The sequence below is a fragment of the Diadema antillarum genome, unplaced genomic scaffold (genome assembly GCF_040938485.1).
Source record: "Diadema antillarum isolate AM-2024a unplaced genomic scaffold, OU_Dant_1.0 seq00000369_RagTag, whole genome shotgun sequence".
Lineage (NCBI taxonomy): Eukaryota > Metazoa > Echinodermata > Echinoidea > Diadematoida > Diadematidae > Diadema > Diadema antillarum.
The window spans coordinates 1,156,829-1,212,343 of NW_027271370.1; the positions used below are offsets into that span (position 1 = coordinate 1,156,829).

General features: G+C 37.7%; 2 protein-coding genes across 2 annotated transcripts; one reads left to right on the top strand and one right to left on the bottom strand.

Moving 5' to 3' along the window:
• Nucleotides 1-13,073: 13,073 nt before the first annotated feature.
• Nucleotides 13,074-25,905, bottom strand: LOC139731405 (uncharacterized). Its single transcript, XM_071642293.1, has 2 exons — nt 25,456-25,905; nt 13,074-14,512 (listed from the first exon to the last, which is right to left on the bottom strand). Exons 1-2 carry the CDS (start codon nt 25,903-25,905, stop codon nt 13,163-13,165), a joined length of 1,800 nt encoding a protein of 599 aa, XP_071498394.1. The 3' UTR covers nt 13,074-13,162.
• A 21,389-nt stretch (nt 25,906-47,294) lies between these two features.
• Nucleotides 47,295-49,485, top strand: LOC139731406 (uncharacterized). The gene has a single exon (XM_071642294.1). It carries the CDS (start codon nt 47,416-47,418, stop codon nt 49,483-49,485), a length of 2,070 nt encoding a protein of 689 aa, XP_071498395.1. The 5' UTR covers nt 47,295-47,415.
• The last annotated feature ends 6,030 nt before the right edge of the window (nt 49,486-55,515 follow it).

The following is a 55,515-nucleotide window of genomic DNA, read 5'->3' on the forward strand; positions in this document are numbered from 1 at the left end:
GTTTTGACCACGTTGACAAAACTCACAAAGAATCCAGGAGGATAGAATTAAGGACACACTAGTAGAGCGAAAAGATATGACGCATTTTCCTTTTTTATTTGTTTGTCCGCAAAGTAATTGAGTCTTTATCAACGCGCAAGTGCCAAATCGCGTGTTCTGAATTACCGAATTGCTTCACCTTTGCCTTTTCCTAGATGTTAAATACCCGGATCTTTAAAATTATTTGGCAGAGAGCAAAAATGTACAGTGTAAGCATCGTATTAGAAAGTCTAGCGAGGTCTTATACAGCTCAAATCAAAGATTGCAGATTAAAGATTGATTATGTTGCCAGTTGAGACTGGTCGAGCTATAAGTATTTAGCAAGCCGGCTTGGCATCTATACAATGAAGATCTCACATGACCCACTGTATGCCAATCCAGGCCACTTCACGAACCGGTGGCCAAACCAGGAAGAACAACAAAGATTGTGTGTAACACGGATGAATCTACTTGTAAGGTTACTGCCCGCCTCTTTTTTGTTTGTTTGTTTTTTTTATATGTGTGTCTTTTACACTTCCTGTTTTTGTTTTCTATTTTTCCTGGGTTACTGTAGTGCATTCCTTTTATGGCTTTTCAGAAACACATTGCCAATTGAATGCAAATCAAAACTTTGTTTCGGTTACATTAATACGCACAACTTCCCTATCTGATTGATATGTACGCAAGTCTTTAACAAAATATATTTTTGAAATGTGAATAATGAAAAATAGACGGATTGTAGCATGTGTAAAAATTAATTGTAAAGTTATGATATTTTTGCACTGATGAGTGGAGGGGGAGGAGTTACAATTATTATGTTTTCGATAAAAAAGAAATGATGTTTTCATCATTCTGTACAGAGAAGAATGACGAAACCTACATAGAAGCAAGCTTGATTGGCTTTAAGCCCCGATAATTAGTGTTTGTAAATAAAAAACAACGACTGAGCGCTGATGAAAAATACCAGACCAGATCAAATAATACCAAATAAAGAAAAGGGGATATACCTATAACTGTGAACCATGACGGTGACCAAGTTTTCATTTGCTTTCCGAATAAAACGTGATAATTGTATGAACATTGACATGCACAAGACTATTATTGCATTGGAACTATTGCAAGTACTATTCCACGTAGGAAAAGAACCATTTTTTTAGGGGAAAAAAAAACCAAGGACAGATACATGAGGCGATAACGTCAGAATCTCGACTAATTTCCAAACTTCTTTGATTGAGAATTATACCACAATTTTTATCTGTACGAAGGTTCGGTGGCCAATTGGCTGTTTACTCTACTTTTTCCATGTGCAGAATGAGTATCAGAGAAACACACAATGTTATTGTTAGTCTTGTGTCCATGAAAACAAACTTTGAGAAGGCATCAGTACGCTGATGTGATTGGTTAAAGATAAGAAGCGCATACCTCGACGTGTTCTGAAATCTACGAGAGTAAAGTGTACAGGTATCACACTGAGAATATAGTAGACACTCAGAAGCGAATCAAAGAAAATTATCGCAAAACGAGTAATTGCCATTATGCAAGAACAGGTTGAAGGGATCGTATAGTTTTGGTTGAGACCTAATTTCAGCTGGTTTCTAACATTTTTGGTAAGAAAATGAGAAACCTCTTATGAAATATGAAAGAGCATGTAATTCCATGAGGAATTCAACGTTTATTTGATGAATATTGGTTTTGAAATGGCTGAGATATCCAAAACAGAGCAATTCTAATAGGTGTGGGACCCTAACTTTATTACGATCGCTTTGTTTTACTTTGCTTTTGGATGTTTCAGTCATTCCAAACCCGATTTTCATCAAATAAACTTTGAATTACTCTTAAAATGGTATGCTCTGTACTATATAATAAGTGTTTTCTTGGTATCTCGCAAAAAGTTAAAAGCTTAATTCTCATCTCCACCAATACTGTACCATCCCTTTAACTGTGCTTGATATCGTGAATATCTTTTCTAACGAACTTCCGTACATAGTATTACGTGCCTTTATATGATATGATATATGAATATATATGGATATTCGGCTCGTCTTCCCAAACACGGATTGGGGGCGGGGGGATTAACTGGTTAGTCGGTGTTTTTTTTTTCTTTCAGGGCCTCTGAATGGATTTTAAGCAGAATCTCCAGGCACTTATTGGGAAAAAAAGTTGAATAGGTTGGTGAACTTGGAAACCAAAGAAGAATAGTTAAATGAGTTTGTATATATTCGTAGTTATATGTAACGCTTTACTGAGCAGATATTTTTACATTCACTAAAAAATGTGCCTCTGTGGAACCTGTAGATATCTGTTGCAGGTGTTGGAATACACAAGTCGGGCGCCATCTATTGATGTTATAGTGAATTTTGAATTACGCCTGTATGGACCACTTATCAACATGTATCATGTGTATTGTTTGTAGCAGTGGGTGAAATCAAAAATTTCCCGCCGAATTCTAAAAGTGTATAGTTTCCATTGCTAATTACTTCCCACTCAAAATTCAGTATCACAACACAAAACATTATATTCGACATTAGAAAGTAAGTTCAAGGTATCCCATTGTTCGGTGAGTGTGTACGCAATGAAATGGCCATGGATATCTAACGCTCATCAGAGGCCATTCCAACTACAAACTTCGATTGCCAGAGGCGGGATCGTCTACTGCAAGTCTGTGTCAGCAACGGACTTAGTGTATTTTATATCTCCATACTCAGTACTTCGAGGTTAATTTCATAATGGTGAATATCAGGAATCATGTTCTGTCAAATGCACATTGGAGTTTACCATAAGATTTGACAATTTGATCACGTATTTATATTTAGGATGAGAAAGGGAACTGTAATGATGCTCACGTGGGGGGGGGGGGGGTATTACCAGAGAAAAAGAGAACATCCCACTCGTGATTCAAGTGGAATTCCTCCAACATCGTATATTAGGGTGCGATGTTTTATATTCTGGTGCGAAGCATCTGATGTATATGTATTGCGTGCAGTGCTTATGTGCAAATTACCATCAATGTCAATAAATGTATCCTGCTCCTCAACATGACGATCTTATGACTTGAATTGTGACAATTCTACCCGTATGAAAAGTTTCACTTACCCTGCCGTTTCATACATCCGTAAACACAGCCAATTGATTTTAACCATGGAGCTAAGGAAATCCGCATACGTATACCACGTATCCTTGTGAAGTCAGATACCTTTCGAGGTCATTCGAGGTCACAGTGCTCATTGAAGGGTCTCGCTTCAGATAATCTTGTCTGTCTAAGTGTAGATATAATGATAACGTACACTGTAATTGCTTTTATGATTATTGTCGTTACTCCCATTGTATTTAGTCTTTTGACAGTGTTGTCATGACATGCTTTTATTGTTCACGTGCAAATCATATTGCGATGTGAACAATAATGCATCAAACCATGTCCAAATTTTTATTGAGCAGATCATGAACTTTTCTAGATGGTTTGTACAGAGTTGGACTTGATCACTTGATCACTGTATTACGGAATGGCGTCGTCACATGTGAATACCCCCGATATTCCTGCTGACATTATGCCTATGCGCGACAGTAAATATTACACACCCCTTGAATTCAATGATATTGTATCGTATAGTTCAGATAATATTTCACTTCTTCATATAAACTCTAGGAGTTTGAATAAAAATTTTGAATATATGGAAAATCTTTTGCACTCTTTAAACAATTTTGAATTTTCTGTTATTGGAATAAGTGAAACTTGGTTACATCAAAATTCCCCAGATATCTTTAATTTACCCAATCATAAATTAGTTAGGGCTGATCGTCAAGGAAAAAGGGGTGGCGGTGTTGCGTTTTATATTGCGCAAAATTTACAGTTCAAAATCCGTTCTGAAATCACGTTAAGATATGCAGAAACGTTATTTATTGAAATTGAGAACCCAATCTCTAAAAACGTTATTATAGGTTTAATTTATCGACCTCCTGATCTGAATTGTGAATTATTTTGTGATGAATTGGATTTATATCTCCATAAGATAGGTAATGAAAGCAAACATGTTTTTATTTTTGGTGATTTCAACATTAACTTTTCCCCCACATCCGATAACAATAATTCCCTTAATTTTATGCATTTAATGTATTCATATGGTTTTATGTCGATTATCAATGAACCCACCAGGATAAATCCACACTCGTCAACTCAGATTGATAATATATTTTCGAATGTGTATAATAATACAATTATGGGGGGTATATTATGTTCTGAAGTTTCTGATCATTTACCAATATTTTCAATTTGTGAATGTAAAGTGGGTCGCAATAAATTACATGATAAAATATGGTACTATAAAGAGTCAAAACGTAATGTGGAATTATTGAAACAGAATTTATTTTTAGAGGAATGGACAGATATTTATAGTATTAACAATGTTAATTTGGTATATAAATGTTTTAATGATAAATTGTTGTATTATTATGAAAATAATATTCCTTTATGCAGAATAAAAAGTAACCGAAATAAACCAAGAAATCCTTGGATTACAAAAGGTATTTTGAAATCCATAAACACTCGTAATTTTTTGTATAAGTTACATATTCGTAACCCAACTGAATCTAATTTGAATATGTATAAAGTTTATCGAAATAAATTGACAAAATTGATTCGTTTATCCCGCAGATTATATTTTTCTGATAGAATGAAAAAGGTTTCTTCGAATATTAATGCAACATGGAAAATTATTAAAGAGGTCCTAGGTAAAAAGCCTGATTCTCCGCCAACGGATGATATCACATTAAACGGTATTAAAATAAATGATCCTAATATGTATGCTAATTCATTTAACTCATTTTTCGTTAATATCGGTCCGGAACTTGCTACTAAAATTAGCAATACTTCTGCTCATTTTACAGATTATCTTTTTGACCAAAATCAAGAGTCTATTTATTTTAACCCAACAAGTCCCAGTGAAATCATTAGTATCACTAAATCTTTAAATAGCTCTAAATTTTGTGGTTCTGATAAAATAAGTATGATGTTATTGAAAGAAATAGTTTATCCACTCGCAGAACCGTTAAGTTATATATTTAATCTTTCTTTATCACAAGGTATTTTCCCTGACCTGCTGAAAATAGCGAAAGTAAATCCTGTACATAAAAAAGATGATCCTCATGAAATTAGCAATTATCGTCCTATTTCTTTATTGCCTAGTATATCCAAAATCTTAGAAAAAATTGTTTATAATAGACTTCTTAAATTTATTAATAAGTATGATTTACTTATTCCCAATCAATATGGTTTCAGAAAAAATTATTCAACTGATTTAGCACTAATACAAATTTATGACAAAATCACGAGTGCTTTTGCAAACAAAGAACATGTTGCAGGTATATTTTGCGATTTGAGTAAAGCATTCGATACTCTTGATCATTCTATTTTACTCACCAAACTTAGTCATTACGGTATTCGAGGACAAGCACTTTTATGGCTTAAAGATTATCTAACTAATAGAAGACAATATGTTATTTTTAATGGTTGTGAATCTGACCCCCTTTTAATTAAATGTGGTGTTCCTCAAGGCTCAATTTTAGGCCCATTATTATTCCTTCTTTATGTTAATGATATCATAAATACATCCTCTCTTCTCTCTTTTGTTCTATTTGCTGATGATACGAATATATTTTATTCTCATAAAGATCTTAAGATTTTAAATGACACTTTAAATATTGAAATTAGTAAAGTATCAAATTGGTTTAAGTCTAATAAACTTTCTTTGAATATAAAAAAGACTCATTTTATTCATTTCAAACTTCATTCTCATAATGAAGATACGTTGATACATATTAACATTGATGATATCCCATTAGAAAAGAAAATGAATTCAAAATTTCTAGGAGTATATATAGATGAAAGTTTGACTTGGAATGAGCATTTACATTATGTTACAACGTGTATTTCTAGAAATATAGGGATAATTTCCAAGCTGAAGTTCTTTCTTCCTCGTTCAACTTTATTTCTATTATATAATTCCTTAATTCTCCCATATATAAGTTATTGCAATGTTGTATGGGGCACTTGCGGCTCTACCAAAATAAATTCTATATTTAAATTACAAAAGAAAGTTATACGTATTTGTACAGGATCGCATTTTCTGGCTCATACTGATTCTTTATTTCATGAGCTTAAAACATTGAAGGTTTTTGATTTGAATATTATTCAAGTAGCAGTAATTATGTTCAAATATATACATCATCAACTTCCATCATCGTTTGATAACATGTTTAGGTTCAATACTTCTGTCCATTCGTACCCTACTCGTATATGTAGAAATTTCCACCTTTTGAATCCCAAATTATTAGTGACACACAAATCTATAAGACATTCGGGTCCGGATATTTGGAATAATCTCCCGGATAACATAAAGTCTTGTTCAAGTATTTATTCTTTGAAAGCTTCACTTAAACGATATTTGATACAATTATATTCTCCAAACCAATTGAGCTAACAAATATTTATAGTATAGATTGTCATCTTATTGTCAATCTCAATTTTCTTCCTACAACTGCATCTTGCACTCTCACCTGCAACTGCACTGCACTCACCTGATCACCTTCCTCCAAGAGAGTTATGTCGTTGGATAGTCATTTTATGAGGCCTCCATCCATTTCAAGCTTAATCGCTTATGATGGTGGTCTCCTGCATTCAATTATCTCTGCTGTTTACTGAAAAATACTGTATATTTTATTTTATGTTTCTGTGTATCTACATTGCTCAATGCAATCACCTATGTGAATCTATTTATGTACTGTTATCGATTTATTTCACTGCACTTGTTATTCTTTGTCTTTGTACTTTTTGAAGTTTGCATTCAAATTGCATCTGATTGAATGCAGAAATAAAAGCAAACAAACAAACAAACAAACTTAACAGTTGTCCTTAATGACATAGTGCACAGCAGCTTACGTATATCACTCTTGACGTGGATGCTTTGTAACAAATGACTGAAGAATAAACAATAACGCAATAACGGGATAGAACTAGAGTGAAAGTGAACTCTCAAGAGAGTATACGAAAGCATTGTATTACTGTATTTGCGCTTGGCTATTAGCTTTACTCTCGACATCAACTCATTTTTTTTTTCTTCTGCTTGACTGACGGCAATAAAAACGGACGGGATAGTCAACAGACTCAATTAAAGGACAAGTTCACCTTCATAGACAGGTGGATTGAGTGAATGCAGCAATATTAATAGAACACATCAGCAAGAGTTTGAGGAAAATCGGACAATCCGTTTAAAAGTTATGAATTTTTGAAGTTTCTGCTTAGTCACTGCCGGATGAGAAGACTACTACAGCTTGTGATGTCACATGAGTACAACGATGTAAAGAAAATATAAGGACAATTCAAGATATTTTTTTCACTTTTCTCGCATAATAAATGAACACTTGGCTTCCCTCTTTCAGAAGGCAAGGGGAATAACATAACCCTTAACATACGTCAATGACGAGTCGAGGAAATGTGCACTTTTTTCAAAAAGTAAAATTTTGTGAAATTCTCTTTATATTTTCCTTATATCGTTGTACGCATGTGACATCATACACTCTAGTAGTCTTCTCATTCAGCAGTGACTGTGCAGATACTTTAGAAATTCATAACTTTTGAACGGATTGTCCGATTTTCCCCCAAACTTTCACTGATGTGTTCCAATAACATTGCTGCATTCACTCAATCCACATGTATATGAAGGTGGACTTGTCCTTTAAAGTTTAATTGTGCATTCCTGGCCTAGTGACCTAAACACTCAAAACACTCATTGGTGATAAGTCGGTGAAATTACTCAAAACACTCATTGGTGATAAGTCGGTGAAATTAAAGGGATGGTGGAGATGAAGATTGGGCTTTTAATTTTACGAGATACCAAAAACCCAATTATGAAATAGTCCAGAGCATGCCATTCGGAGAGAAATTCAGAGTTCATTAGATGAAAATCGATTTTGGAATGGCTGAGACATTAAAAAAAAAAAACAAAGTATATGAAAGCGATCATAATAAAAGGTGGGCCTCACCCTTTATTAGGATTGCTCTTTTTTGGATATGTCAGCTATTTCAAAACCAATTTTCATCAAATAAACATTGAATTCCTCTTGGAATTACATGCTCTTTCACATTTCATAAGAGGGTTCTCATTATCCCAAAAAGAAATGTTAGAAATTTAGTCTCAACCAACTCAATCAAAACTATATATATTGTAATATTCTTAACGTATCGGTGCCGATGATGTATGTGCACACACACACATGCACACGCATACACACACACACACACACACACACACACGCTCTGATATAGATGTATAGTGTCATGATTGGTCATGATATACAAATCGAAATATCGCAATGAAAATAAATCGAGCCCCTCCCCTCCTTTCTCTTCATCTTCTATATAGGTGGCATGGATGTCCTGTTGTTTGGGTGGTAGTTTGACCCTAGTTCATGTAGTTAGGTCTTTCTCACACAAATATATACATATATATATATATATATATATATATATACATGTATATATATATATATATATATATATATATATATATATAGGCCCTATTTACTTACGATATCTTGGACATCATTATTATGATTATTCTCCCTCTTGCGTGTAGGCTGCATCATGTGTTTTGAGTAGATTAATGTAGGAGTTCTTTTTTTTATGCAGGTCCTATTTTGCTTGTTACATGCAATCTACACTGCAAAAAGTCCAGTGTTTAATATGAAACACCGAGCAGTGGCCCGTTGCATAAAACTTACCGTTGAATTTCAGTGGTAACTACCATCAAATTTAGGCGTCACAGCCAATCAGCATCAAGGATTATGAAATTTACCGCTAATTTGAAGACTTACCGCTAGAAAGGAGCGGTAAGTCCAGCGGTAAGGGTTTTATGCAACAGGGCCCTGGTGTTAAATTTACGGTGCTCATTCGTGGTGTTAGATTAATACCTCCGGGTGTCATTTCAAAATATAAAATTGTTTTTTTTTAACAGTTTCTTAGTTACTGCACTTCTTGTTAATTTTGAACTTCAACAAGACGATAAAGAATTTTCCGATAAAGTACTTGATTTTCGAAAAAAATGTGAAAACACATTTACACCACAATAACACCAGGTGGTGTGGTCTCCTGTTGAAGCTGGACGGGTGTTATACCATTGAAATTAACACCACCGATATCAAATCAACACCATGCGGTGTCATTATTGAATTAACCCTAGCGCAGTGTCAAAAATATCACCAGCCACAGTGTCAAATTAACACCACGAAGTGCCAGGTGAACACTTTTTAACACCATCACAATACATTTTCTACACCTCTGGGTGTTGTCCTCTATTGAAGTTTGACCGGCGTTAGATTTAACACCCATGGTGTTATCTAACACCGATGTTTTTACAGTGTACCATGACACAGTAAAGTGGATATGGCAACATTACTATTAAGATGTTGTTATGACAAGATAAACTGTGAACAGTATCGCTCAAGTGGATTCTGATGAATTCGAATGATGTACGGATTTACTACGTGCAAGCTGATAACTTATTAGTGATCACCATCTATCAACTGTCCAAATTAATGTATACTTATTCAAAATTGTTTAGAATACATTATATTTTTCACGTATTGAAACAAAACAGAGAGAGAGAGAGAGAGAGAGAGAGAGAGGGGGGGGGGGGGGGAACCCACCCAAGAAATGCACAGTGGCTTCTCTAACACATTCGTTTTGATATAAGTTATCATTTTGCCCCCCTCCCCCTCCCAGGCATATAAAGCAAAAACCATTTCCTGGTTTCGATTTCAAATGTAATCATTCCAAGAAATATCCTTTGTACAGAGCTTGGACAAAACAAAAAAAGAGAGGTAAAGGATTACAGGTTGCTGATGCAAGCAGGCCAACTTTGAAGTTCATGCATATACAATAGAACATCTAATCGCGTGACTAACAAGCATATTCGAAACCAAGATTTTTTTATCAATTTTTTTTTTTTTTTTTTGGAGGGGGGTACTAAAATCAAGGCAGATAAAGCGGATCATATTATAAGGGAGAATATCGAGAACTTTATCCAAGAATAAGAAGTGTACTCCTGAAGAAAAAAAAAAGATGAGTAAAGCAAACCGGGTTTCTTCTTTTTTTTCTGATGATGTCGATAGAAAATCGAACGACTGTGGTTAATGACCTGGGAGAACCAATGCAACACCAGTGATTATTATGTGGAGAATGTGCAAATTAATGACCGATGCATGAACAATGTTATAATGGGCGCCCTTAATTCTACATTGTATCATACTGGTCGTGTGTGGCAAAGTTTTATCATGACTCGCTGTTGGAATCCTGTCTAACCTATGATCAACATATTAAAAACAAGAATAAAGTCTATTGTTATTCGCTGTTTGCTCAATGCCATCTTGTCTCTTGGCCTCTCTTTCACATTTTCGTTCGTGTTCTTTTTCTTGTGCATCGCAGTTGAAGCAAAAGAAATGGATGGATGATAACGCAAAGAACTATGTGGCATTTACAATGTTATCAATTTAGTAACTTCTTTACGACTGCAAAAATAAAAGCATGCATGACACAAATTGAATATGACAACATTACAAAAAGCGTAAAATGTAAGTGTTTTCCTCAAATCTATGGTTGTGTACCTGGAGGAATATAAAACAGAGAAGCTTCATTTTTGTTACATTTTCACTACATGACATTGTCCACATTATTGAACATATGGAAATATCTAACAAAATGTCATACTTCGAAACAACAGAAATAACTGAAATACTAAGATCATTCGTAAATATCTATGCTACTGGCGTAGGTTGCTTATGTAATCGATAACTAATGAGAATATTGTGGATATCAAGATCTACCCGTTGTTCTTGCTCTGCAAAATTTTACATGGTCGGCAAAAGTTTGTTAACACTTTCCTGCGGCCTGCGTAGATGTAACAGCGAGCTTTAGATCTGCGACGCGAACGCTACGACGACGTAAATTAGGCGGAAAATGGTTTTCTGCACGGGAACAAGACAACTGTTTCTATTGTCCAACCCGGGAGGCTGGGTCGTCCTAGCGCTCGCGTCGCAGATCTAAAGCTCGCTATCTTAATAAAAAATTGTTGAATTTATGAACAGAAAGTCGGAAAGTGGACACGTGAGGGCGCTAACACAGTAACAGCCCTAACGTCCCTTTATCTGTTTATGAAGCCCGTTTCGGTTTCTTTCAAGCTGCCACAGTCGCCTCAAAAGTACCTAACCCTGTTTCGTCTCCTGCCCTGTCATCGATGGGAAACGCAAAAACAAGATGACAGGTCGCCCATTACGACTGTCACGGTCGATGAAATCTCCGTCCTGTGACACTGTCATCGTGATATTGAAAGCTCTCTTGTAGGGAGTCCGAAACGACAAAATATAAGGTTTCTGAATGACAGAAGAACGACGAACGACTAATGACAATAAGAAACGACAGGATGATTTGAGACACTATTGCCAGCCAACACCCCCCCCCCCCCGCTCATCAGGCATAACTTGAATAATTAAAATCCAAAATCTGACAATCATGATGGTACGATGCTACGTCTCGACCACAAAGTAGAATAGGCTTTTTTGCAGTGTTCAATGACCCATGCATCTATATTCGTAGTATTTTTGAATATTTGAATTGCTGATACGAAAAGTTAATGGAAATGAACGCCTTGCCTCAATAAGTACCCTCCCTCACCCCTTTCACTTACCTACATCATTGTAAGCACTCAACTCAACATGGGGGAGAACATTGCGGGTTGATACTTGATAGGAAAAAGTGATTGGCAGTTAATGCGTTGTATTTACCAGGACAGACCACAGAGCCTGGCAAAAGCCACTCTGCACTTCAGTAAATCGTGTCTTACAGTGTTCCTAAATGACACTTATGTTTGGAAGCGCGATTTATCAAAATGGAGACTGTACAACTAGCCTATTATGCTGCATAATTATGTACCATATACGCCAACCCCTGTGGAATGTGAAGATACTGAGACGGACTTGTAGTAGCACAACGCCAATCTTTTTTCAGAGTGAAGCTCTTTTCCCTTCAGTTTTTAACAACTTGTTATTTGAGATGACTATTTTGATATGTGTCATAACATAGAACATAATGGGGCTTTGCCGGTTTCGTTAAAAACTTTTGAGAATATGGCGAATCGCACTTCAACAAGATTAGTAGAATCGTACTGAAAACACAAGTGGAAACGCAAGAAATAACAATCACATTAAATGTTCTTTTTTATTTTACATGAGCACACACTGACGTGATAACGGAGATTATAGTGATGTGACAAATTTCGATATGTCGAGTCCAATTGTTCTGGAGTCGTTTCCAGCGCCCTTTTAACGCTTAGGGAATTTCCCAGTTTCTTTTCTCCCTAGTACTTGACTTCATTCATCAATACGAATGAACCAGCATTCAGCGTTTACAAAACATTATTTACACATATAAAAATATATACTATTGGCGGGAAGATTCATATTTTGTTATACTTTTTTGCTTTAACTATTCTGTCAGCAGTATCATTTTTTTCACGATCAAAGGCACAGCCAATGAAAGCTAAATAAAGGAAATTCGTGAAGGTATCAAGTAACACAATGATCTAAGGATGTATGCAAGCCTTTACTGATCATAGTTAGTATATATAGATGATATGATTTTCACCACGACTCTTACCCTCAATATATCGTGAGAAATACTATATAGGTGATTAGCAAAGTAACCATTGTCATATTCAAAATGAAAGCGTAAAGAATACAAATATGAAGAACACATAATCATGAAATCCATATGTTAGCGACAAGTCATAATATTCGTCACCACTAAAAATCATAGTCTTTGCAACAACTATGATGTCAACATAATATTACCAAAAATCAATTCTGATAAACAAGTAAAGGAAACTTCCTTAAGTAGCTTTATCAAATAACTGTCTTAAATAAAGTGTTTCATTTCATTCAGTTGGGCACCAGAAGAATAAACAGAAAAGTGGTTTCCAGCTTGGAAAAATAGCTCAATCGAGTATCGCTCATAAATGCTGTCCATTCTCAAGCTAATAACAAGGAATCAAAAGAAGTAAATGACCAAACTCGGTACAAGTGCCTGGAGCCAGAGAAGTATTCAGGGTTTTCCCTGTGGGACAATGCTTGCATACTGAGTTCCCTTGATAGCTGGAGCCTTCTTTGGAGAATCACTCTCATTAAGAATGAGATCGGCATAAATGAGTCCCTCAACGTTCAAGTCTTTATTCGACAGTGTAGAAGGTGCTGACGAGTCGCCAGCTTGGTTTGAGTCCTTACAGTGCTCTACCAGGTCATGATGCTCTTGGGGGTCGGCAGGGTTGTCTTTTGACTCAGCCAAGAGCTCGTGGTGACCACCGCGAACTTTGTCCGCCCTGGCGTAGAGAGGAGAGAGCCTGGAGGCCCCACTCTTTCCAGCAGTACTTCGTGCTGACAAAGACAGGCTGCTGCCCCCACGTAGATTGAGTCTACGATCCGACTTGAGGTTGGGAAGAGTGGCCGCTCCTCGGTAGGTACTGCCGTTATCTCGTTTCATCTCAAGGATCGTCGCATATCCGTCGCTGTTGCCGTGTACCTTCCTCATGACTGGATCAGTGATGCCGACGTTCTTCCATCGTCGTTTCTTGACAACTTTGACGATCACCACTATGACAATTAGCAATATTACAATAACAGCTCCCGTTATCACGGAGGTGTATAAGAATGTCTTTTTTCTCAGAAATGCTGGAACTTTGGGCTTCATTTCCACTGTGACGTCGACTTCGGTGGTGGCGTATCTATCGAGTTCCTCGGTGATTGGTAGTTCGGTGTTGTATCCTGTGGGTCGCATGGCACGCTGCCATGATCGTCTCGTGCCCGTGTCTTCATTGCCAGTGGGGCTAAGGGTGGTCGTCTGTTCTGGTAGTTCCTCTGTCATCATTGTTGTAGGTTCGACGATGACAAGTCTGGCTGTGCTGCTCAGTAACTCGCCAGTTGTAGTTTGTGTCTGACATGTTAGCACCATGTCGTTGTCCTCTCCCTGGATGTCGCTGATGGTTAGGACTTGGTCGCTGTGTGTCAGCGTCATTCTACCCGAAGCACTCAGAACAGTCTGAGCCGTGGTTTTGTCTACGTTCCATGAATACTTTCGCACCTCCATGTTGCTGCCTATCATTGAGCAAGTAAATATGGCCGAGGAGCCAATCCTGGCTGAAATCAAGGCTGGTTCGATTCTCACCTCTGGAGGAGTCTGCATGGGAAATAAAGTGCAGGCCCTCCTTTCTGTGACGAGTGGTCCTCGCATAACGCAGGTATAGTTCATATTGGCGTCTTGTGGACGAAGGATTTGGCGGTGCACAGCGAATCGTCTGTTCTCGTTCTCCTCAAGCTCTTCCTCTCCACGAAACCACGTCAGGTCCGGAATGGGATTGCCGCCCTCTGTCTTGCAGATCAGGTCAACTACATCGCCAACCTACAGAAGAATTATACGAGGGGAAGTAATAGTAGATGCCGATTAGATGGATAGGAAAACAACCACAACCATGAAGGTTTGTGTAATGTCATGATGGCATGACTAACAAGCTACATTCATCAATAAATACTCATTACCAGAGAGAGAGAGGTGAGCATTGCTGAAAATCAGGGGGGAAAAGCACTTTGATTAAATAATTTTGCAACTTAGTAAACTATACATGTAATGAAATTACGCAGAGGGGAAAATGTACATCCATTTGTAATGTTGATAAAAATCATCAAATGTGGAGGCCCATGGGCAATTCAAAATAGCCATCTAGACCATGTGACTGCGACATTTATCGAAATAGAACCCTTAATTTCCTTTGCAGTCGGGAAAGCTGATATTGCAAATTCACAAATAAGTCGAAAGATTTCTCGCGTGGTAATTAGAATGTCCTATGCAGATGCCCCCCACCCCCACCACACATACACAGTTAACGTTGACTTTGCTTCGTGTTTTGTAATTTAACCGCACAGCTATGGAACACTTTATCGTAAATTTCAAAGACACCGAAGAACAAACAAAATCAAACATGAATCGGAGTTTAAACCAGGTAGTTATAGCAACATACTTCGGCAATGAGAGTTGCAGCGTTTTGGGAGCTTTTAAGGCAGCTAAAGCTTAATCACAAAGTTTCCCTGTACTTGGGATCATTTATAACGCAAAGCACGTTCGTATAAAAAGTATATAAGAAAATACATCCTCTATCTTTTCGTACAAAAAGCAATTAAACGAACAGGCAAAAGCAAACAGTTGATCCCCTTTAACTGCCTTTTCCAAAACGACTTTACTCGTCTTTCTATAAACAACGTTATTCTAGTCTTTCATGATACGACGAGATTACATGGATAATAAGACAGTCATATATATATATATATATATATATATATGGCTCAAGAGATAAATGCGGTGAAGATTTACTAATATCCGTAACGCCGCGCAATGCGGATATTAGTAAATGGTTGCTAAGTACCCCCTCAGTGTTTGTTCGTCTATCCTCATCCTATTCATGTTGTAGTACTTATTGTCTCTGACCAGTGTGTTTATATAATAACTGTCTGTTGTTTGTTTGCTTCTTCTTCTTTTTTTCAACTGAGAGACTAGTAGTCAATCTGAGAGGAATAGAAATTTCCGAGGTGAATAAAGTTCGACTTTGATGATTAAAAGAAAATCAGAGAGAAGTCTTCTCTGTTGATTGAGAGATGACTTAGATTTGATGACTAATTCATACCACTGAGATGCCTGCCAACTGAGACGTCTGTCCACTGAGATGTCTGTTCGTATACGCAAACACTGTGGCTACTCTGTTACATATTTTAGATTATAGCATGTTGTCATATGTGTCATATGGTATTCCTCATCATTTCAGTGCATATCGCATCCTGTTCTATGGGCTAAATCAGGTGAGAATCAGGTGAGCATAATATATATTACGAAACTTTCAGTGAACGGCCTGAATAAATTACTTCCAATACCTTTCTTTCTTCCTCAGATGGTTTTGGCATATGTGCTAGTGCACGAGTAACGAGGTGAATACTCGTATTTATTTATTTATTTATTTATTTATTTATTTATCTATCTATCTATCTATTTATTTATTTATTTATTTATTTATTTATTTATTCATTTATTCATTTATTTATTTATTTATTGCTCTCTATCTCCCATTCTCTCGTCCAGTTGTCGTATTATTGTATGCCTTTCTGCCACGATAATCGATTCAAGTTCAAAGTCGATATGTGAGTAAGGCTTAAAGTTGATACCTTTAGGGGCAATTTCAAAGGTGCAGATGTCATATGTTCGAGTTCATATTGGATATCTCAGTATATCTAAGCCAGGGAAATCACCTCCACCCACTCTGGTGAACACACGTGAACACCATTTTAATCTCGATGCGTATCTAATACACCGTTTCACGAGTAATCTGTGTATTATGCACGTGTTTCAGTCATGATGGGGTGGGGTCATTTTGTTAGTGAAATTTACTGTAATCAAACAAATGGTCAATATGTAAATTTCATGTACCCTGCTTCATATATTATTAAGTGGAATGCAATGTCCAATATATAAAAGATAGCACATTACAGCCTTAGTTTCACGGTTTGTATCATAATTCATCGCAACATATGCACTGACATGTGTCCGAATAATCATATATCTCAAAAAGTACAGCACACTTAACACAATGAACATTACTTGTTTTTGTTTTTGTTTTTCAGTGAACTGTCACGTCCACATTCGTTTTTTTCTTATTGCGTATGCCTATATATTCACCCATGAATCTATCATCATATGCATTTCGTCCAAAATCGAGCAATCATGTCCAAGATCTAGGTCTACTTTAAACAAAATATTTTTTTTTTTTTACAGCATGGAGCTCTAGAAAGCTTGGAAGGAAATTAAAAGGTGAAGATGGCATGTAAGTGTGCTTATGTCTTTTTTTGACAGCCTTTATCTCAAAGTATGTCGCCTCAACAGGTGTGATCATCTCTACCAAGTATAGTCAGGCAACACCTGCACGCACCAGTACTTGCACGGGAGTAATTTCTCGTTGGTTTGTATCTCGAAAGCTACGTGGATGATTTCTACATGTCCTGCAAATTCTGCAAGTATTTTGGGATTTCACATCATCGTCATTTCCCAATGTAATATCAACTTCCTTTAAAGCCATGTTTGGTGTGTCAATGAGGGTCGCAGGTATGATAGCTGATTACGATTAAATCACAAGGTTCGGATCTATATATATGTCAATAACATTCTCAATTGCATATCAGATACTTCATCTTTGTGACGAATGACAATCACATATATGTGATTATGAAGGACAGCACTCTTTCATACGAAAAAAGAGAAAATCTAGAATTGGATGACTTCTAATTACTCGTGGTGTTGAAAATTCCTGTGCAGTGCAGTTGTCACTCCTTGATCAGGCCTGACTGTAATGATAAGCTTCGGAACAGTCAGTATTGTTTTATACCGCCTTCTTCCCGGCATCGTCGTATTAAAGTGTAACAACCGTGGCCAGAATACACAGTGTCAGCATCTTCTAGGACAGACACCATATCTCCGTAGATCAGGGACAAACATTGCCGTCCCTGTTACATTTACTGATCATGTTCAAGTCAACTCCTCTTATAATTTTGCTTTTCATCAGACTTTAACCCCGCCTCCCTCTACATGTCTGTCTCTCCATCTCTTCTCTCTCTCTCTCTCTCTCCTCTTTCTTTCTTTCTTCTTTTCTTTTATATAGTTTCTCTTTCTCAGTGTTTTTCCTCTTCTGTATGTCACCGTGACGTCTCAGTCTGGGTGGAACCAAATACCAGACCGCCAGTCGAGGACTTGATTCGAAACCAGGGTGACGGTGGGAAAGCCATGATATTATCTGGACTCTTTATGCTTCCTACATCCAACTGAGAACCTCCTTTCCATCCTCTGAATGATTCGAATTTCCTGAAGCATTAAGTGATATTCAGGAAGCTTCCACGAAAATCATTCGTAGCGTAAATATGTATCTCTTTATCATCCATGTCAACGATATAGTTTGGAAACATATGTCGGTGTTTTTATATTTTAGGCAAGAGAGGAACGGGCAAATTTGATCTAAAATCGCAACGACCGGAGGATAAGGGCAATCTTTATCATCTGAAAATGATCTCCATCTCCCTATATTTCGTTGTCAATCCTCTGGGGATCCATGAATTAAGGAGTACCACCCTTCGACCACTTCCGGTGAAGCAACGAAGAAACATCGTGGAGGTTTCATTCCATGAGCACGTTATCATCTCTTACACTTTAAAACATATACATATACTAACTTTCGTGCTTGAAAAGGTGAACTGCTGGGGCGGTTGATGTTTCCCATCTCTGTTTTTCTTTGCGGAATGTCCGTGTGGGACACATTCCTTATGCGAATGTGTATTTACTAGTCATTAGATGTTATAATAACTGCGCATGTAAAACTATTCCCTCGTATGGTTTATACTATGAAGCTAATGAACAAAGAATTTTCTGATTGTCTGGAGCGCTATCATGTTGCCAATACAGTGTTCACAGTTGCATTTATCTGTTGCACATGTGCATCTCATATAGTCTTCAAGATAATTACATTCACTGAATACTTCACTTCTATGTGATACAATGCCCACGTGTGTATACCCTTTAGGTGTTTAAGTTCTATCAAAAGCAAACGCGTAAGGCCATGTTCAGCGAAATTTGATAACTAGATAGAGTCTTGCAGAGAGTGGTGGGGATTTAAAACAAAAACGTCACTTATAACTATCATAATCACCAAGGTCAAATCACTCATTAAACTTTCATGAATTTGTGTCTTTTGTTAAACATGCGCAAATTGAACGACTTACAAAAAAAAAAATTACACGTTTTCTAGATATCACTGTCATTTCGTGAATAATATGAGGGAGCATTTCATCGAGAGTTTTGTCAGGAATTTTCACTGACCAATTTGCTTTCTGCCAATCAGATGTAAGGATTAAAGCAGCGTAAAACAGTTGTCAGTGACTGACAAGTTTTATGAAACGCTGCCCAGGTGTAGGGAAACCTGCAGGTCTTGAAAAAAAAAAGATGTGAAATGATTTTCGTAATCATGGGCTGTCAGAGTTAATAGAACCCACTTTCAACATCAGGTCTAAAAATAATATGGATCTTCCATTCAGAAAAATTAATTATATTTTCGAGGCAAGTCATCTGGTGTTCAAGGCAGCAATGAAACCTTCTCCTAGGCCTCAACAGCCATCGACCTATACAAAATTTGTTCGACTTTTCTCTCTGTTCTAACTCGGGCTTCGCTCTTAAAACAGACATGTAGGGACAGACACTTATTTTCTAAAATTGGATCGAGACACTGAGTTGAGGTTTTAAAAAAAGATATTTAATGGCAACAAAAGAGGAGACATAAAACTGAACAGCAACTAAGACGCATGACGAAACTGTCAGCAGGTTCTAGTCGGTGAGGACGCTACTAACAACCTTTATTCATCCGTTATCTTTGTACTATATTGAGAGACACTGTATATTAGGCTATACTCTTCAAGTGTCTACGGTGTGCAGTAGATCATGACAGTCATATACTTGACATAAAGCGAATACTTGATTTATGTGTTCAGAACAATCCAATGTGTGGAAGTTTTGAGGGCAATGACATGAGAATTTGAATGCTTATTATGATGTCGGTCGGGGCAACTTGTCGGTATGGTTTCTCCCGTTTGTTTGTTTGTTTTTTGTCCTTTGTCTGTTTTAGTGCAGCTAAAATATTGATATAAAAACATAAAGACAATGAACTGCGTGGTTGCTAGTTCCTCCCACGTGTGCTCACTCATGGCTTATTTCCTCTTCGTCATGCATGCCACCATTAAAAGTGATAGTTACATTTGATTTTGAATTTGATTTGAAGAGTGCATGACCACTATATGCTTATCATTCGAAATAGGACAACGATGATTATAATCTATCAGTGTAGGAATGTTTGAGTGTATAAGTGATCGATTTCTCTGCTTAAATACCACAAGAATATGACATACAGATGCAAATAATTATTTGATAACGTGCAGGTATCTAAAGTGATAAAAATAATTTCAATGTCATTGGTATAGCAAAACAGAATAATGAAAAAAAAAGATAATTACCGCGAGGAAATTAATGAATATGTGTACATAACTTCTCTGAGGAGCGCAACATACCTTTAAGTATAGACATAACCAATATACACTAGATAAGTATAAGTCCGGTTTTGCTATCCACGTATTTGTGAACAGGCCTTTTCTCTGCGGGAAAGTTCGATTCCACATGTTTAAGTTGACTTTTAAAGATAGAGTAAAGTCCGGCGAACACGATTTTAGTAACAACGTTTGGACAGTTTTAGTTCTTGTTTCTTTCTCGAACTGGCGATCAAAACATTTTTTCACTTTGTGCGGGCTTATCTGTTTCATCATATTATTTTCTTTTTCTCCTGAAAAGGTAAGCAGTGACATTCAGACTTACCCTTTTAAATGCTGACAACATAGTAATTGTACAGGAATTCCCCATTAATTAATGGGTTAAAATAAGTTTTTAATGTTAGACATAACACTACCAAATGAAAGGCGCCCAAGCTGAATATTTCCGATATGTGCTCGAAATGGATTTCCCACGAAATATGGATTTCATCGAAATGGATTTCCCGCTAAATGCAGGTTCACCCTGGGATCCTGGTGCGTGTCTGAAAGTGTGATAACGTCAAATAGGGCCGCTATTAGCCTTTTAACACATTAGCTATAAGGATCTGTGGAGGTTTGGGAGGGGGGGGGGGGGAGAGACCCCAGGTCTAGTGACGTAACTTGGACGTCAGTTTATATTTTTGCCTTCAAACCTGTTGTATATAATGCCTGCATGATGATGTCTTCGAACCCGGAATAATGTCAGTCCATCTGAAATGACACAGACTGCCGCTAAATCTCACATAAATATTGGCTCAGGGATATTTGTACATCATCACATTCAGATTACATCAACAGCTTTCGGCGGACGGACGGATCATCGTGAGACTAGTTTCCTCATCTAATATCCTTTCACAACGATATGACATACTTTTCAAAGCACACTGAAGTGTTACGTAGCAATCATAGGCAATCAACCTTATCCTTTGGTTAATGACGTTGTCGTCGTTGTTGTTTTGCAGTTAATGTAAAGACTTGTCAACCAAGCACGAACACGCAGAGAAGTGAAAGACTTGTCTGTGAAGTCTGCTCATCATTGACTAACAAAACGAAAGTACGAGTAACATACAGGAAAGTTTGGCGAATGTCACTACCAAGTAATTAGTCTTGACCACGTGATCACTGAGACAATAAATACATGCACCTCGTTAACAGTGAGGAAACCAATTTTTTTTTTTTTTTTTCACTGCGGAATTACTTCTGCGTATTATTCTACACCGAAGCGCAATACCACGGTACTCCATGCCAGCTTGATGAGAAATCGCAGGGAGAGAATGAAAGATTTGTTACTAAATACCTGTCATGAAAAACGAAAGTTGTGATGTCCCAAAGTTTCACACGTTTTTACCATGTCGGTGATTTTGGTTTCAACCTCCCTCACAATAATGCAAATGAGATAGCATCTTGATCGTTAGCCTGACATTTCACTTTAAATAATTTTGCTGGTTATATGACCTGGAAAGATGCATGCAGTGAAAACGTTGGTCTGGCATTTGTCTTACATCAACGTATATCATAATCAGGTCTTAATTATGGATAACGCTACCGTTGTTCTTTGTATCAAGTGAAATCGAACTCGTATCTAATTATACATGCTTACCAGGCATCACGTCTTTAAGCATAACAAAACATAAAAAGGAAATATGAATGACTTGATATGACACATGCATAAGGAAGCGATGTTTATCACGCGCATGAGAAGAATATTACACATCGTATGATCCATCCCGTTGTCGTTTTAGATATAAATTTTATCTTTCAGCTAATCCATCTTTCCCACGTTATGATCTATCTCTCTTTCATCATTTTGCAGGTGATTTTGTCCTTCCTTTTCTCAGTATCAGAAAAGATCGAGTCATCGTTAACTTTGAATCTGACGCTTAAGACACTTCCTAGGAATAACCTATCGTCCATATTGCATTATGACATTATTTGATTGTATATCAAATATCGTGTATTGATACTTTGCTACTATTGTGCAGTAGGATACTGTAAGAGTCTGAGGGAAAATGATATCACTGTCTTTACATTCTGATGCAGTTGTTGTAATTTCTGCTTATCATGTTTATGTAAAAACGCTGGAGGGATATTAATTGTAAACTATCAGTTGGTGTCTTTAAACAAAGCAAGATAAACTAAACACTGTCCTCTGTTTAGTTATTCACTTAATCAATTCGCTCATTTCGGGATAGAGTAGCGAAAGGTCTATAACAACTCCTTTAAAAATAGAAATAGAGGTGAAAAGGGTATGGGAAGTCCAGAAATTCGAGCATACATGTATTTGTTTGACATGCCAAACACAAGTGAGAGTAGAATCAGGACACATATGAAATCGGAACGGACTGCATACATCAATATCTAAATATGTCCACGAAAAACAAGGGATTATGACAGCTTCCTTTGTCATTAACACGGCTGCCAGCCATATCTGAGTTAACTACATGGAGATTAGGAACGAATTTTGAGGAAGTTAAATTTTGATTCGTTGAAACGACGAAAATCCAGGACTTCCACATGAAGGCATTTTAACATCTACCTGCATTTGACGCATATTTGGAAATCTCATATCGGATGTGAGGGATTAAGGCAATGCGCCCAGCAGACCAGTGTTATTTTTATTGTTTTCATCTTTATGGAGTTACAAATACTTTAGGTCGCTTTGATTCCGTGAAAACATTAGAATGCTTGAAGCAAAAAAAAAAAAAAAATGCAGATTACCTGTGCTTACTGGGTGATCAGGAATTTAGATTTCAGCCCTTACTTCTTGATTTTCTTTTAAAAGAAATACTTATCTTTTATGTTGTCATCATGGTTGAAATTACTAAAGACATATGAAAAAGCTGAAAAGGCTGGCGGGAAATACTTGTTGCTAGCTAGAGAGAAGATTTGATAACATAGGAAACATGTTTCACTTGCCTGGATTTGCCGATTAACGGGGACATAAACAGAAACCCTACAGGAGAGGAGCAAAGCAATATCGGGTGTCAACATTTTTTCCTAATTCTTTATTAAAAAGCCGCAGAAATTTCATTCTTCAAAAATGAATAGACATATATGCACACAAAGAAAAGGCATAATAGTTATTATATTCCACTCACTAATGCTTCCTGACAACATAAATTCGTGCACGCAAAGAATGTACCAATTTGAAAATCGATCTCAAATAAACGTACAAGGACACACACGCACGCCCGCACCCGCGCACGCGCAACCACGGCAAAATCAACAGGTCAAAACAAACGGAGACAATGTCTACAAATATGTCAGGCCAGTGACGGATGGTTATGTCTATGAGTTATGGCACCATTTTTATCACATTTCACTAAACTTTCCTATCATGCCAAACCTAGCCTACTCGTTTTCAAAGAAATGTTTCAAAGGCCAAAACTTGCGGAGAACTTTGCTGCATTGTTCTCATTTTCCCATCTCATAAAAAAAGATTATCAATTCAGCTTTTACAGTTATATGAAAAGAGAAAATTATTATGTACACAAGGGACTATGGGATCATGGGGCGTCTCGGCCTGCTCCTCATGACTTCATCCATAGTCGGCTAGGACGAGTCTCGTTGCTCTAAGTTTCCTCAACTTAACGCTAATTAGATTAATCAGCACACATCCTTCGATGATGAGGAAAGTTGATAAAACCAATTTTCACCAGGGCTGCAGCCAATGTACACAGTCATACCGCAGACATAGGACGGACAGATGTTCACGGTCATACGGCGTCTGGTGGTGCTTCGGTACTGGCTTGTAATATCCAATATACATGTGCATTTAAAAATATAAATCATTATTTGTTATCTCGGAAGGTTGTTTCTTTATGACAAAGTGTAGAGCCGAATTTGCAGCAATCGACAAGCATCGTAATTATTGTAAATGAAATGGATTCGCCGTTTTCAAGGGACAACAAATTGATCATCATGATAATATAAGCAATGACACTTCCTTGCCCACCCGTGCTTGTAATTTCAGCTTCTTCGATATATGAATCACATAAATAGCAAATAATGCATTTCGTAGATGATGTAAACCTGGGCTCCCAATGTAATCTATATAAACTTGAAAGTTATATTTTTCGGGTTTTGTCGATAATTCCGTATGTGGAACACAAAACAACTAATTATCAAACATAACAAGCTGCGGTATTGATGGCGTAATGCGAAGTCGTACATTTGCAGTTAAGCATATCTGAAAAAGCAGGAAAGAAAAAAAAATATATTATAATTATCAAAATCTGTCATACTAGTATTACAAAGTGATATATTTGCTACCTGCCAAATGGTACTCGGTCAAAATGTGGTATAAAATATATAATATTTGTAATGGTAAAGGCTATAAGGCAAGGACATGGAGTCGCTTGCAAAGTTAAAAAACAAATAAACGTACGGACCGTCTTAGTGGATGACACAGGGTATACAGACACAGACACAGACATAGACACAAACAGTCACACAGACACACACAGACACACACACACACACACAAACTAATGAAATTTCGTAGGACAGCAGGATGGCGAGACCAATTAATTGCAGACAATCTGGCAGGGAGATGGCGACCCATATTACTAAATACATCGAAAGAGCCTTTGTACGTCCTTGGCCAATTTAAGCCTCTTCCAGATAGTCGAAGAGACTCCTTCGTTGAAGTAACCTGTGACAAGGATACAGATTGTAATAGGATAGCCAGAGGTTTGGAAGACCTAAAAATGGGTCTATGCAAAATTACCTTCATTGATCATTTGATGAAGAGGCAATACATAACCAACCGAATGACATTCTGTTCAACTAAACGCTCTAGTTATATTGTGGGGGAAAAAAAACTAATTGAACTTTAAAAACCACACACATACACACTCAAGAACAATCTAATTTGACAAAAAGAAAATTGTTCATGTTGTTCACCACTTTGTACCAGGAAAATAGAGTAAAAAAAAGTCGCGACCTTGGTGTCACACAAATCATACCCATGTCACGGTGCATGTAGGCCTACCCCAGTTCTGTTTCGAACTATAGTAACAGGATAAGCATGAATGTGTTAAGCAACTTAAGACATGGCCACCATCACGTGAAAGTTAATTGCCGAATTGCAGAATTGCTAATTGCTGTATACAGCTGCTGCGTGAACATACCGACAAAAAAAAATCACAACGAAACAAAACAAATTATCTTATGAGCTTCTCTCACCTTCCTCTGCTTGGGATTGCCGCTAATAGTGTTGACGAAACACATGGGCGACTCCGCTGATGGTGCGATGAGGATCGTGAGCCGCGCCGAGGCCAAAACGTTGAAACGTCCGAGTCCGTCTGCGTAACCACACTGGTAAGTCCCATCATCTGCGAGCTCGACATTTGCAATTTGCAGCGTAAACACATCTTGGGCGTGGCTGCCAACGATGGAGTACCGTCTTCGACGATCCGCGGGAAGACGCATGTAGATGTTGCGGTCGTGGCTGAGGTACTCGTTGCTCTCGCGACGTTTCCAGTAAACGGTAGTCCCACCCTTCTGGTCAACATCACATGTAAGTGTCACCATGACACCAGGGCGAACCTGCACGGAGCGTGGGCCCTCGCGGAGATTGATGGCACCCACCATCAGTACTGTTAGCGATAATACCAGCGCCGTTGCCTGCTTCATGATGCTACCCTGACGACTACGATAATCTACAAAGACTAGTTGTTCTCAAAATATCACTTGAACTTAACTCTCTCAACAAATGAGATAGAAAGTCATGCTCTCCTTTTGTGAGATAGTTCGTGTAAACTTTCGATCTCTTGTAGACTTTCCAGACAGTACACTAAAGAGCTTTGACAAGTTAGTTATCGTGCCAACGTTGCATAGCTTCTCGTGAGTGGATAAAATACCTTTCAGCATTCGTACAACGCAACCTTAACAGTTTAAGGCGATAAAGATGTTACACAGGTATATCCAAATACCCTCCAACGCATGAGATTCATCACTGTAGCTTGCAATATCCCTTGACAAAAACCCTTATGATTTTCATGTTGCCGATTAGTCACAAGCGTAGATCAAACTCGTCAGCCGGATGCCATGCCGCAGGTTCTCGAGTGAGCATGGTGAGTGTGACGATCTACGCTTCGCTTACCCCTTTTACCAAGCCTGCCGAGGTTCGCTCTGTTGACGTGTACAGATCACGTGTCATCGACGAGGAAAGTTTTTAGCCCGTTTCGTTGTGACTCTACCCTGTTCACATCAGTGCTGTCACGTTAACCCAAATATACTCCATTATGTCCCTCATCTTAAACGAAATCTTAACAGCTAGTATGGATCAAAATTCTGTGTTTCGGCGGTATAAATTTTCTCTCTGGATTTGCCACTGATGAGCACTGTGTGATGAACTTGGACATATTTCGATCGAATTACTATCTTAAATCAATTGGTCTAGTGACTTTTCCCCTTTATTTTCTCCGTATCCCCGTATTCTATAATAACATAATTCGTTCAACAAACCTATGCAACTGTTATGCTAACATGGTAACAAAAATTCTCAACGAATTTGAAAAGACTTGGTTAATCTTAACGTATAGACACTGCAACATTAGCTTAAAAGAGATAAAGTAGTGTGGTAAGTTGGACTGACCTTGGGTAAAGGTCTTCGAAGAATGGATAGAAAGCTGAATACTGAAGCACGTTTATAAGACTATAAAAACGGAAATGAGACTTCATGTAAACTTTGACACATCTCTAAGCATAATTACCTCCTGAGGCAGAGGAGAGGAACTTTTTTCCTTTTTAAGCGAGGGGGCGGGGATGGGCTTGGGCTTGCGGGCTGGGGGCGGTTAAGGGTCAGTTGTACCCCTCACCCTCTCTTTGTTTGAATGAATGATCCCTTTGCTTGAAGATTATCAGTTGTAAAGAGCAACACTTACCGCACAGAACCAAAGCATCGGCAGAACACAAAAACTGTAATGACGACGAAAATATGATCATTAATCGAACTCATTCATGAAGACCAATTTATTCACGAATTCGAACCTGATACCGCGTCTATCAATGTTAGCTATTCTTTTATTTTCCTTTGTCACTATGTGCTTTGCAAAGGAATAAGAAAACAAAATATCAAAAATGAATACAGTCCTTTAAAACATATACACAGTCAAGATAAAGCTGATTATAAGCATAGATGTCAGAAGACGAGAATGAAAATTCTGGATGATTATTGAGTCAAAATGGATCATTTTCCCCGCTACTATTCCAGGGTTTTACCAATGCATGCCACACACTAGTAGGCCTGCATTTATGACCAGTGATGACATAGCAGCTTTCAAGGGTTTGTATATGGCTGCACAGTAAAGCTTCATTTTACTTCAAGTGTTTCCGTCACTCCTCAATAGCGTAATGCTCGCTTAGACTATGCGCTAATATCGTTTGATAATTTTACTTGATGCTGTCAAAGGCAACTAAATTTTCATACTATTAACCATGTTTTAGCTATGTTTATTTAAAGGCAGATGAGGTATTGCACCTGCCAAAAGATGGGTAAAACGGCAACCTATCCACATCAACTTCAACTTGGGCAACCACTGAGTGCCGGAATGTGAAGAATGACACTGTCTGCAGGCACTGGAATCGTCGACGTTTCGAACAAAGGAAACATACACCACAGCAGGCGAATATCATTTCCATAAAATGGCTGAATTGCAGTTTAAAGTGTCCCTTTAACCAGATTTAAGTACCGTATAGGGGATTCTGGAAAGGAATTGAAAGAGTCCGTGACATTTGCCTCAGACGGTGACACATCTTGAGCTCCGAAAAAGACTGCTTTCACCCATGAAAACATGTTTTGTTTATATTTTTTTCGCCCATACTTCACCCGGGGAAATGATATGTATTCTATTCATAGCACTGTTCCACATTCCAAAGTTATTCGTAATACATGTCCCTCACGCTTGCACACACAAGCACACTCACGTACATGATGGAGCTTTGACCATGAAAGTCTTCGTCATGAACCATGTTACCTCGTAACAGAACATTTTCTTTCCAAAGACATTCACTGCGATGGTAACTTTAACATGAATGACAACTCCCCTATTATCAACGCCAGAATAATTAACGAATCACACAATGACAAAGACGGGATAACCACATGAATTCCAGGTCTTTGGAACGATTCCTCCCGGGGTGATTTTATTCTAATAATCTCTCTTGACTGATTCCAATGTCTCTTTCAAAGTGCTTTTCATTTTAGCTTCAGTCTAGCAATTGCGATTTAGATGAAAGGCTGATTATTGATGAAACTTCAGTTTCTAGTGTAAAAAAAAGAAAAAAAAGTGAAATATAATCGTCTCATTTTATTTGCATATGTGATCAAAACAGACATCACTATTCTTTGAAAACATTACGAAAATGAGATTCTTTCGTACATGTCCAACACCACTCACAATTTTATTGTCTTTTTTTTTGTCTGAATTTAAATTTGTGAAGTTCCCCATTTGATTACTGAGGATAAACACATGAAAACATCTTAACTTTCTGAAAGGTAATTTTCAACGAGTATTTTTCTTTTCATTTTCTTTTTTTTTTTGGTTTCTTTTGTTTGCTGCTTTCTTTATGAATTGCGTTGTATCTGTTAAGATCTACTGCTAAGAACCGCCATGGTGATTATCTTTGAAAAATGTGGCTGTTATACGCACCCGAGCCTGCCAAATCTTCTGCAGAACAAGCGGAATATACGCTCACATGATAAGTTTTGTCTGCTGTCGAAGTAACCCTAGCTGTCCTCAAGGACGGGTAAATTTCAAAATAGGTGTTTTTCGTTATTTTATAAGGTATATACAAACGAAAGCCCACTGAGGTGAAACGGGAATGAGGTTGGCGGGTACGTTACAGGGGACACTGACTAAATATAGCACTTCGAATATAGCCCAACCAAGTTCGACAACATACTCAGCTGCTGTCATGGCTTGGACTCGAAGAGGCAAGGAGGAAGGTAGTTTGTAACGTCCGACCACAATTTAGTCTGTCGGAGTATTTATAGACCATCTCCTTTGAGCATTCAGGCCAGTGTACTGTTAGGGCTGCGATGAACAAACTCGTTCAAATGGGGCGGCTGTACCAAAACCATATCCTCTTATTTTGTTCTTATTTGCATGAATACCTAACCATCCGGGATCCCTTTTCAGGGGCGGATCCAGGAATTCTGTAAAGAGGGGGCGCGTTTACAAAATTAAAGGGGGGCGCACGCACCCCTCCCCCATTTTTTCTTTTTATTTCTTTTGTTTCAACAATAAAGGGGGGGGGGGGGCGTGCGCCGGTTGCGGTCCTCCCTGGATCCGCCCCTACTTTTGCTACCTTGCCACTAGTGCACTCTTGGGGCAATAATATAAAGGGATAGTATAGTATTGGTGGAGATGAGGATTGGGCTTTTAACTTTTTGCGAGATACCAAGAAACCACTTATGAAATAGTACAGAGCATACCATTCTAAGAGGAATTCAAAGTTTATTTGATGAAAATCGGTTTTGGAATGGCTGAGACATCTAAACACAAAGTAAAACAAAGGGATTGTAATAAAAGGTGGGTCCCACATTCTATTAGGATCACTCTGTTTTGGATATCACAGCCATTTCAAAACCAATTTTCATCAAATAAACGGTGAATTCCTCTGGGAATTACATGTTCTTTCATATTTCATTAGAGATTTCTCGTTATATAATAAAAAAAAAATGTTAGAAACGTGAAAATAGGATTTAACCAAAAACTATAGCCCATTCTGAAACACACCTTTCACACATTTACAACACACACACACACACACACACACACACACACACACACACACACACACACACACACACACACACACACACACACACACACACACACACACACACACACACACACACACACACCGGGCCGCTTGCTACTTGAGACGCGACTAGATGATGTCAGGAAATATGATAGTGTACAAAAATATGAGACAATCTCTTTACATCAATGCAATGACAGATATTGAGTGTTTTGAAGTCGCAACACACTTTGTCAGTTTGGGTATAATCATCCCACTTCCCATACTCCAAAACTAGAAGGAAGGAAACGTATGTATGTGTTTGTGGCACAATTGTGGGGGGGGGGGGGGCTTGAGGCTCACCTTAGCTTCGAGACAGATTTGACCTTGATGTCACCTTCCTGTGATGCATCATGATAGTATATCTTTATTGTTTGTACCCACATCCAGGGGCCCTCTAAGCACTTAATAATCATTAGGTAACATCCTTGCTATAGACGTCAACACACACAGACATACAGACACACACACAACCAGCATTTACTCAAACTGCTGGACAGAGAGATGGCATGACTGAGTGACTGACTGACCGACTGATTGATAGAATGAATGAATAATACCCCATCGTGTACAACAATAATGAAATCTGCATTCTCTGTCTCATAGGATGAATCCTGCTAAATCTGATCAAAATGCATTTTCAAGACGAGGATAATGTAAGGTTTCTGTAATACGCTGTATTCTCTACTTGAGAAGGTGACTGACTGCACACACATTACTCTGGGTCATGCATATTTTGGTGATCCAAGCTTCACTTGTGAAAATATTTTTCCTCCCTCATTTATTTGCATGGTTGTTTTGCATTACAATCGAATTCGTACTTCTGTCATGATTTAATGAAGATTCTTTGATACAAAGCGACGATGACGTGCTAGTCGTGGTTTTGAGCAAACAGAGGTTACAAGGACACGGAGGCGAGAGAGAGAGAGCACTTCCATCTCCATGGTAACAGCAAAAGCTGGCAAAGATTTTGTGGTCACGTCACTAACAGGAGAGATATCTAAGAGAATTTTTCCTGTCACACTAAAAATATTCACAGTTTACTTGTCAGGCAACTGTCAATTGATTTAATATTCACACTGTAAACCGGGCCTCACTTGAAGGATACAGAAAAAAAAACATACAAAAAAAACAAACAACAACACCAAAATGCTTAACGACGGATAGAAAAGGGAATTTATACCTTGTTGCTGTTTTTGTTGTTGTTCTTGTCGAGTACGAAATATCAATGCGGTATTGAATTTATAGAAATGCTTCGTTTAGTTATGACAAATTTGAACGACCTTCCCTCAAGCATAGCCTTTTTGATTATCTGCTCAGCGCCGAAGAATTTGTATGCTGGAATAAATCCACACCAAAGCACGTCTAGTTTTCAGGTTTAAACCGACGAATCCTCCAGAACGTCATGAATCAGGGGAATGTGGCGCTTCCCGATTTCGTGAGCTATGGGTTAAGGCTGGGATGCCGCGTTCCGATCAAACACTGAAGAACGCAACTTCCGGTATACTGATATGATTGTTTTTCTATCTCCACCAATGCCGTCTTCACGGTGTCATATCACGTTGTGTTATTAAAAGTCAATAATATTTATTGCAAGCACACACACACACACACACACACACGCACACACACACACACACACACACACACACACACACACACACACACACACACACACACACAAGACAACAACATAACGTTTTATTGTTTCTCCGCAATCAGCCGGTATATTGAGCTAGTTTGACAAGGACATGTCGCAATACACTGTCCTGATAATGCAGGCAGGTTATGAGAAGATTTTTTTCATAATCTGCTGAATTCATTCCTATGCAGGCCTACACAACATCGAGGAGATACATCTTCGACAGTCTAAAATGACAATCTCAGAAACCTGTGGAGACACTGCTAGCTCAATAAGCAAGCAAACAAACAAACAAACAAGCAAACAAACAAACAAACAAACAAACAAACAAACAAGTAATCAATGAAATAACGGAGGAAACAGAAATAAACCGTGAGAGAAGAGGATGGAGAACATGAGGGAGTTATGCAGGAAAATAAGATAATCACTGAAGTCATGTAAATAAGTCTGCCCTCCCAAGGAAAAAAAGCAATATCTGCAATGTATCATATATTGCAGATACTGCATTTTTCCTTGGGAGGGCAGAAGTGTAACAAAGATGTAAATCCATAGAATATTTCAGATATTACATGATGTAGGCAATTAGTTCACACAAGCTAGTATATTAGGGCCGAACCAATTGAGAATAAGTAGTTTTAATCATAACCCGTTGGCACGTAATGTTGAGGCCTACTATCAGAACCTTAAAATTATATACTCCCCTAATGATTGCAATGTCATTTAACCATGTTTCATGTATTTTATCTTATCTCTCACGTGAAAGCAATGACTAATTCAAGATTTATCCAGAGAAATCTGTCACAGACTCTGAGATTAAGTGTCCACGCGTCTGCCAGTATAGCGAATCAATTCACCCTTAAAGATTCAAGTTAATGATAGTTGTTGCATTGTCATTATCACCATCATTGTTAGTGCTATTACTATTCATGCGGCTTTTTCAAACTTAACAAAGGTAATCAATTTTACAGCAAATAACACAAAGGATACAAATTGTCTAGGTATTCTACTAGTGAATTAATCTATTAACACAAATTAAAAGATTAAATGATAAAGGAAACAAGAAAAATACTTTAAAACATTACACTGACATGGTGATAATATGGCTGTAATATTGAGGTTTACAGAGTCTCGAACACCTATAGGCTACATTGATGAAAATAATACTGACTGACCAAACAGCACTCGAATGTATACTTTTTACATGAATCCCAGAAAACACACTTTAGTGGTTCGAAGCTGTATCTTTTTGTTATGATTTTTACCATTCAACGTTAGTGATTCATATAGAGTATAACATAAGATCGCTAACTGTGTAATATGATCCGCAAACTAACAAAACAATTTGAAGGATTGAATGTTAATTTTGCAGTTCATATTAACAAGTTCTTTTGTATGTTTATCATAATGGTAATTTCCCCTCATTCTTAACATTTCTCTAGTATAAGATATGGACAATCAGAGGTGTCCTTTAACCCTTGCTCTGCCAATTAGGAACTTTTTGACAATGTGTATAACGCTACGGGGTTTTCTGTTGCCAACTGGAACTCAAAGCACACAAACCGTTAATGACTGCAGGATGATCAATTACTGCAAGTAAAACTCTCCCAGGATATGATGGGTTAAAGGAACAGGTATGCAACAGTTGAGGTTCGGAAGGTGGACACTTCCTCTATATCCTCTCATATACGAACATGACTTGTATTGAGTTTCGCCAGACACCTGCTGCGCGTAAACAGCGGAAAGATGATGTGCCTATAGACGGAAACAGGGTGATCGTCTATTTATATCTGATTATAACAGAACCTTCATGTGTGAAAAGCTGATGGAGGTCATTACCTGTATCATGCATCATACATGTGTGGACGTGGCGGTACTAAAAGAGGATTTGGCAGCAAATTGTTTAAATGAAAGAGGACCCAACGGGTTATGAAGATATTTCTGAGCTTCACATCAAGATCCTCCCTCTTCGCTCTCTCCCCTTTTTGTTTTTGCCATAGTTACGATGTTCGTGAACAAGGCTGGTCTCACCATGGGACCCATGGAAAGTTTTGAGGTATGACTCACACGCTAATACGATTCTTCAAAGTGTCTCCATCTGGCAGACATGCAAACATCAAGACTGACACAATCTGTGCATCATTACAGTTTTACACACGGTGGAAACCGAAAGTAGTGATGGGTGTCCACGGCTCGTCAATGATTACACTGTATACTCCTTCAAGATTCTATCCAAACACTTTAATACACACGTTATATTTCGATATCGTTATAGATAAGGCTGCAAATCAATTACCTCCATCGAATTTGAGGAGAAAGTGAATTTATTCTACCTTGTGTGCTGAGAGTCTTCTTTGGATTATTCTGAGAGAGAAATTGACAGGAGATTTGTCTGCAAATCAGATATCAAAAATTGAAACTAGAAAATTTGATTACATGTAAAGCCAATTTCACGTGACTACGAATGTTGAACCCATGTGTCTATAATATGGACAAACGAACAGACGTTTTACAGGTGTCTTAAATGAAATCAGTCGAATTGATTGCCTAAACTTTGTCAATGTATACATTCTTCCTTTTATTTCGCTGAGCACTATATAGCCTATCATTAACTCTAAAAGATCCAGAAATTTCTAGCAAATGCGATGTCAGCCTTTATTGATTGATTGGAGCACTAATAAATTTCAGGGTAACACTGGAATGAACCTGGCAAAAGGGAAGACACATGCCGTTTCAAACACCCCATGGCAACACATCACACATAAAACACAGTGCACACATTTTTTAAGGGCGGCCGCGGGTTTAGAGGTCAAATCAAGTAGTCAGTGGAAATGACGCAGTGACGTTCGTTGTTCTCTGTGGGGTTTCATGTGTACTTCTTTGTTTTCGTTATTTCGATATTAGTCTCTAAAATGTCTGCATAACATATGATTTTTTTTTTTTACATTTCTTTCACTTTTATTTAATCTGTATCTATGGGTCCCTTCCATTTGTCATCCCATCGAATCCATGCTCAGGAAAGAAGACACAGTATCCTTCCAAACATACGCAAGGTGGTTTTGAAGCTTAACTTTCTTTTTATCGAGGGAAATAAGATTCAATTTCATCTGTATTTTCCCATCTACTCTCGGGTCTTTCGTTTGTCGATTTTCAAAGTTTTTTGGTCAGGGAGCTAGGGTGTGGAGTTACAGTCTCGACCGGAAGAGGCAGTCGAAAAGTGAAACCATGTACACAATCATGGTTTACCCAGGAGGGGATTCAAGTAAGCAAACGTTATGTCATTATCGCTTTTTTGGTGTTGTTTCTTGTGTCTTTCTGTGCAAATTCAAAATATTACAAGGACGTTAAATGCACGTATGCCCGCTCCGGGAAATACAAACCATACAGGCAAGTGACTACAGTATCTCTTCCCACCTCACTGATCTGACAGAAAAACATATAGTGAAGAATTAGAATTAAAAGAAATCTAACACCACGTAGCTTATAGAGTAGAGTAGATGGGTTTGGTCAAAAACAAAATAACAAACTCATATGATTTTTCTCTCTCTCTCTAAAACCTTGTACCAAACCGACGCAATGCATATCCAGAACTAGAATGCAATGGAATTAAACGCGGTTTGAATAGTTTGAGGAACACGGCAACGCTATTCAAATCAGCGAAATCAACAACAGGAAAACAAAAGTTGAGAAATAAACAAAACGAAACAAAACAAAGCAAAACATAATGACATTACAAACATTGCACTATAATTCAAATGAATTAAATCTGCGATATAATGTATGATTCAAAGTTCAATTAAGTTGACCTTCTCTCCTATATAACTAGTGGTGTGGTATGTATAAAGATGACTTCCACTAGACGTCGCTACATCATTACAGTAAATGTTACTGAAACATATTGTGGTGTAGTAGTGTAGTGTTAAAGTCTCTACACTCACACGTGATGAAAGTATTACTGAAAACAAAACTACATCACTTCTGTAACTATATTTTCAAAACAGTATAACGTACTACACTTTTCATAATAATATATGGAGTTTACGTATTTTCCATTTCTTCCATAATCGTGTATGGTGAGAAAGAAATGATCCATTGTTGATCATGTTAGAGACAAGCGTTATGTTAACGGAATCATCTCTTGAAACTGGCGAATAAAACTACAACACACGATTTGGGTAAAACAGACTGTATTTCTTCGTCCCATAAGACTAGCAGGATATAGCTTTCTCGTATTCGTGTTTCTGTTTTAACTCTTCCTTAGAGATGTAGGTAGTTTACAGTGTGCATACCAATCTAGTGACTTCATCTTCCAATCAGGAATCGAGTTGCTGTATTTTTTTTCTTTCGTCTGAAAAGAATCGTGCATATTTTGGAGATGACACGCAGCGTGTGATCGGTACATGTGAACCACAGTAATGTGAACAGGTCTCCCCTGGGCGTGTCTTGACCCCACCGCAGCGGGAGCCAGACCACGCAAGGAAACTAGGCTGCGGGAATGGCCTACACAATCAGCCTTATCCATGGGATACCTCGAGAAAAAAAAAAATCACAAAAGGATATTATTTTGGCTCATCGTTTGTGCGTGTGTGTATGTTTGTGTGTGAATGTATTTTCTTTACTCATTGTCGTCGGTTTCATAAGTACAGAAAGAGATGAGTAGCAAGAAGCTATACAGTGTATATCTAAAATGTTGATGGTCATGCTGTACGTGTGTATAACCTTATTTGGATATCCCAACTTGAAAGTTCTACAATTTTGTTAGAAAATAAAGATAGCAACACCGTAAGGCGAGCAAGGTAAATGAAACACCGCTCAGTGAATAGGTGAGAATGAGCAATCAGACTGTCATATAAAAACAGAGGTCACGTCACGTGAAAAAACAGTCCGGAGCGGATGTCACTGTCATGATTGCAATAAATATCCAGTGCTTATTAACAGAGGTAAGAACTTGGACTTCGTCCTCTGGTGGCATACAGTGTAAGACTGCCTTTTTTCCTGTCCCCAATTTCGTAGAGTTAACATCGTGAGCACTTTATTAGTGAAATACTAAAGCGGCGTATACTTGGCAGCGAGTATAATGATAACACAATAACAGGAAAGGATATCACAATACGGTTTGACTGTGAATTTGAGTACAGTTCATGCCGAATTCACAACATGATATGAGTCACTAAGATTCATTTGTGCAGTTTCAAGTGTATTGCTGAACGCAATCAGCGTGCAGACGGTATATGTCATTTAAATATGTTAATGTGAATTCATTGAACATGAATAAGCTGCCGATGACCTCGCACTGACAAATACCTTTTTTTTTTCAGGCATATCGTCAGGGCGTTTGACAGATGACGTCACTACAAATATCTTACGTATGACGTCAAAAAGTGTAACACTCTTAGCGACTGAGTGACAGCTAAAGCCCATGAGCACTGGTCGTTATGCACAACTCCTCTTCCTCAAAATCGATTGCTTAAACTTGATATTGGATTATCTATATAGGGATGATAATCATTTTCTAATTAAATCTCCTCATCAAGCGTGTAACATTTTATTGCATTTCTGGTCAAAATGCCAGTCTCCATCCACTATGCTAAAAAAAAAAGCAATAGTGTTGATACAATCTTGACTGTATGATACTCACAATTGGTCTTTTGCAAGAACAGAAGGCAATGACTATGTAACTGTGCACGTTACCGTGTGGACAAGAAACAATGGAAGAACTTTAAATCAGTGGGGGAGTAATTTCGGCTGCTAAAGAAGGTTCAGACCTACCGTCAACGACTCCCACTACGTGAGTCTCCGGTAACCATAGTAACGGTCACTCTCCGTCTAACCCGAAGAAAGGAGAGCGGCTTACATATGACTATCATGAATTCACAGCTCCCCAGTTTAAAGTGTGCACGACTTCTACTTCAAACTTGAGAGTTGGTGGGTCATTCTTTGTGTTTCCCCATTACCACATCACTACAAGTCAACATGCCAGCTAAACTCTGCTTATTAGGAAGATGGTCACCTACATTTCCAATTATTTTTATAACTTTATTTGTAGTGTTTGCTCTGTCAGTTTATACATTGCTTTATTATTTGTTCTACATAATGTACATTGATGTATGTGAATAATTCATATGATTTTGTCGACACTTTGTAAAATTTTGTTGTATCGTATTGAAAACGAAATGCAGAAGTGAAACTGAACCGGACTTCGTATCTTTCCATTCGAATAATTTGGCTCCAAATGAAAGGAGTGTCGCAATGTTTAGCCTAACACTGCACTAACATTGTGCAAACTGCACATATCATTATGTCATGCAAAACTTACACTGCATGGACTAGTTTTTAAAGATGATATGCACCATGTCATGAAGATGGTCTAGAATTGTTTGCATGTATCGCGGAGACACTTGCGCACTACAATATTTAGATTCTGATACGAATGCTTTCAAAGACACATCCATTTTTGATGTTTCGCAACTGATCTCAGTTACCTATTTTGCTTTTCACAAAACAGCACTGACTGACATGAAGATGGATGGAATACAATCGGTATGTCACAGGTGAGGAAACATGGAGGATGTACTGGGGAGGAATGGGGAGGTTGGTTTGTGTGAGAGCGGGAGCACAATAGCAAGCAAGATGAAGTTAAAAGTGAAGATGATAAAGATAGGAGAATACTGGTAAAGTGCAGAATTGAGCTGATTAACCAACGAGACAAACAATGTTTTTCAATCAGCAGTGTCCCTCTTCTTAGGCGATGGGGTGTTGTTCCTTTATGCTGTCTCTCATAAGGACAACCTATATGCTTGGACATCGGTAGCTAATAGTTCGAAAGTTAAGTACGACGAAGGTGGTTATATCCATTAATTGTTCACATTAACCAGTCAATGTAGTTCTTGCATCTTTGTTTGTCCGTTCAATTTCATTTCGACCTGGGAGTGGCGACGGGACGGGTAACCTTGTTATATTTTGCATCGAATTTCGAATGCGATAGTCATACAGTGCAATTTTCTATATTTTCCTATTGTATTCGCTTTTAGTTTTTTTTTAATGCAATAAACATTGTTAACATGGCTCCGTCTCAGAAAAATACCTGTAGGTATAAGAGCATCAATATGAACTGCAATGTTATCTGTTGATGAAAACACCAAGCAACGTTTCCCATTAAAAGCAGGAAGACTTAACAAAAAGTACATGCTCAACAAGTCACTTCGAAAATGCGGCTAGTCATTAATCCAAAGTTAGCACATGGACATGACGGTTCAATTTCTCTATCGTGGGAGTCAGGGGAAGTGTCGAATCTAATATTCGTTGTGAAAAGCACGGTATTGCATGATTCGGAGGTTGTTTTTATTCTATATCATACTCTGAAAGCAGCAGTCACATAGAGACCGAAACAGAATAAAAGAAAGAAGACAGACCTCCGATGACCTGAGAGGGAACAATGTATTATTATTGACCAAGACTTGAGGAGCGGAAGCACCATCTGGGAACAAGCAACACTCCTCGTCCATGAACGGCGTAGGTGGCGGGCTCTTGCGGATCTGTGTCCAAATGAGGTCGGGACTGAATATGTGAACAAAAGACTGTTTATCATGCTTGCTCTAGGTCTTGTTTTTGAATCGTTTTTCTTTGTTCACTTCTCTCGATAGAATAGCAACTGCTCGTACTGCAATTACCCTCGTGTTATCATTTTTACTTAACAAATTTGAAGAATTCTTAACTAAAGACAAATTTACTTTATCCTATATATCCTCTCTTCATCTCTTTGTCATTTTCTAGCTCTCTCTAAACAGCTTGAAAAAAAAAACCCAGCAATATGTATTATTGCAACTGATTAACAAATTGCCCTACATTGACGTAAATAAGCACTAAATTGATTAATGATCCCGACGGAAGAATTCCATGAATTTGAATAATTACTAGTACGCAGTACCCGCTGCGTGCTATCAGGATTAGAACCAACACTTGCTGTCGGGGGGAAGCTCGGTGGTCTAGTGGAGATGACGCCTGTCCGAAGATCAGGAGGTTCTAAGTTCGAATCCTGCTCGAGTATGTACGCCCATTATTTCTTTTTTTTTTCCATGGCTACTACTAAAACACTGATCAAATTCAGTGCTTATTTACATCGATGTAGGACAATTTGTCAGTCAGTTACAATGAAAACATCTCGACGGAAGAATTTAATGAATTTGAATATATATCATTATGCAGCTATAAAAGCAAGGTCCAGATTTGCTAAATTATGGGTATGCAAAAAAAAAAACACCAACAAAACATAGAAACCAGAAGCTATTGGAGCAGAGTTTTGTTATGTTTCATCATTAATAGTAGACATTTATAGAGCAAAGCGCTATGACATGTCATCCCTAGTCGCCATAGGAGATAAAATATATACAAAATACCAGGCAGTGACAGTATAAGTCCAGTGCACATAGAGGGACATCAAAATAAATAAGTCTTCAAGTTTTGTTTGAAATGATCAAGTGTGGGTGAAGATTTGAGAAGAGGAGGGAGCTTATTCCACAGCCTAGGAGCACAAGAAGAGAAAGCTGCATCTCCGGCTAGTTTTTTCGTTATTGCAAATCCAGGTGATCTGCTTATTTTGATTTAGGTCAAAATAACAGATAAGGCCATTTTATCGTTACTGCGAAATATTTCATATTATGAGGGGGCATAGCCACACAATTCATACCCGCACACCCACGATACTAATATACCAGCCTCTGAAGATAGTTTGAGCGGACAGAATTTTTCTCTTTTTTTCCCCCTTTTTTTTTGCCACGAACTGTGGCTCACTAACCTCTCTCGAAGGATTATTACCATGTCCTGAAATATGCTACCTTTACGGAAATGAGACTTGAAGAGGATGCCAGACCAAAAAGAAAAAAAAAAGATAAATAAAATAAACAATTATGGACGTAGGACTACCCTTCTGAACAATAGCAGTTGCTGTCATACTTTGGTTCTGACAAACAAGTATCCTCCTGTAATCACTACCGAGTCATTATTTTACATATCACTTTCACTTTTCATCATGCTTTTTGCCCAACTTATTTCTTCGCCTAATCACTGTTTACAGTAATCTTAGCTACACCAGTTTATCACTTTACAGATCTTCTAAATGGAACGTGGACTCTTTACGAAAACAAGCGGAAAAAAAGGTAAAACAATTTTAAGCCGTCTATAGTTCCCACTGATTTGGGGCTGTGGTGTTTGAAAAAAATAAAACAATAGTACTATGTCCATGTAAAGATAGGACAAACGTTCATTGCGCACACAACTGCAGTGATTGAGTGTGGAGATTTGGACCAGATACCTGGGGTCACCGCTACATAATATACTCACTTCAAAATTAAAGATCACAACGAGCCAAACTCGCGAACTCTTGATTAGAGTACTTTTATGTAGGAATATGCAAGTGCGAATTAAAGGATGGAAGGGGGAGGGGGATTAACACTCACATGAACGTCAATATTAAGTCGATGCGACCCTTTGAAAGTACCCTTCCTCTTCAGAGGCCCTGAGTACAAGTGACAATACATAATCATAAAGATGATGAGTGACTTAGTTAAAGTTACCTGTATCATAGGCCTTACACATTAAATAGAATGGTATAAGCGGATGATGCGTGGACTCTACAGTGTATATTGACCCTCAAAGAGCTTTATCTTTTAGGGGCCCTCAAAATGACTCGACATAATACCCTTTTGACCAGGAAGGTATGTATGCATGTATATTGAAGAAAATGACATGGTCAAGGCTTAGCTTTCTTCGACTCCCTCTCAATCGACGTCTGACACAGCCTTGAACAACTGTTCCCTTTACCTTCACTTCACATAATTGGCATTATGTATCTATTAATTACATTTATTAACAGAATGGACATGATGATTGTGTTCTTTCTTGATCCAGAAAAGGCGCTAAAATTTTTATTGCTTTTGTGATTTGAGACATTGGTCTTTTTTCGCAGCATCTATAAGCTATAATCTACGAAGCCCTTAACTTTGTAAATAGTTCTAGCCCTAACCATGTTAACTTTGTAATGGGACATTACTTGAGGCATGAATACAATCAGATTCCGCCGTTTGAAAATGACGCTGTTGACTTACCCTCCCAACATGACACCCCTGGGCCTCATCTGGTGTCCACATTCACTGTCATGACGTGAAAGTTTTATTCGTTCTCTTTAGAAGTATCGATAAACGAGCCATCTTGACTGTATTATTGGTGTGAATATTAAGGTGCTCGAGATTTACACAGTTTTGACCATTAATATCTCTCCCCTCACCATTCCACTCCACACATCCTCCATAGGAGCCCTCTTTACCAATCATTGAACAAATTAGTTTCCTTATGATTATGGCTAAGTCTGCTAAAACCGTAACCAAACGTTTTATTTTGAGAAAAAAAAAACATAAAAGTGAAAGGGTTATATTAACACATTCTATTAATCTACAAACTCGAAAACAGACAAGTATAATTACGCACAATGCTGTGACACAACAAAAGTGAGAGTGTTCTCTGTACGAACGGTCCATGCAATCGATAAGTAGACACGCCCACATCTCCTTATTAGGAAAAATGAACTACCTCGTAGTGTGACGTGAAATGGAGTGTACGGCTTTCCTGAATTAGGTATACCTATACCCTTTACATACAGCGGAGACATCTGTGCATATTTCAACCTGAATATCTTTGTATGTAGGGGCCTGTTTGCTTTCGAGAAGGCTGGCTCATATTATTGTAATATAGAAAAGAAGAAACACTTGAATACCAATTGTCAGTACACTCACTGAACATAGAAGCTATTATATTGTCCATAAAAAACAATCCACGGAATCACTGATCCTATGTCAAGCTGTGTTTTGAGATAATAAAACTTGTAATTCTATGATCCCTACAAACTGTCCCTTATCTTCTAAACAAAGTTGGACCACTTAATCGTTCCAGCAGTAGCTCAGTAGAAGCACAAAGAACACAAAAATTTTATCTCAACAATTGTGCGAGTAAAAGACTGCATTTTGATTACAAGAGGGTTTCAATCAATTCTCAGGTGATTTTGAAGGTTTATATGCCAGTTTACATTGTCTTGTCATTATGTGGACAGATGGTCCAAAACATTCTCCCATAAAAGTAATCGGTGTGTTTTTCCAATGTCAATTTAAGTGTTACATTAACGAACTTTGTAACTGAAAGTAAACTATTCAAACCTTTTCTTTTTCACCTATCAGATATCTTTCGAAAACCTCCAAAGCAATTTTCCCCGTAGTTAGAATCACCAAAATGTTGATTCGCTACTCAGTTGTGATTAATTCCGATCAAGTACCCCGTGATTTTGTATGCAGTCTTGAGCAGCGCATTCAAAATAATAAATATCTGGTTTTCGTTTTCTCCTTGTCCTTAGAATAGGGCAGTGTGTGGTGTGTGACATGACCATCATCCTATCTATAGTCAAAGCAAACAACCTTCTTACTCAAGTTAAGTACGCTTCGATAACGTTGACTTTGGCGACCTTGCTATGTGTTTTATACTACAAAATTTCTAAGTCGTAAAATGCTATTTTCCTCGTTACCTTCGATGAAGGGCTCTTATCTCCCTGGAAGCCGATTCATACCTATACCTCCAGAATTGCAACAACCGTTATGTCCTCATTTCTATACTTATTAGCATAATGTGTTCGTCCGAACTTATCTGGAATTCCTCACAGTAGAAACATTTCTCTCTTTGATTTCTTTTTTGAGCAGTCAGGCTTGAATTTATGGCACCAATGGCAAAAGCTTTCTGCGTTTAAACACTGGGCATTGTCAGTATCCTCCTATTCTTTTCTGTGACGGTGAAAATCCCAAAAATGCACATCTAGAATAAATCCAGCTGACCAACCGGTGATAATCATCCATCATTGCCGATAATCAATCAGTCCTCCCCATTACCGATTAACTGAATTCACGCGAATCTTTTCAAAATGGAGGAAAGACGCATCACATCCCACTAACCCTTTATGTGCCAATGAATTAGATGTGCACAAATTCCCCACGCAAACTTGTGGACAGGTGATTTCAGTGTGACATGCTGAGGGTTAAGTCAGCTTTGGAAATATCGTCTACCAGCACTAAATATACATTCCCGGTATTTACTATTCCAATCACTGTTGAATTTTGCCAAGGCATTCATTCTTTTTCTTAATACAAGGCAGAATGTTAAAATTGGGCCCGTTCTCTTCACTTTGGATTTGCTTCAACTTTTCCCAGGGGCCAGTTTTAGCAGGGTGATATTTGTTATTCCTAAGGTTGGTCGGCTAATCCGAAAATGATATAAAGTTCGTGATACCGAACGTTCGTTATTCCGAAATACACATAATCTCTATACCTGGATGTTCGTCATCCTGTGTATAGTTGTGTTTTTGAGCAATTATACTTCTTTCTCACCGAAATTGAAAAGTTTTTGGTAAACATAATATAGGCCCTATCACATTGTACGTACTACTTCACGACATATATGGGTCGAAAAGTAAAAGCAATTTATAATGCAATAAGGAAAACCACGACACACGCACACGCACACTCACACAGACACACAGACATGCATCGAAATGGATCTGGAGCATATAACATCAGTTTTACAAACAACATGAGTAACAAAACGCCTCCAAAGAAGAATTGTGTTGTATCCGACGTGTTTTATTTTACTCTGAATTTCACTTTTCTCTTAAAGAATAACCCCTCTGTCAATCTTTGATAAAGAATTCAATACTATCACGCCAAAGTTAGAACAAAAAACGTGCAAATGAAACGAGCTACACAACTAACTTTGTGAGTTATGTGACATTCAGTTGTATCTTAGACGGCAAAGAAATGGCTTTGAAGATAACCAGACTAATAAATAAAATGTATATCTCTTTATCGTTGTAATTGACTTGCATATTCATCGATTCCTTGCTGATCTTACAAGGAAGGCTTCCATGTTTGGATGAGTTATCCTCCAAGACAATCGTTCTATCTCTACACAAAGTGTCGCCATGGGTAAGAGGAAATTGACTCCAAACATATAAAGTACTTTCACGATGTAAGTAATAAAAGTAGGCTGGTGATGACGTCAGCTGGAGGAATAAACGACCATCTTATTTTGACCATAACCACGATAAAAGCTTGAAACCCACATAAAAGTGCTCAATTACCACAAATGAAATGAACCATAAGCATTAGCACACTCACATTATACATCCACACACACAGATAGAAAACCAAACAACCGAACAAAAACGGCAAACCATCAATTAATGATTCGATTAACAAACAATCAAAGTATATCATCAAGGCGCCATCTAAGATTGAAAGACAGAGATCAAAACTTCTGCAGTACGCACTGCAGCGTAAGATATGAAAAGTAAATTGTAGCTAGCTATTACATTTCAGTCAGTTATTGATGGTATGCATTTTAGCCCTCTATTGGAGAAGGTCTTCCTCAGCCCCGAAAAGGATTGAACGAGCTACTACTAAGTGGACTTTATGAATAGTACATTTATTCAGAGGAAGGGGTGAGGGAGCCCTAATTTCACCCCCTCTACATAACTTTGTGCTATTAAATTTCTTGTTTGAAGTATGTTATATAATTATTGTTCTTGATGGCTCATAAGAAATAAATGCGATGAAGACTTACTAAAATATATGGTTACTTATGTCAAATTAATCATTCGAGACAAGCCAGTGCCACAGTTACAGTAGTATTTCAGTTCAGTAAGTTATTGGTTATAACCCCGTAGATAGGCTAACACAGATTTTTGTTTTGTCGATGAGAGGGGCGGGGATGATTGTGACCGTGAGAGTGTAGCAAACAGCCTGTTTGTCAAATGGTCAACAAAATTCAAACTCACAAACTGATGCAATATCTGAATCGAAATATGAGTCTTTTGTACTTTAACCTGCCTTTATAATGTTTTCACCCTAGAAAAACAAATTGCTGGAAAATGGTGCAACTAATCTGAGTGATATATTACCGCAGTTACAGTGTGCTAACAATACCTTCAGTTTCTTCTCTGTAACGAAGTAATTAATGAAATTAAAGGAGCACATCTGTTTCTTTAATATTACACTGGAATATATTTTGTACGAATGCATCTATCACATGTGAATTTTTTTTTTCATTCATCATGATCATTGCACACATTTTGTCACGTGTGTGTGAATGAGTGTGTGTGCTGATTCGAATCAGAAGTTACCAAAGGGCGATGTATGGCTGGGTGCTCACTGTCGACTGATTTTCAGGAGCATTTACAGAAAGCGATGAATTCTTGCAGTTGCGGGTTTGTATTTGGGAAGACATTTTCAACAGTTTTGCTCAAGATACAGATTGAAATCCGAACTACTGTGGTATATCAGGTTTATTATTATTATTATTATTATTATTGCTATTATTATTATCATCACCATCATTATTATTATTACTATAATCATCATCACCATCATCATCATCATCATCATTATGATTATGAGCATTTCGTTTTCTTGTGATAGCCACAATAAAAGAAAACAAAAACCCAGCAAAAACATGAGTGTTACTACAGCGGCATTTCAATAATAGGCCTATCGAGCCTGAACGCTGTACGTGTATAATAATTGATATGTGATTGTTATGATAACTTTTCTTCATTGTCTTTTTCTGGTACGGAATGAAAGTTTGATTATAACATGTTGTATATTCCTCGCCAATGGATTACTTTTATAGCTTGTCGAATGACAGTATCCTGACAGAATATCCTTTCTAAACACACACACACACACACACACACACACACACAAAGAAATGTTTGTTACACAACGTCTACGTTGTGCTCTTCCCAACCCGTTAGACTATGTCACACACATTAAATGGTATTTATAATCATTAAAAGAATAAATAATTGAAAATATAGATAAATGAATATGAATATATATATATATATATATATATATATATGTGTGTGTGTGTGTGTGTGTGTGTGTGTGTGTGGGTGTGTGTATAAAGAAATTAACACAAACTGCATGCACCTAGCCCACGTAGGATTCATGCGTTTGACCCCAGATTCCTCTGAATAAAGATAGTGATTCGAATGACTTTTGTGCTATGACAAAATTACCTATTTGAAAAATTAACAGGTGAAACATAACACTTTTATCAAAATTTAGAACCATACAAATATATTGCATTCAGTTTTAAATGAAGCTCTCCAATTTGCGGATTCCAGTTTTCTCAAAACCTCTCTAACATGTTATGGCAAGACAAACATGACAGTTTCAATTGCCATGTAATGTGTGTCATCTCTGGTCTACAAGCCCAAATTAGACCACAAAGGGAGTGAGAATGCATTGTATCAAATCAAGAGAGAGAAAAAAAGAAAACCTCCAACAACTCCACTCTATCTCTACCAAGATCCGGACAGGATTTTGCAAAGCGGAAGTGATGGGACAATTTAGGCAACAATGACGCAGCGCCGTGTAGGTAAAGTTGGTGTCTAGGTAATCAAAAGCAGGGCGGGACACATTATATTTGCCAGACGTAGGTTATTACGTTGTGTGACTGGCAGAGGAGTGAATATATATCCCAAATGCGATCAGTGATCAGTGCAGGGCGAGGTCGACAGAGGACAATGATTGTGGCCTGAACATCAAATCACTTTTCACTGTGGACTTTGAAGTCATCTGGCACAAGAGTACAACCATCATATCAAAATGATTCGATACGTATTGCTTGTTGAAGTGTTGATATGTCTGACTTTTAGTCAGGATGCTTTCTGTCAGAGAGTTGTCGAGAGGCCCAGTCACAGGACCGTACGTGAAGGAGGGACCGTGCTGTTTCGCTGCATTATCACAAATCTCCAACCTCAGCAGCGAATTTACTGGTATCGAGTTTCGACCAGAATGTACCTCACTGAGAATCGAATCGTGAAGAATACGGAGCAGCGAGGCCGTCTCAGCGTGTTAGGCAACGCAGGCCGGGGCGAGTACTTCCTTCAGATCACCAATACCAGAGTTTCCGACGCCGGGACTTACCGCTGCGGCTATGCAATACCGACTATGATATTTACTGGGTTCGGGGCAATTCTAACGGTTCTCAGAGAGCCAGATCAAGGTTTTCCCATGTGCGAAGTTTCTCCACGAAATCTCGAGATAGGCGATACAGCTGAACTTATCTGCAGATCTCAAGGAGGTATCCCGCCAGCATCTCTGGTGTGGTCCGCAAATGGACGACACCTTACGGGAATGGTACAAACGCGAAACACATTGCGACTACCAGTTACTGCTGATCTCAACGGTCTCGAACACGTATGTACTGCGACGTCAGAAGCACTGCTCACTCCCCGTCGATGCAGTGTGATTTTGATCGCCATCAGACCAGATGTACGTATTGAACCTCCCCAGAGAATCGTTCAGGAAGGAAGAAATGCGAAATTTACATGCGTTGCGTTCGGTCTCCCGGCTATTGTTCGGTATAATTGGACATTTAACAACGAGATGGTGATTAATATCCCAAGGATCGAAGTTAGTCCTGACGGACGGACGCTTGTCATTATGGACACAAGGTTAGCTGATGACAACTCTGTCGTTCAATGCACCGTTACCACAACTCACGGTCTGACTGCAACATCAGGTGCCTCTCTTCGAGTTGTCGAAGCGGAAATCCGTCCTACCACCATAGCAACTACATTGATCGTTAATGCAACCACTGCTTACTTCAACAATACGATTACAGAAGGATATCCTGGCAAGCCGCCATCGGTTATTATCATTGTAATCGTTATTTCAGTTATCGTAGGGCAAGTACTCATTATCATTCTTGTGTATATTCTGTACAGGGCTGCCAATAGGATGATGAAGGAGAAGAAAAATCGTCAACCCCCTCCACCTGTTGGCAGACAGCTTGACATGGAGCAGAATATCTACGTTTCGGGTAGGTCACATATGCCTGATATAGACCCAGAGACGGGCGCCCCCAGCATCATGAGCGACGCCACATACCAGGGTCAGCCCGTGATGTACCAGCCCCCAGGGCCAACAACCGAAGAGCCGGTGTACAGCGCTACACCCGAAACCCCGTCGTCCCCCGGTTATATCACAGCCGATCAAGTGAATCTCCAGGAGAGAACATCTGCAGGAGAGGACATTCCTGAATACCAGGGTGTCCCTGGATCAGAATCGGTTCCCGTTGAATCTCTTTATTTGGAAGTCAAAGATTCACCTCCTGTGACCCCAACAACTGTCATCTACGACAATGATGTGGTCCTAATACCACAGTCTGCATCAAGGCCTAAATCACAGCTTCCTCCTCCTCTAGCATTGTTGCCACCAACTCCAGATCCAGAAACCCCATATGATTACTCCGAGTTTCCCTTTGAGGAAGCTAGTTCTGGCGTGCCTGTGGTTATTACCTCATCACCTCCAAAGTCCATTCCACCCCGACTGCCAGCAGATTTGCGTGAAGCAAAGCCTGCCGCTCTCAGTGACCGTGCTGTTCCCACCGACCATGCGTACTACGGACTCAAGCCTGACCGAACCACTGCTAACAGTAAATACCTCAGTTTGCATCACTACGATAAGGTCGCCGTAGAAGGAGCACTGAAGGAAGGAGCTCGTCTTGAAAATGACACATATGATCCCGAGAAAAATGAGGGGAAAGAACACGATGATGATGGCTATGTGTACGAGTGTCCTCCTACAATGTCTTCCCCCGACGAAATCTATGATATACCACCAGATGCGGATAGATATTCTTATACGTTCATGGGTGGAAAAGCTCCTTAAAGAAGATAAATACATCTTCGAAATTCGTACAATTCGAAAGGGAAGGCACCATACTCTCCCTTGTTGCTTGATCTTTTTAAACATTATTCTTATAATACATCGAGGCACATTGAACTTGAAAACTAGTCCGTAGTAGATGGATATTGCGAAACATTCTAAAGTGTTAATAGATAACTATCAATTTTGTGACTAGAAATATATTGCTTAGAGTATTGGCTAGCTTCATAAGATTGTGATTATTGATTCAAGAGTTCTGTCTGCTTGATTAGCATCTTGACTATTTATCTTTTTTCTTTGTTTTACTCTTTCTTTGAATTGATACAAACCAAAATTGTCCATGTTAAGGCAAATGTTGACGATCTATGAGGACTTTAATTGTTGTAAATAGTGTATAATATTACTTATAGAGATGGCTGGCCCATTTTGACTATGTGCTCATAATAGCATTTGTTCTCTCTACACTGCCTGGAAGGTATGCGAAGGAAACATGACACGTCTATACCTAATTCACATCTTGTACGATTTCGATGGAATTGTAGTATTTGCATGCAATGAAAGTAATGTATCAGATGTTAATTGATAGCTAAAGCTATACAAATGTAGCATTATGATAGAGCCCAATCGCTGCGTATTGGTAATCATTGTATTGTAGAGGGCATCGTAATGAAGCAACACAGTCTCTCCACGTATGTCTCACGTATTGTTTGGCGGCATGAAATTTGTATGCTTTGCAGATTATTTCTAATTTTTCTCTAGCTAACCCTTTTACTGCCAACGAATCAAATGTGCACAAATTTCACGTACAAAACCATCACGACTATGGGTGAAATAAACGTGCACAACAACGGCTATTTTGATAACGGTAGACAGAACACAAATCGACAAATATTGCATCAATCAGCGTCAGTGGACGTAGCAGCGCTGTAGTGGATGTAAATTAGTGAAAATCATGCTTGAAGAGTGCTGGCCCATCAGCGAAATAGAAAATGTATCTAAGCAATAAGATTAAGATTTTGTTATCTGAATATATTGCGTTGTACACAAACTCATTGTAAAGTTTCTACTGTTGCATTCTTAACAACACGAAACAGTATATCTGAGAATATATTGAGAGGAGTGATGATACTTGATTGTTGCTCGACCATTGACGCAATATGTGGGTGGACAATGAAAGTTTTTACGAAAATACTGCATTTTACTCATTATTACTAAAAGTGTCACTGACTTTGAAAAATCAAGGATTCATTCACAAAACAATTAAATAAGAGTTACGTGTTTTGAACTCAAAACAAGCCATTTTACGTGTCGAACCAGCAAAACTAGTACATAAAACTAATGAATTCCGATGATATCTTAAGTTCAAGTCATTATAGTTCAATTCAGTTCAGGTCAGTGTATTTTCATATTTCAATCTTTTTCTGAAAGAAATAACAAAAATCATTGATGCTAATTCAACAGGTGAGAATATAGAATGTCTACAATCATATTTATTTTATTGTGGCAAATAAAAAGAAAAATACTGTACACAATTCTCAATGGTCATATCGTGATATAAGGTGTCTGAAGGAAGTAACAGAAGATCCAGCTTGTAAAACTTTAGGTGCCAATAGGCCTATTCAAACGTGTGAAATTATTATGCAGAACGGATATGAATATCTTGATCAACTAAAATTATTCCAATATTAAAATCAATATTAAATAATGAACTGTAGCCACATAGGAATCTTTTATGATATAATACATATATATATATATATATATATATATATATATATGTATAAGTTACAAAACTGTAAAAAAGTTCATGCTGTATTCACCAACGGTTTATTTCTTCACACAAAATTTCGAGCGTCTCGCCGCAATTTCTCAAGTGTTGAACAACACTTGAAAGGACTACTGGACTACTGTACTACTGGACTACCTTATATATATATATATATATATTATATATATATATATATGTCATATACAGTTCGACCCCGATTATCCGGCCTCCTTTTATCGAAATATCTATTATCCGGCCGCGTTCACGCAGACTTCTTTTTCATCCAAAATTTGAGAAAAACCAGTGACTTTAAACTCAATCAAAATTTCTACAAAACTCAACGATTTACCTACAATATTTCCGACAGAACTAACATAAATTCACACCACATTATCATCGTAAAAGTAAGCAGTCATGATCTATAAATTCACCATAAGAACATGGATGGAAAACTGTTAGTAAATCACGGCGCAGTCGAGGCCATATCGCGATCGGTCAGCTTGGACGGCAGTTATATAGGCCTACATTAACATTGTGTCTCCCATATCCGGCCAATTCGCTTATCCATTCCGACATGGCCGGATAATCGAGGTGGAACTGTATGTTTACAGCTGTATATATAAATATTTGTACATGCATTTAACATGATTTCTCTGCTGCGAATGATGTATAATTCAAAAGATATGTTCAAGAAATACATTATTAATCTCATTTCACTCTTATTACTCGTGTCGAAAGAAAGAGAATTTTATGAGAACAATGTGTTGTCTGCCTGAGGTGAACTAGCACAGAACAGCTGAATAACAATATAACAATGCGATATGTATAGTATATTTATATACATATATAATATATTATATATATATATATATATATATATATATATATATATACATATATAATATATATTAGCATCAAAACTTGCACATACGTGGTTGATGTTGGGTTGCACCCCTTTAATCAAGCTTTCGGGCGAAATACCCTTCTTCAAAATCTACACAGTCAATGATAACAACGTAATAAACCAAATCAAGCTAGATATAAAATCATACTAAACTTAACTAGCATTCAATATTATACATTCTAAAATATTCCCAACATATCAATAAATACAAAACATACATAATTACAACACATTTTTTTTTTTTTTAACGGAAACAAACGAACATACTATTACTAAATACAAACTCGGAACAAAACTTACTGTATACAGTCACGTCAATGTGCAAGTTTTGCTGCCAATATGTTAACTGTCCTTGCACCGCCCCGTCATGTTGTGGTTAAGTCCTTTGCTGTCAATATATATATATATATATATATATATATATATATATATATATGTATATATATATGTATATTATATATATGTATATATATATGTATATATATATATATATATATATATATATATAGCCACATATGGGATGTTGACGTTAGGACATTGGTGTTTTATAGATGTTTATCTCCATTATTGCGCAATCATCAGTTTAGTTCAGTTTATTCCTGTTTCATTTTTATTTCCAAACAATATCATTTTGATGAATATGGCAACTTTCGAAAGGGTAGTATATTTCACGTGGCATAATATCATAAAGAAACGCCCCTTGTTTCATTCAAGTCTGGAAATGAAAAATGAGGGGCTGATAAAAAACATCAAAAGGAATCAAAAGGAAATATATAACCAATACAGCAGAAAGGAAGACAGACAATAGAACGAACATACTTGCAACTAGTTGACTTTGAATATTAGAGTAACTGAAGCCGACAGCACAGAAGAGATTTCATAAAAAATCAGTCATAATGCAATGAAGCTAATTGAACTCTTTAAATGCCAAATGCTTTCACAGAAAAATGACATTTGTCACAACAGGATATGCGGTTAAATGGGTGATGATTTCATCGCTACCCGCCCCCCCCCCCCCCCCCCCAAAAAAAGGAGAAAGTCCTGTTTATGGATGATGTGGAAACGAGGCTATTACTAATACGTTATTTGATGAATGTTTCTTCTTTCTTATTAAAAAACAAACAAAAATGGGAGACTTGCAAGGCAACGACATCGTCCACTCTGCTAATTCTAATATACATTAAGTGAAAACAATGTCCCATAATTCATCCCTTTACATCTGATTGGTTGAAACCTATACAGTTGTGTTTGTCCAGTTCTACAATTTCTATTCAATTTTGACTTGAATATTATCATATCATTATTATTATCATGGTTCATTACAATCGTGGCTGGCCTAAGTAGCCTATTACGCAATTTCAAAATCATGCAATCATGAAATTACTCTTTCTGTGAAATTGCGCCGAAAGTATGCATATCAAGGGTTGATATAATCGTTGTATCAGGAAATCTACTTCATGTCTTACTGTTCTGTCTTCTGGAGATAGTGTTGTTCAGCTTACATCAAGTGTCCATTTCATTAATGAACGTCCCCAACACAATCACACTTATGTTGTATTGCATTCATAGGGTTGTGAGGTTGCTTTTGTGCAGCCAGGCAAGCTGCCATCAATGGCCATGAAAATGGTTAGGCGACAACGTATGATGTTTAGCCATTGCATTTCCTTCCTGTTATCTTGCCTTCGATCGTTTCGACCTATCGTTCTGACCTATCCCGTAGAGTGGGATACAGTTCCATTTCAGTTTGATTATGGCCCTTGCAAAGAGCACACGTCTACAGGATGTTAAACGGCTTATCAACTTCCACTTGATGAAAACCAGCGAGTGACCTTTGAAGGAAAAAAAAAACAATCGAATATGCAGTACAGTGTAGTAGATGTTCTGAAATGACACCACCAATATATATAAGTATAATGTAAAGCCTAAAATCAACAAAGCATCGTTACATGTAAGCTTGCTATAGTGCTAATTATCTTTTAATCCAAAGGGCATTTCAAAACAAATCACATAGGCCCTATTCACATGGAATTAACAATTGGAAATGTGTGTTGGTAATTTTTTGGAAGTTTCCAACACTAATATTTATCTCCCATGATAATGCAGGGCGTGCTTAATGCTGACAACTATTGGTCTTTTCATTGTTTTTTTCTCTCTCTCTTTCTCTGTTGCAATGTATTATAATCTACTTTCCCGCTGAAAGAACCAGTCAACCTTTCCCCTTCATACCATAATTACACATGCGTTAAAGGCATAATTTACCTTTTGCAGAAGAAACAAAACCCAGCAATAGTTCTTTAAAATAGTCCTAAAATGTGAGTTAGGGATAGAAACAACCTCTGTAAAATTTGAATCTGTATAATCGATGCTGATTATTGTTAAGTACACAAAATGTGAACAATAGTTATAATAAATATGTTTCCAGACTAAACCGATTACAGTTACGGTTTAATGAGAAAAATATTGACATCTCCTTATATTTTAGGCCTATAATGTTGCGAAACTTTTATATGGTAGGGTGTTTTGTGATACAACCGACCTACGCATATGTATAAATGTGATATCGTGATAATTTTTTTCAATCACTGCTCCCAAAGGTAGACAGACCTTCAATAAACCTCCAATAAACCCTTTCAAAGTTGAAAAAGAATTCCATTTATTATTAATTACGGATAGGCCTATACCCTACATACTAATAGGCAGGAACTGAATTTAATCATTGTTTATACTTGTTGTGTACAGTAACAAGCAATTTGAATAAAAATGATTTTACTTCTTCGTAATTACAGGCAAAAGAATAGGCGCCAAAATGTGCAGGAAAGTATTGTTAAACAAAATTGATTGTTGGAAATTTGAAAAAAAAAATTGAATTAAGTCGGACAAAACTTCAGAAACACACATGAAGATTGTCTGTTTCTCTGATTCACTCAATAAATACATGATCAGGAAGCTTTGTACCATATACAAACAAATGGTTACAAGTATCAGAAAATTGCCTGTGTGAAAAACATGCAAACGATTATCATGTCAGACGTATAAATGAATTCACGTCAGAGATTGATCTCTTGCACCTTATTATGTTCACATTTTGTTATCACTTCTCTCGTCAAAATGTCAAGGAGTTCACACCAATACCAAAGGAACTCAATCGAAGATTTTCCCAGTTCCAGCATAACGCCATCTCCATTACATTCTGCGGCGTACCTACACCATCACATTTTCTTTCAATCGTCTATTCTTGCTGCATATACTAAATACTTTGGGGTTAAAACTCTCACACATACTTTTTTGTCTTTTATTTTTCTTTCTTTTTCATATAAATAATATACAAATCAATTCAAGACATTGAAGACAACAAGAATAA

What these genes read in the sequence shown, in the direction of transcription:
- LOC139731405 (XM_071642293.1), bottom strand. Translation starts at nt 25,905, where the DNA reads ATGAAGCAGGCAACGGCGCTGGTATTATCGCTAACAGTACTGATGGTG. An exon ending in GCAATCCCAAGCAGAGGAAG is followed by an intron (nt 14,513 to 25,455) that starts GTGAGAGAAGCT and finishes ATTCTTCTGTAG; the next exon opens with GTTGGCGATGTAGTTGACCT.
- LOC139731406 (XM_071642294.1), top strand. Translation starts at nt 47,416, where the DNA reads ATGATTCGATACGTATTGCTTGTTGAAGTGTTGATATGTCTGACTTTT.